The 72,089-nt window shown below is 48.3% G+C and overlaps 2 protein-coding genes across 2 annotated transcripts in view; one reads left to right on the forward strand and one right to left on the reverse strand.

Moving 5' to 3' along the window:
- LOC149434999 (galactocerebrosidase-like) overlaps positions 1-5,770 on the reverse strand; it is a 12,780-nt gene extending 7,010 nt beyond the window's left edge. The window contains exons 1-3 of the mRNA XM_089663106.1: positions 5,384-5,770; positions 1,635-1,703; positions 200-263 (exon numbers count right to left, since the gene is read on the reverse strand). Of these exons, the coding sequence (XP_089519232.1) occupies positions 200-263; positions 1,635-1,703; positions 5,384-5,509 (259 nt within the window). The 5' untranslated portion in view covers positions 5,510-5,770. The remainder of the gene's footprint in view (positions 1-199; positions 264-1,634; positions 1,704-5,383) is intronic.
- An 8,729-nt stretch (positions 5,771-14,499) lies between these two features.
- LOC149435000 (G protein-coupled receptor 65-like) lies at positions 14,500-39,889 on the forward strand. The gene is made up of 2 exons (XM_089663107.1): positions 14,500-14,584; positions 38,577-39,889. The coding sequence occupies exon 2, from the start codon at positions 38,720-38,722 to the stop codon at positions 39,734-39,736; it is 1,017 nt and encodes a 338-aa protein (XP_089519233.1). The 5' UTR covers positions 14,500-14,584; positions 38,577-38,719; the 3' UTR covers positions 39,737-39,889.
- The last annotated feature ends 32,200 nt before the right edge of the window (positions 39,890-72,089 follow it).

Consider the following 72,089-nt stretch of genomic DNA (forward strand, 5'->3'; position numbering starts at 1 on the left):
GAGACTGTCTCACACGGATCCCGCCCCTTTGCTGTGAAAGGAGTTTGGAAGAAGTGGAGGGATCCACGAATACTCTCACTTGGAGCTCTGACATGATTGTACGCGATTAACAAATGGAATGACTGCCGGCATTCCCACCGGAGAGATCTGTGATCCTCGGGGGCGGGCCCTGGGGAAGGGGGATGGCAGTGTTCTGTACCTGTAGTCTGCGCATCGCCTCCGATTTCCACTTTGAAGATCTGCAGAGAAGCCCCAAAATTCGGCTGCAGAAAGGAAAGAAAAAGGCAAAATGAATGCAAGTCACATGACACCCCTATGACGGGATCAGACTCCTCCCATGAGCTTCATCCAATCTCCACCCACTCCAAAATCATTTCTACACACCCCCGCCAACCATCCCACAAACCACCCCCTAGGTAACCACTTGCACAACATACCCCTTACGTAACTGTGCACCCCCCCACCCGTAGCAACCATCACACTACCGCCCCCCAATCCCTTTAAGAAAACCAATAGTGAGGGGCGCACAGACCATGGCCTCGCTGACCACTATGTGGAAATACCATCTGCCTGGATGTCATCCTAATCCTCAGGCTTCATCCCTTTCTGATGTACTGCCCCTAAAGAAGCCCACCAATCACATCCGTGTCTGGAAGGGATGCGGCACAGTGGAGGCGAGCGCACGGTGCTCCACTTCTACGGCTCCTTCTGTGTTTAAAGGGGAAGTGTAGTGAGTGCAGAACATTCCGTGTATTGTGGTCGGGACAGATACATTGTATCCAGTTCTGTCCTTTCCCTGGTGTAGCGGCGGGGGGGGGGAGGTCACGCCTCCTCCACCCTGCATGAAAACTGATGGAAGGAACCGGCAGATTGGATTGGTTGGTTCACACAGAGCGCAGAGCTGGGGATTTGTTCTGTAGATCTCGGTGAGGACAAATGTGCGCAACTCACATCACAACGTCGCCGTCACATGGTGCGCCTTGTACTGTGCAGACACATGCAACACAGACTGCAAACTCACAAAGATACCCTTTGTTCTACGTGTACTCCCCTCGCAGTGTTCTCCCTGCCCCCCCCCCCCCCCCTCGCAGTGTTCTCCATGAGCCCCCCCCCCCCCCCCTCGCACCGTTCTCCCTGGGCCCCCCCCCTCCTCGCACCGTTCTCCCTGGGCCCCCCCCCTCCTCGCACCGTTCTCCCTGGGCCCCCCCCCCCCACGCACCGTTCTCCCTGGGCCCATCCCCCTCGCACCGTTCTCCCTGGGCCGTGCTGTGCCCCCCCCCACACTGTTCTTTGTGTGCCCCACTCGCATTGCCCTCCCACTCCCCTATACAACTCAACCCCCTCCTCTTGAGCCCTTCCCCCCCCCCCCCCCCCCCCCCCATTCCCAAATACAATCAGAGACAAAGTGTCAAAAAGCCCATTCTGCCTCCCTCTTTGACTAAGCTTTATTTGAACAAAAAAAAAAAATTGTGTGTGTGTGTGTGGGGGGGGGGGGGTGCACAAATCACAGCCCAGTTGGCTTAGGTGATGAAGGGGGGTGCTAACAGCCTCCTGTGGAAGCCTGTGTGAGTGCGGGGGTACGCGGGGTTTTCACAGCCATCCTCATACGGCGCACACAGCGGAACATCCCTCACCTTGAAGAGGTAGTCCAGGATCTCAGAGCGCTGAGGTTCCGGGTAATCCACCAGAAGACGGGACGTGGCCTGGAGGGGGGAGAGAGAAATGTACATCACTCAGAGCAAGCAAAGAGGACACGTCCCCCCCCCCCCCCCCCATCCACACCTGCAGATCGTAACCCCCCCCCCGATCTACGCCTGCAGATCGTAACCCCCCCCCCCCCCGATCTACGCCTGCAGATCGTACCCCCCCCCCCCGATCTACGCCTGCAGATCGTACCCCCCCCCCCCGATCTACGCCTGCAGATCGTACCCCCCCCCCCGATCTACGCCTGCAGATCGTACCCCCCCCCGATCTACGCCTGCAGATCGTACCCCCCCCCCCCGATCTACGCCTGCAGATCGTACCCCCCCCCCGATCTACGCCTGCAGATCGTACCCCCCCCCCGATCTACGCCTGCAGATCGTACCCCCCCCCCCGATCTACGCCTGCAGATCGTACCCCCCCCCGATCTACGCCTGCAGATCGTACCCCCCCCCCCCGATCTACGCCTGCAGATCGTACCCCCCCCCCGATCTACGCCTGCAGATCGTACCCCCCCCCCCCCGATCTACGCCTGCAGATCGTACCCCCCCCGATCTACGCCTGCAGATCGTACCCCCCCCCCCCGATCTACGCCTGCAGATCGTACCCCCCCCCCGATCTACGCCTGCAGATCGTACCCCCCCCCCCCCCGATCTACGCCTGCAGATCGTACCCCCCCCCCCCCGATCTACGCCTGCAGATCGTACCCCCCCCCCCCGATCTACGCCTGCAGATCGTACCCCCCCCCCGATCTACGCCTGCAGATCGTACCCCCCCCCCGATCTACGCCTGCAGATCGTACCCCCCCCCCCCGATCTACGCCTGCAGATCGTACCCCCCCCCGATCTACGCCTGCAGATCGTACCCCCCCCCCCGATCTACACCTGCAGATCGTACCCCCCCCCCGATCTACACCTGCAGATCGTACCCCCCCCCCGATCTACACCTGCAGATCGTACCCCCCCCCCCCGATCTACACCTGCAGATCGTACCCCCCCCCCGATCTACACCTGCAGATCGTACCCCCCCCGATCTACGCCTGCAGATCGTAACCCCCCCCCCCCCGATCTACGCCTGCTGATCGTACCCCCCCCGATCTACGCCTGCAGATCGTACCCCCCCCCCGATCTACGCCTGCAGATCGTACCCCCCCCCCGATCTACGCCTGCAGATCGTACCCCCCCCCCGATCTACGCCTGCAGATCGTACCCCCCCCCCGATCTACGCCTGCAGATCGTACCCCCCCCCCGATCTACGCCTGCAGATCGTACCCCCCCCCCGATCTACGCCTGCAGATCGTACCCCCCCCAATCTACGCCTGCAGATCGTAACCCCCCCCCCCCCGATCTACGCCTGCTGATCGTACCCCCCCCGATCTACGCCTGCAGATCGTACCCCCCCCCCGATCTACGCCTGCAGATCGTACCCCCCCCCCCGATCTACGCCTGCAGATCGTACCCCCCCCCCGATCTACGCCTGCAGATCGTACCCCCCCGATCTACGCCTGCAGATCGTAACCCCCCCCCCCCGATCTACGCCTGCTGATCGTACCCCCCCGATCTACGCCTGCAGATCGTACCCCCCCCCCCCGATCTACGCCTGCAGATCGTACCCCCCCCCCCCGATCTACGCCTGCAGATCGTACCCCCCCCCCCGATCTACGCCTGCAGATCGTACCCCCCCCCCCCGATCTACGCCTGCAGATCGTACCCCCCCCCCCGATCTACGCCTGCAGATCGTACCCCCCCCCCGATCTACGCCTGCAGATCGTACCCCCCCCGATCTACGCCTGCAGATCGTACCCCCCCCCCGATCTACGCCTGCAGATCGTACCCCCCCCGATCTACGCCTGCAGATCGTACCCCCCCCCGATCTACGCCTGCAGATCGTACCCCCCCCCGATCTACGCCTGCAGATCGTACCCCCCCCCCCCCGATCTACGCCTGCAGATCGTACCCCCCCCCCCCGATCTACGCCTGCAGATCGTACCCCCCCCCGATCTACGCCTGCAGATCGTACCCCCCCCCCGATCTACGCCTGCAGATCGTACCCCCCCCGGATCTACGCCTGCAGATCGTACCCCCCCCCGATCTACGCCTGCAGATCGTAACCCCCCCCCCCGATCTACGCCTGCAGATCGTACCCCCCCCCCCGATCTACGCCTGCAGATCGTACCCCCCCCCCCGATCTACGCCTGCAGATCGTACCCCCCCCCCCGATCTACGCCTGCAGATCGTACCCCCCCCCCCGATCTACGCCTGCAGATCGTACCCCCCCCCCCGATCTACGCCTGCAGATCGTACCCCCCCCCGATCTACGCCTGCAGATCGTACCCCCCCCGATCTACGCCTGCAGATCGTACCCCCCCCCCCGATCTACGCCTGCAGATCGTACCCCCCCCCGATCTACGCCTGCAGATCGTACCCCCCCCCGATCTACGCCTGCAGATCGTACCCCCCCCCGATCTACGCCTGCAGATCGTACCCCCCCCCCGATCTACGCCTGCAGATCGTACCCCCCCCCCCCGATCTACGCCTGCAGATCGTACCCCCCCCCGATCTACGCCTGCAGATCGTACCCCCCCCCGATCTACGCCTGCAGATCGTACCCCCCCCCGATCTACGCCTGCAGATCGTACCCCCCCCGATCTACGCCTGCAGATCGTACCCCCCCCCGATCTACGCCTGCAGATCGTACCCCCCCCCCGATCTACGCCTGCAGATCGTACCCCCCCCCCGATCTACGCCTGCAGATCGTACCCCCCCCCCGATCTACGCCTGCAGATCGTACCCCCCCCCCCCCGATCTACACCTGCAGATCGTACCCCCCCCCCCCCCCCCGATCTACACCTGCAGATCGTACCCCCCCCCCATCTACACCTGCAGATCGTACCCCCCCCCCGATCTACACCTGCAGATCGTACCCCCCCCCCCGATCTACACCTGCAGATCGTACCCCCCCCCCCCCGATCTACACCTGCAGATCGTACCCCCCCGATCTACACCTGCAGATCGTACCCCCCCCCGATCTACACCTGCAGATCGTACCCCCCCCCGATCTACACCTGCAGATCGTACCCCCCCCCCCGATCTACACCTGCAGATCGTACCCCCCCCCGATCTACACCTGCAGATCGTACCCCCCCCCGATCTACACCTGCAGATCGTACCCCCCCCCCATCAACACCTGCAGATCATCCCCATCAACACCTGTAGATCATCCACCATCAACACCTGCAGATCATCCCCCCCCCCCCCGATCTACACCTGCAGATCGTACCCCCGATCTACACCTGCAGATCGTACCCCCCCCCTTGATCTACGCCTGCAGATCGTACCCCCCCCCAATCTACGCCTGCAGATCGTACCCCCCCTTCCCCGATCTACACCCTGCAGATCGTACCCCCCCTTCCCCGATCTACACCTGCAGATCGTACCCCCCCCCCCATCAACACCTGCAGATCATCACCCCCCCCCCCATCAACACCTGCAGATCATCACCCCCTCCCCCCCCATCAACACCTGCAGATCATCCCCCCCCCCCCCCCATCAACACCTGCAGATCATCCCCCATCAACACCTGCAGATCATCCCCCCCCCCCCCCATCAACACCTGCAGATCATACCCCGCCCCGTCTACACCTGCAGATTACCTCGGCTCTGCCCCCTCCCGGGTCACTTACCCCTCCCCCGCTCACAGCCCCGATCCCATCGAACTCCAGGCCCAGCCCCCCCTGGTCGGTCAGGATATATCCGGAGATCCACCGAACACCGGACAAGAGGACCAGTATCAACGAAATCACCGCCATCCTGAGTCATATGACTGGCTTAGCTCGACCGACCGATTCATATGACCCAAGCCCCGCCCACACAGACACGTGACAGGGCGAGGGGTGTTGGGAGCTGTAGTTTGGCTGCTTTAGCAATTCTCAAAGACTGAGAGTCTGGGGGGCGGGGCGGACTAAGTCAGCTCCAGGCTCGCTGCGTAATACCGGCCCAGCCGCCCGTTTCGGGCGCTGCTCATAGGAGGGAATGTGATTCATGTATGACAGCCCGCCTCTATGAAGGGTTAATAGTCAAGTGACCACGCTTCCTCTCCGCCCCTAACTTGCACTATATTCACGCCCACTAGCACTTAACTTGTACCCGCCCAGCGCCTCATTGACGAATCAGGAAGCCGAAACTCAGATGCCCGCCCATATTCTGTCCTGGGCGGTGCTCTGAGCTTACAGGTGAGAGGGGGCGGGGTTACTAGAGGGGACCCATTAGCGCCTGCCTTGCGCCCTATCAGCGTCTAGTTTCTACCTCTCACTATAGCGGACAAAAACCGCCCACCTCCTCTACACCCGGAGTCCGGTCCCTACAATGGAATATGGCGAAGTTTCATTGCCGCTTCCCCGGTTCGCTGAAAGTACTTTTGAGCGGTGGTGGGCGGGGTTTGTCAGCTGCAGAAAAGCGGGGCGGGGTTGAAGGGACAAGTTTGAGGCTAAAAGGGTGCGGAGTGGGCGGAAGTTAGGCGTTAATAGGGCGTAGAGTGGGCGGAAGTCAGGCGCTAATAGGTCGTAGAGTGGGCGGAAGTCAGGCGTTAATAGGTCGTAGAGTGGGCGGAAGTCAGGCGCTATTAGGGCGTAGAGTGGGCGGAAGTTAGGCGCTAATAGGGCGTAGAGTGGGCGGAAGTTGGCGTTAATGGGGCGGCAGATATGCGCCTTATTTGCCCAGTCAGGTGATGCTTGTCCCCCAACACCCCGCTCTGCCTCCTCCACTTTCATTGTAGCTGGCAAACCCCGCCCACCACACCTAGATGAAACCGAGAGTTACACCTGGGAGAGAATATGGGCGGGGTTCCTACTTTGCAGCATCCTGATAGGCTATCACTGGCTGGCAAGGCTAAAGAGGCTGGACCAGAGTGTCAGGCTCCACCCCCCTCCACTATTCGGTGTGCCGTGTGGGTGTAGATGTGCTGTGCAGTGAGCTGATGGGTGGAGGTGATACAGGGGGAGGAGTCACCATCTGTCACCATGTGTCTCTCACCACGTGCCTCTCCCAAAATGATCAATGGTTTTCAACATTTTTTACAAATAAATATCTGAAAAATGTGTGCATTTTTATTCAGCCCCCTTTACTCTGATACCTTTAACTAAAATCTAGTGGAACCAATTGCCTTCAGAAGACACCTAATTAGTAAATAGAGTCCCCCTGTGTGTCATGTGATAGCATAAATACAGATGTTCCGTGAAGCCCTCAGAGGTTTGTGGGAGATCATTAGTGAACAAATAGCATCATGAAGGCCAAGGAACACACCAGAAAGGTCAGGGATAAAGTTGTGGATAAGTTTAAAGCAGTGTTGGGTTATAAAAAATATCCCAAGCTTTGACCATCTCACGGAGCACTGTTCAATCCATCATCTGAAAATGGAAAGAGTGGAAAGAGTCTCTCTTTTGGCACAACTGCAAACCTACCAAGACATGGCCAGCCACCTAAACTGACAGGCTGGGCAAGGGAGAGCATTCATCAGAGAAGCAGCCAAGAGGCCCATGGGAACTCTGGAGGAGCTGCAGAGATCCACAGCTCAGGGGGGAGAATCTGTCCTCAGGACAACTATTAGTCGCGCACTCCACAAATCTGGCCTTTATGGAAGAGTGGCAAGAAGAAAGTCATTGTTGAAAGAAAGCCATAAGAAGTCCCGTTTGCAGTTTGCGAGAAGCCATGTGGGGGACACCGCAAACATGGAAGAAGGGGCTCTGGTCACATGACACCAAAACTGAACTTTTGGCCTTAAAGCAAATTGCTATGTGTGGTGGAAAACTAACACATCACCCTGAACACACTATCCCCACCGTGAAACGTGGTGGCAGCATCATGTGGTGGGGATGCTTTTCTTCAGCAGGGACATGGAAGCTGGTCAGAGTTGATGGGAAGATGGATGGAGCCAAATACAAGAAGAAAACCTGTTAGAGTCTGCAAAAGACTGGAGACCGGGGTGGAGGTTCCCCTTCCAGCAGGACAACGACCCAAAACATCCAGCCAGAGCTACAATGGAATGGTTTAGATTAGGGGTGGGCACTGTGACCCTCCAGCTGTTGTAGAACTACAAGTCTCATGAGGCATTGCAAAACTGACAGTTACAAGCATGACTCTCAAAGGCAGAGGCACGATGGGACTTGTAGTTCACCAACAGCTGGAGGGCCACAGTTGCCCACCCCTGGATCAAAGCATGTTCATGTGTTAGAATGGCCCAGTCACAGTCCAGACCCAAATCCAATGGAGAATCTGTGGCCAGACTTGAAAATTGCTGTTCCCAGACGCTCTCCATCCAATCTGACAGCTTGAGGGATTCTGCAAAGAAGAATGGGCAGAAATGTCCCTCTCTAGATGTGCAAAGCTGGGAGAGACATCCCCAAAAAGACTTGCAGCTGGAATTGCAGCCAAAGGGGGTCCTACAAAGTATTGACTCCGGGGGGCTGAATACAAATGCCGCCACACTTTTCACAGATTTATTGGTCACAAATGTTGAAAACCATTTCTCACTTTCCTTCCACTTCACAATTATGTGCCACTTTCTTCATCTCTCTCTCTCTCCATCTCACCCCATCCTCTCCCTTTCTTTCATTTTTCTCTCTCTTCTTTTTTCTCCCTTCCACTTTATCCCCCCCCCCATTCCTCCACCCTCATTTCTCTCTTTTTCACCTCTCCTCTGTCTCTCACATACTGCATTTCTCTGTGTCCCCCATCTTATTCTTTCTTACCGTTCTTTCTTTTTTTTCCTGCTCGCTCACTACTCTCTCTCTCTCTTTCTCCCTCAATTTTCTTTCTCTCCCACTCTATATTTTATTTTTTTTCCTTTCTCTTTCCGTTTCTTTATTTTCTCTCTTTCCTGCTTGCTCACTCTTCCTCTCCTTTCTTTCTTTCTTTCTTTCTTTCTTTCTTTCTTTCTTTTTTCTTTCTTTCTTTCTTTCTTTCTCTTCCCTCTCTCCTCCCCTCTCTCTCTTCTTTCTTTCTTTCTTTCTTTCTTTCTTTCTTTCTTTCTTTCTTTCTCCCCCCTCTCTTTCTCTCTCTGCCACCCCCCTCTGTCTCTCTTTCCTTCTTTCTTTATTTTCTCTCTTTCCTGCTCACTCACTCTTCTCTCTCACTCTTCTTTCTCCTTCTCCATCACTTTTTTGTCTTTCTTTCTTTCTCCCCCCTCTCTTTTGCTCTCGGCCCCCCCCCCTCTTTCTCTCTCTGCCACCCCCCCCCCCCCCCCCCGTCTCTCTTTCCTTCTTTCTTTATTTTCTCTCTTTCCTGCTCACTCACTCTTCTCTCTCACTCTTTCTCCTTCTCCATCACGTTTTTGTCTTTTTTTCTTTCTTTCTTTCTTTCTCTCTTTCCTTCTTTCTTTATTTTCTCTCTTTCCTGCTCACTCACTCTTCTCTCTCACTCTTCTTTCTCCTTCTCCATCTCTTTTTTGTCTTTCTTTCTTTCTTTCTTTTTCTCTCTTTCTCTCTCTCTTTCTTTCTCTCTCCCTCCCTCTCCCTCTTTCTCTCTCTCCCTCTGTCTCTGTCTGTCTGTCTCTCTTCTTCTCTGACTATGACAGAGATCTATGGAGTTACCTCTCAAGGACAAATACCTGCCACATTCTTCATCCTAATTCTCTTTCAGACATTTTCCAGCTCTAATCCAGGCGGGATAATTGGATAATTAAGGAATGACATGAAAATATAGCAGACCTGACCGCCCTTGAGATCTGAAGGTGGATAAACCACTGGAGAGGTGAAAGGTGTTCTATGGAGCGCTGATCTTGTTTTCTTCAGAATGGAATAAATAAAAACAAAGAGATAAGAAATGACAATAAACAGAAATAACAAAGTCATGAAAACAAACAATGGACCCCAGAGCACATCACAAGCCCTGGCTGTGTTCCAGGATTCTCTGCCATGTTTGAGAGTGTGGCAGACAGAACATTTCATTGTATGTAATGGCTATATTATGTGATTTCTGGAGCACGCAGGATTTTTAGGAGCTCTGCGCATGAATGTGTTCAGGACTGATTTATTGTATAATTAATGAGACTGCATTACCCGATCACTGCCAGACACTGCTCAGATGTATATATGTATAAATTATTTTGAACATTTATTCACTCCACCAACACGCATCCTTCACCTTGATTAGACATGTGCGGTTCATTTCCTTCCAGATCACAATTCGGACAAATTTTTCATTATTCGGAGACTTGGATGTATCATTACAATTACTATAGTAAAGAATTTAAATGAATCCAAAATAAAGAAACAAAATTACATACAAATTCAAAAACAAAAGAATAGAATTAAATAGAATACAAAAGATTAGAACAGAAAATAAAATAATAGAATAAAATAAAAAATAAAAGAATAGAACAGAATAGAATAGAAAATAAAGGAATAGAATAAAATAAAAAATAAAAGAATAGAATAGAAAATAAAGGAATAGAATAGAAAATAATAACACAAAACAGAATAGAAAATAAAAGAATAGAATAACTGGATACTAACATTTATAGGTAAACTTGATCCAGGGAATATCCAATTGCCTCTCGGGGGATCAGGAAGGAATTTTTTTCCCTTCAGGAGTAAATTGGATCGTGCTTTGCTGGGTTTTTTTTGCTTTTCTCTGGATCAGCTGTGGGTATAGGATTATAACTTTTTCTTTGTTTTACTGGTTTAACTGGATGGACTTTTGTTTTTTTTCAGCCAGACTAACTATGCAACTATGTAAGAATAAAAAATAATGGCATAAAACACAATAGAATAGAAAATAAAAAAATAGAATAGAAAATAATATAATAGAATAGAGTACAACAGAATAGAATAGAAAATAAAATAATAGAATAAAATAGAACATAAAAGAACAAAAGATAAAATAGATTAGAAAATAAAGGAATAGAATCAAATAGAATAGAAAATAAAGGAATAGAATAGAAAATAATGGCATACAGCAGAATAGAATAGAACATAAAAGTTCGGAATAGAAAATAATGAAATAGAATAGAGTAAAACAGAATAGAAAATAAAATAATAGAATAAAATAGAAAATAAAAGAACAAAAGATAAAATAGATTAGAAAATAAAGGAATAGAATCAAATAGAATAGAATATAAAGGAATAGAATCAAATAGAATAGAAAATAGAGGAATAGAATAGAAAATAATGGCATACAACAGAATAGAATAGAACATAAAAGAACGGAATAGAAAATAATAAAATAGAATAGAGTAAAACAATAGAATAGAAAATAAAATAATAGAATAAAATAGAAAATAAAACAACAAAAGATAAAATAGATTCGAAAATAAAGGAATAGAATCAAATAGAATAGAAAATAAAGGAATAGAATAGAAAATAATGGCATACAACAGAATAGAATAGAACATAAAAGAATGGAATATAAAATAGAATAGAGTAAAAAAGAACAGAATAGAAATATAAAATAATAGAATAAAATAGAAAATAAAAGAACAAAAGATAAACCCCTGTAAGTGGAGAGGGATTAGAACCCCTGTAAATGGAGAGGGATTAGAGCCCCTGTAAGTAGAGAAGAATTAGAACCCCTGTAAGTGAAAAGGGATTAGAATCCCTGTAAGTGGAGAGGAATTAGAACCCCTGTAAGTGGAGAGGGATTAGAACCCTGTAAGTGGAGAGGAATTAGAACCCCTGTAAGTGGAGAGGGATTAGAACCCCTGTAAGTGGAGAGGAATTCAGTGTCACCTACAATGGTGCCACCTCCCCCTCACTCCCCCTCTCTGTTGGGGTCCCCCAAGGCTCTGTCCTTGGACCCCTTCTCTTCTCCATCTACACCTCCTCCCTTGGCAAACTCATACACTCCCACGGCTTCAACTACCATCTCTATGCTGATGACACTCAAATTTACCTCTCCACCCCTCACCTCACCTCCACTTTCTCCGCCCGTATCACTCACCTCCTAAACGACATCTCTGACTGGATGTCGCTCCATTTCCTCAAACTCAACCTCTCTAAAACCGAGCTTCTCGTCTTCCCTCCTGCCCGCGCCCCCCCCCCATCCTATCCATCACTACTAACAACACCACCATCAATCCCGCCCCGCAAGCCAAAGTCCTTGGAGTCATTCTGGACTCTAACCTCTCCTTCCAACCTCATGTTAAATCACTGACAAACACATGCAGACTCCACCTCCGCAATATCGCCAAAATACGCTCCTTCCTTACCCCAGACACCACTAAAGTACTCGTACACTCCCTGATTATCTCACGCCTTGACTACTGCAACTCCCTCCTCACCGGCCTACCCCAGTGCAGGCTCTCCCCGCTTCAGACCATCCTCAACTCAGCGGCTAGACTCATCCACCTCACCACCCGCTCCACCTCTGCCACCCCCCTCTGTCATTCCCTCCACTGGCTCCCGATTGCCCAACGCATCAAATTCAAACTACTCACTCTGACCTACAAAGCCATTCACAACACGGCCCCTAACTACCTCACCGACCTGATTCCCAGGTACCACCCTACCCGTACCCTTCGCTCCTCACAGGACCTCCTTCTATCTTGCTCCCTGGTCTCCTCCTCACACGCACGTCTGCAAGACTTCTCCAGGTCCTCCCCCATCCTCTGGAACTCACTACCCCAATCCATCAGACTGTCACCTTCTCTCCTCACCTTCAGGCGCTCCCTGAAAACCCACCTCTTCAGGGAAGCCTACCCCACCTTCACCTAACTGCTGCTCTCCTTCATTCCTCCTACCACTCCATCCCCCACAGCCACTTCCTCCTGTACCACTACCCCCTCCCTCCTAGATTGTAAGCTCGAAAGAGTAGGGCCCTCTAACCCCTCATGTGCTGTTTGTAGTTGCTGTACTGTTTCATGTATTGTCCCCCCCTCTATTGTACAGCGCTGAGCAAACCCTTTGGCGCTATATAAACTCGATGTAATGTAATGTAATGTAATGTAATGTAATGTAATTAGAACCCCTGTTAATGGAGAGGGATTAGAACCCCTGTAAGTGGAAAGGAATTAGAACCCCTGTAAGTGGAGAGGGATTAGAACCCCTGTAAGTGGAAAGGAATTAGAACCCCTGTAAATGGAGAGGGATTAGAATCCCTGTAAATGGAGAGGGATTAGAATCCCTGTAAATGGAGAGGAATTAGAACCCCTGTAAGTGGAGAGGGATTAGAATCCCTGTAAGTGGAGAGGAATTAGAACCCCTGTAAGCAGTGTTGTATATTGGTTCTGTGCTGCCCTAGGCAACAAAAAAAATCAGAGCCCCCCGGGGGAGAGAGCCTGACACTGACCAACCTCCCCCCCATGGAGAGTGCCTAACATTGACCAATAACTCCCATGCCCCCCCCCATCCGAGAGAGCGTTCCACTAACATACAACACACCACCCCCCCCCTTCCCATAGAGAGAGAAGACACTCACCTTCACAGCTTCAGATATCCCGGGAACACAAGTCAGGCTCTGCATACACATCAAACAGTCTGCAGCCTCTCTCAGATCCCACCTGGTCCCTGTGCTGCATGTGTCCCTTCTTCCAGGGGGCAGTGCCCCCCTGAAAAATGCTGCCATAGGCAAATGCCTTGTCTGCGTTGTGGTAAATACAGCCCTGCCTGTAAGTGGAGAAGGATTAGACCCCCTGTACGTGGAGAGGGATTAGATCCCCTGTAAGTGGAGAAGGATTAGACCCCCTGTAAGTGGAGAAGGATTAGATCCCCTGTAAATGGAGAGGGATTAGATCCCCTGTACGTGGAGAGGGATTAGATCCCCTGTACGTGGAGAGGGATTAGATCCCCTGTAAGTGGAGAAGGATTAGACCCCCTGTAAATGGAGAAGGATTAGACCCCCTGTAAGTGGAGAGGGATTAGATCCCCTGTACGTGGAGAGGGATTAGATCCCCTGTAAGTGGAGAAGGATTAGACCCCTGTAAATGGAGAAGGATTAGATCCCCTGTACGTGGAGAGGGATTAGATCCCCTGTAAATGGAGAAGGATTAGACCCTCTGTAAGTGGAGAGGGATTAGATCCCCTGTAAATGGAGAGGGATTAGATCCCCTGTACGTGGAGAGGGATTAGATCCCCTGTAAATGGAGAAGGATTAGACCCCCTGTAAGTGGAGAGGGATTAGATCCCCTGTACGTGGAGAGGGATTAAATCCCCTGTAAATGGAGAAGGATTAGACCCCCTGTAAGTGGAGAGGGATTAGATCCCCTGTACGTGGAGAGGGATTAGATCCCCTGTACGTGGAGAGGGATTAAATCCCCTGTAAATGGAGAAGGATTAGACCCCCTGTAAGTGGAGAGGGATTAGATCCCCTGTAAATGGAGAGGGATTAGATCCCCTGTAAATGGAGAGGGATTAGATCCCCTGTAAGTGGAGAGGGATTAGATTCCCATTGTATGACCGCGCAATTGTCAGTTAAAGTAATGCAGCGCCGTATCGCAAAAAAATGGCCTGGTCAGGAAAGGGGGGGAATCCTCCGGAGGGCGAGGATAACTGACATTTGTTTGCACACGCAGCGCTGCCATCCTCGTATTACAGCCCTTTAAATACGTGGATCCAAGTGTGTGTGATAGATAGTAATCTACGCTTGGCTCTGCGCCACGCTCATTGGTGGTGAAATCGGAGCGCCGCTTTACATGTCGACGTTACGAAACTTTCTCCGTCTTCAAGAGAAAATGAGATTGTGATGAAATCCAACACATGTGAGTGAGCCGCCCTCCTCCCCGGAAAAGGGACTTCTTCGTTGACTGTAAATTTTGAGTGATTGACAGGACCCTGGGCTGTCCCAGGACCTGCCAATCAGAGGAGGGCACCTTCTCGCTGCGATCATCGTACCCTCCACATCTACGGAGGAAATTCACTCTTCCTTCACTGGGAACCCGAGGTATTCAGCCGGAGGTAAGAACAAAGTATGTTTTTGACATATTGAGAAAATCTTGAGCAATTTTTGTGTTTTTTTTGGCTTTTATACTTGGAGGGGGGGGGGGGTATCAACTCCGGAGTCTATTGCAGAAAAGATTGAATATCCTTCATGGGAAACATATATTGATACTTTGTATCAGGTTGTTGTTTAAAGTCCCGGGCACAGCGATCCGACTTTGAAATCAAAGTTGGATGTCATTGCGACTTGAGGTGCGACGTGTAAGACGTCTGCCCAGATGTCTATGCAAGTCGCACCTGAAGTAGCGCATGTACTACTTTAGAAATCGGTGCGGCTCCAACCAAGTCGCAATCGCACCCATATTACCGCTTTTAGCCCCGGTTCACACCGCCGTAATTTCAGGTGCAATTTGGGAATTGAAATTGTACCTGAAATCGGATCTAATGAATGTGAATGCGTGAATGTGAACAAAACCTAATTGCGGACAATGGGGTGCGACTTGCCATGCAATTTTCAACTTGCGTGGCATGGCAAATCGCATGGAAAGTTACACCCGGTGTGACGCAGTTTTAGTCACCGGTCACAGCGCCACTCCGAAGTCTATTGCAGAAAAGATTGAATATCCTTCATGGGAAACATATATTGATACTTTGTATCAGGTTGTTGTTTAAAGTCCCGGTCACACCAATCAGACTTTTAAATCATGCGACTTCCAGTGAAGTCGCATGACTTCAAAGTTGGATGTCATTGCGGCTTGAGGTGCGACTTGCAAGACATCTGCCCAGATGTCTATGCAAGTCGCACCTGAAGTAGCGCATGCACAACTTTAGAAATTGGTGCGGCTCCGACCAAGTCGCAATCGCACCCATCTGACCGCTTTTAGCCCCGCTTCACACCGCTGTGATTTCAGGTGCGATTTGGGAAATCGTACATGAAATCGGATCTAATGAATGTGAATGTGAGTGTCTTAACATACGAGATTTGCTGCAGCGTGATTTCAAAAGTAATTCTTGTATTACCTTTTCTGCAGTTTGTTGCGATTTCACATACATAGACTACAATAGAAATCGCACTGCAAAACGCAATAAATTGTTGGGAAATCTTCACAAGTTGCAAACAAACCTTCAGAAAATGTGGTGAAATCGCAAACAAAATGCACGATTTTAAATCGCATTCAGTGTGAACCAAGCGTAATTGCGGACAATAGGGTGCGACTTGCCATGAGATTTTCAATTCCCATGGCGTGGCAAATCACATGGCAAGTTGCACCCGGTGTGACGCAGTATTAGTCACCGGTCACAGCGCCACTCCGAAGTCTATTACAGAAAAGATTGAATATCCTTCATGGGAAACATATATTGATACTTTGTATCAGGTTGTTGTTTAAAGTCCCGGTCACACCAATCCGACTTTTAAATCATGCGACTTCCAGTGAAGTCGCATGACTTCAAAGTTGGATGTCATTGCGGCTTGAGGTGCGACTTGCAAGACATCTGCCCAGATGTTTATGCAAGTCGCTCCTAAAGTAGCGCATGCACGACTTTAGAAATCGGTGCAGCTCCGGCCAAGTCGCAAACGCACCCATATGACTGCTTTTAGCCCCGGTTCACACCGCTGCGATTTCAGGTGCGATTTGGGAATTGAGATCGTACCTGAAATCGGATCTAATGAATGTGAGTGAGTGTCTTAACATACACGAGTTGCTGCAGCGCGATTTTCAAAAGTAGTTCTTGTATGACTTTTTCTGCAGTTTGTTGCGATTTCACATACATAGACTACAATTGAAATCGCACTGCAAAACGCAAGAAATCGTTGGGAAATCTTCACAAGTTGCAAACAAATCTTCAGAAAACGCGGTAAAATCACAAACAAAATGCACGATTTTAAATCGCATTCAGTGTGAACCAAGCGTAATTGCGGACAATAGGGTGCGACTTGCCATGCGATTTTCAATTCCCATGGCGTGGCAAATCGCCTGGCAAGTTGCACCCGGTGTGACACAGTGTTAGTCAGCGGTCACAGCGCCACTCCGGAGTCTAATGCAGAAAAGATTGAATATCCTTCATGGGAAACATATATTCATACTTTGCATCAGGTTGTTGTTTAAAGTCAAAAAGTTAAAGGTTGGTTGTATGCGGCCCCATAGTTTTTAACAGCAGCCCTGCAAGTCGCACCCCAAATCGGCAAAAATAGTGCAGGAACTACTTTTCTAATCTGTGCGATGCCGATGAAGTTACATCGGTTCCATTGCAGATCATTGGATGCGATTTGAAGGGTCAAATCGCATGACAATTCGCATCAGTGTGAAGCAGGGCTTATGCACAGGAGGCACTTAATTTATTTACACTGGCCTCACGGATCTCTATCCACACTTTAAAAAGAAAAAAAAGTTTACAGAAGTCTTACTGAAAGTAAAGGCAAAACTTTTTTATTTTCATTTTATTTACAGTTACAGTTACAGTTACTGACCTGTCAGGTCTATTTTTTCCCCCTTCACTTCCTGTTGTGCCTATGGGACATGTCATTTTTTTGATCTGACATTCACATTTTTCTAAGCTTGTGCTTTCATATTACATTAAATTGTAGAGATGGTTTAATTAGTTATGAGAAATAAACTACCGTATTTTTCGCCGTATAAGACGCACCTGACCATAAGACGCACCTACGTTTTAGAGGCAGAAAACAGGAAAAAAAAATTTTGAACTAATGGACTGCAGACACAGTACAGGAGATGACCAGAGACTGCGGACAGCACAGGGATGACCAGAGACTGCGGACAGCACAGGGATGACCAGAGACTGCGGACAGCACAGGGATGACCAGAGACTGCGGACAGCACAGGGATGACCAGAGACTGCAGACAGCACAGGGATGACCAGAGACTGCGGACAGCACAGGGATGACCAGAGACTGCAGACAGTACAGGGATGACCAGAGACTGCGGACACAGTACAGGAGATGACCAGAGACTGCGGACAGCACAGGGATGACCAGAGACTGCGGACACAGTACAGGAGATGACCAGAGACTGCGGACAGCACAGGGATGACCAGAGACTGCGGACAGTACAGGGATGACTAGAGACTGCGGACAGCACAGGGATGACCAGAGACTGCGGACACAGTACAGGAGATGACCAGAGACTGCGGACAGCACAGGGATGACCAGAGACTGCGGATAGTACAGATGACTGCTGACCTTTGGGGAGGTGGGTGCGGGTACCTGAATTTGACAGGTACCCGCTCTTACTTCCGCAGAGTTTTTGTTTGATCTTACCTGTTCCTCGATCCAGCCACGCGCTGTCTTCCCGGCTTCTGTAATGGCGCTCGGCATGACAGCCGGGTGCCCAGTGCGCATGAGCGAGAAGCACTTGCACTTTGTGATTGGTCCGGCGGCTTCTGGGATCTGTCATGTGTCCCAGGTACCGCCTTACCATTTACAAAAAGCACCGCTTCTTGCGCATGCGCACTTGGCACCCGGATGTCAAGTCCAGCGCCCACACTACAGAAGCCGGGAAGACAGCGCGCGGCTGGATAGAGGAACAGGTAAGGTCCCGCTGCAGAGCTGAGCGGCCGGCCCGGTATTCTGACACGGCCGCGGTGGAAATACCGGACTGGCCGCTCCATATTCGCCCCATAAGACGCACTGACATTTCCCCCCCAGTTTTGGGGAAGAAAAAGTGCGTCTTATACGGCAAAAAATACGGTAGATTATCTACCAGGGATGAGCAAAATCCCAAATTTGTTTTTTTTTAACTAGAATAGGAATTGATGGAAATACTTCTAATGGGGACACTAGTTCTGGTGACAACCAGGGATTCCCTCACTTTGACTTCCTCTCGTTTCCTGTTTTGGCTATGGGACCTGGGAGTGGGGTGGGGTGGGGGTAATGAACAGCATTGATTAAAAGTAAAAAAAAAACCTGCAGAAACAATTAAAACCAGGGATGAGCAAAATCCCAAATTTGTTTTTTTTAACTAGAATAGGAATTGATGGAAATACTTCTAATGGGGACACTAGTTCTGGTGACAACCAGGGATTCCCTCACTTTGACGGGACTTCCTCTTGTTTCCTGTTTTGGCTATGGGACCTGGGAGTGGGGTGGGGTGGGGGGAAATAAACAGCATTGATTAAAAGTTAAAAAAAAACTGCAGAAACCATTAAAACCAGGGATGAGCAAAATCCCAAATTTGTCTTTTTTAAGTAGAATAGGAATTGATGGAAATACTTCTAATGGGGACACTAGTTCTGGTGACAACCAGGGATTCCCTCACTTTGACGGGACTTCCTTTCCCTTCCTGTTTTGGCTATGGGACCTGGGAGTGGGGTGGGGGTAATGAACAGGATTGATTAAAAAAAAAAAACTGCAGAAACCATTAAAACCAGGGATGAGCAAAATCCCAAATTTGTTTTTTTTTAACTAGAATAGGAATTGATGGAAATACCTCTAAAGGGGACACTAGTTCTGGTGACAACCAGGAATTCCCTCACTTTGACGGGACTTCCTTTCCCTTCCTGTTTTGGCTATGGGACCTGGGAGTGGGGTGGGGTGGGGTGGGGGGTAATAAACAGCATTGATTAAAAGTAAAAAAAAAACTGCAGAAACCATTAAAGCCTGTTTAGATTCAGCTTCACCACCCTGAATTAGCAACCCTGTGGGTTTAGGTATCATCCTAGTTCACAAACAACATGGTGAGGACCTTTGGAAGTAGAGCTCTTCAGACATGGATAGACCACACACCTAGATTGGAAAGAGACTTTAGTCGTTTGGGAATGTGAAACATTTCACACATATCTTTTCTATGGACTTACTTTTGAAAATGTGAAACATCACTAACCATTGGAGGTGATCTACTCTCTGTGGTCTACACCTTCAAAGTTCAAAGTTGAGTGGCAGGTTCTTGGTCTTTAAAATACCCACATGGGCCTACAAAAACAGCAGAAGAATGTCTGAGATTCAGCCCCAAATCACACCATGGCAAAGGAATAGATTTTCTTTCTTGCTGCTAATGCAATTCCCCATGCCATAGCACTATGGACCATGAAAAGAGCTTTATCGGTAGATTTGGGCATGTCATAGCTACGGAAATGTATTCATCTTGGGTCATGGACTCAATGTGCTCCAAGTTACCAGAGGGCATAGAAGTACCTCTCCCCTGGAAGTCATTTAATTTTTCATGAAAACTGCATCTTTGTGTTCAAAGAAACCCTTCAGTTGGGCCATGAGGGACATTCATTATGATAGCAGAGTTCTTCAGATGTATTTGGACCCCCCCAACTAGACTGAACTGAGACTTTAGCAGTTATTTGGAAACGTTTAAAAAATATCTTTTCTATGAAATTGCTTTTGGAAATTAGACACATCACCAACCATTGCAGGTGATCTATTCTGCTTTCTCTACACCTGCCACCAAAGTTGAGAGGCAGGTTCTTTGTCTTCAAAATTCCAATCTAGATCAACAAAAATTGCAGATGAACTTTCGAGATTATCCCAAGGTTCAGCCCCCTTCCACATAATGGTACATGAATATGTTTGCTCCATTGCTGCTAATGCAATTCCTTGTGCCTCAGCACCATGGTCCACGACGAGAGCTTTATCATCAGACCAAGGCATGTCATAGCTACAAAAATGTATTCAACTTAAGACATGGAATCAATGTGCCCCAGGTTACTGGAGAAGGATATCTCTACATTGGAAGGCATTTAAGATTTCCATGAAAACTGAAGAAACCCTTCAAGCTGGTCCATCAGGAACTTTTATTTGGTAAGCAGAGCTTTTCAGATGTTGATAGACTCCACACCTAGACTGAAAAGAAACTTTAGCTGTTGTTTGGGGATGTGATCTGAAACATTTCACAAATATCTTTTCTATGGACTTGCTTTCGAAATTTTAACACATCACCAACCGTTGGAGGCGAGCTACCCTCTTTGCTCTACACATTCCACCAAAGTTGAACGAAAGGTTCTTGGTCTTTGAAATATCAACCTAGACCTACAAAAACAGCTGAGGAACTTTTGAGATTATTCCAATGTTCAGCCCCAAATTACAGCATAGCAGATGAGTATGTTTGCTTCCTTGCTGCCAATACAATTCCCAATGCCATGGCACCATGGGCTATGAAGAGAGCTTTAACAGTAGAATTTGACATATCATAGCTACAGAAATGTATTCATCTTGGGTCATGGAATCAATGGGATCCAGGTTACTGAAAGTCATTGAAGGAACTCACCATTGGAGGGCAATTCAGTTTTCATGACCATGGGCTATGAAGAGAGCTTTATCAGAAGAATTTGACATGTCAGAGCTACAAAAATGTATTCATCTTGGGTCTTGGATTCAATGTGCTCCAGGTTACTGAAAGGCATCGAAGGAACTCACCACTGGAGGGCAATTCAGTTTTCATGACCATGGGCTATGAAGAGAGCTTTATCAGAAGAATTTGACATGTCATAGCTACAAAAATGTGTTGATCTTGGGTCTTGGATTCAATGTGCTCCAGGTTACTGAAAGGCATCCTTATGTTCAGAGGAAGCCTGTATCTGGGCCATGAGGGACATCCAACAGTTATGATGGTCAGGAAATGACAAGAGAGTGGAAAAATACTCATGTTGAGCCTTCCAACTCTGGTTTCAACCAGAACGAAATGTACCATAAGAACCAAGTTGCCAGGCATTATGACCCTCCTCCTGCAACTGGACATTTCCAAAAGAATGATGAGGACATGAGCAACATGTGAAGTGAACACCAAGCTAGTTTTCTCCAAAACGTTCTGCTCCAAAAGGACCAAATGTATTCTAATTAAAAAGCGAAAACATCCAATGTGCAAGAGAAAAGGGATGATCTAGTTACTTTGGAGGACCCAAAAGGAGGTAACACTGCCCAGAACTCACTGTGGAAAATAGTTTTTTTTTTACTTTGGGTCAGAGGACCAAGTAGTAGAAGCTTGACAATGGTTACAAGGAGTGATACTGCTGCTGACAAAGATAAATTAGCAACTATGTTACATTTAAAGTTGAAGTTTAATCTGCTTATATTTTGTATTCTCTGGTTTCAGTCCAAGAAAGGAGCCTGTACAACTGTGGAAGACTGAAGGGAAGGTCAGGGGTCAGATATGAGAGTGTGGTTTTGGGTTTTCGTGTTTGCTGGTTCCCCTTTGCCTGCTTGTGTGACTTCCTGTGTATAAATCACTTTGAATTGTGAGATTACGAGAAGTGAAACACAGAAGTTTAGTGTCACGGAGTTGAAGTGCCCTCTGTAAGTATTGTGTTTGTCTGAGTTTGTGGAAAATGTGAACGACGAATATCATCAGAATATGTCATTATCTCAAAGCTTCTCATCACTTGTCCTATTGCAAAACAGGATGGGGGGATGGGGGTGCCTGTAATACATAAGGAAGGACAGACCCAATCTTTGTCTTTTATTAGTAATACAGAACCAGCAAATCCTAAACGAAACACATCAAAAGCTCCATTCCTGCACAGAATCAACGTGCTAATTAAATTAGCGTGCAAAACCTTTTTGTGATGTTATTGGGCAGAATGTAAAACAAAGAAAAAAGAAAACGTGAAAAACATTACATACCTTATTTTTGACAAGTGTCATCACTGGGTTTCTGTGCTTCTCTATACAATGCAGGCAGATCATGGATGGTTGGAGCGGCCAGCAGGGCACCTTGCCTTAGCACTCCTCTAAGGTGGCCCAATCATAATTTGAGATGAGCTCAAGGATGCCCCAACATTTACCTGTTCAGCAGTAGCAGAACATCTTGTACAGTAGCGGTATTACTACCATTAATATACATAATAGCTCTCCTCTGTCAATGGTTCATATACAGGGGTGGACTGACAACTCATGGGGCCCCCGGGCAATAGGGGATCATGGGGCCCCTGTGTCCTTGCTCACACTCAAAAAAGCCTATGAAAAAGGTACCAGGGACATCTCATGGGGCCCCCTACTGACCCCGGGACCTCGGGCAGTGCCTGAGTTTCCAAATGGTCAGTCCGCCCCTGTTCATATATATATATATATATATATATATATATATATATAAACACTATATTGCCAAAAGTATTATGCCGCCTGCCTTTCCACACACATGACTTTTAATGGCCCCCAGTCTCTGTCCGGGTTCAATATTGAGTTGGCCCCGCCCTTTGCAGCTATAACAGCTTCAACTCAGGTCAGTTCAGGTCAGGCACTGATGTCAGGGGAGGAGGCCCGGCTCGCAGTCTCCGCTCTAATTCGCCCCAAAGGCGTTCTATGGGGTTGAGGTCAGGACTCTGTGCAGGACAGTCAAGTTCCTCCACCCCAAACTGGCTCCTCCATGTCTTTATGGACCTTGCTTTGTGCACTGGTGCGCAGTCATGTTGGAACAGGAAGGGGCCATCCCCAAACTCTTCCCACAAAGTTGGGAGCATGAAATTGTCCAAAATGTCTTGGTATGCTGACACCTTAAGAGTTCTCTTCACTGGAACTAGGGGGCCAAGCCCAACTCCTGAAAAACACCCCCACACCATAATCCCCACTCCACCAAACTTTACACTTGGCACAATGCAGTCAGGCAAGTACCGTTCTCCTGGCAACCGCCAAACCCAGACACATCCAACAGATTTCCAGACAGAGAAGTGTGATTGGTCACTCCAGAGAACACATCTCCACTGTTCTAGAGTCCAGTGACGGCGTGCTTTACACCACGGCATCCGACGCTTTCATTGTACTTGGTGATGGAAGGCTTGGTAGCAGCTGCTCGACCATGGAAACCCATTCCATGAAGCTCTCTACGCACTGTTGTTGGGCTCATCTGAAGTCCACACCAAGTTTGGAGGTCTTTAGCTATTGACTCTACAGACAGTTGGTGACTTCTGCGCACTGTGCACTTCAGCATGCACTGACCCCGCCCTGTCATGTGACGTGGCCTACCACTTGGTGGCTGAGTAGCTGTTGTTCCCAGTTTCTTCCACTTTGTTATAATCCCACTAACAGTTGAGCGTGGAATATTTAGTAGCCAGGAAATGTCACGGATGGACTTATTGCACAGGTGACCACCTATCACGGGACCACGCTTGGAGTCACTGAGCTCCTGAGAGCGACCCATTCTTTCACAAATGTTTGTAGAAGCAGTCTGCATGCCTAGGGGATGGATTGTACACACCTGTGTCCATGGAGGGGATTGGAACACCTGAATCTAATGACTTTGAGGGCTGACCCAATACATTTGGCAATATATTGTAATATACAGTTGCAAGAAAAAGTATGTGAACCCCTTGGGATTACGTGGAGTTTTACATGAATTGGGCATAAAATGTGCTCTGAATGTCATCTAAGTCACAACAATAGAAGAACACAGTCTGCTGAACATAATACTACACAAACGTTAGATGTTGCCATGGTTTAATTGCACATAACATGTAAACATTCACAGTGCAGGGAGGAAAAAGTATGTGAACCTTTGGACTTAATAACTGGTTGACCCTCCTTTGGCAGCAATAACCTCAACCAAACGTTTCCTGTAGTTGCAGATCAGACCTGCACAACGATCTGGAGTAATTTTGGACCACTCCTCTTTACAAAACTGTTTCAGTGTAGCAATATTCTTGGGATGTCTGGTGTGAATCGCTCTCTTAAGGTCATGCCACAGCATTTCAATCGGGTTGAGGTCAGGACTCTGACAGGGCCACTCCAGAAGGCGTATTCTGTGCTGTTGCAGCCATTGTTTTGTTGAATTACTTGTATGCTTTGGGTCATTGTCCTGTTGCATCACCCATCCTCTGCGGAGCTTCAGTTGGCGGACAGATGGTCGTACGTTTTCCTGCAAAATGTCTTGATAAACTCTGGAATTCATTTTCCCATCAATGACAACAATCCGTCCAGGCCCTGAGGCAGCAAAGCAGCCCCAAACCATGATGCTCCCTCCACCATGTTTCACAGTGGGGATGAGGTTTTGATGTTGGTGTGCTGTGCCTTTTTTTCTCCACACATAGTGTTGTGTGTTCTTTCCAAACAACTCAATCTTGGTTTCATCTGTCCACAGTATATTTTGCCAGTAGTGCTGTGGAACATCCAGGTGCTCTTTTGCAAACTTCAAACGTGCTGCAATATTCTTTTTGGACAGCAATGGCTTCCTCCGTGTTGTCCTCCCATGTACTCCATTCTTGTTTAATGTTTTCCTTATTGTAGATGTGTCAACAAAAATGTTAGCATGTGCCAGAGATTTCTGTAGGTCTTTAGCTGACACTCTGGGATTCTTCTTTACCTCATGCAGCATTCTGCGTTGTGCTCTTGCAGTCATTTTTACAGGACGACCACGCCTAGGGAGAGTAGCAACAGTGCTAAACTTTCTCCATTTGTAGACAGTCTGTCTTACCGTGGACACATGAACATCAAGGCTTTTGGAGATACTTTTGTAACCCTTTCCAGCTTCATGCAAGTCAACAATTCTCGATCGTAGGTCTTCTGAGAGCTTTTTTTTGCGAGGCATGGTTCACATCAGACAGTGCTTCTTGAAACCAGTAAACCCAAAACAGGTGTGTGTTTTTTAAGGGCAGGACAGCTGTCAGCAACACATCCAATATCATCACACTGATTGGAGTCAAGGTTGGCTCACTCCTGGCTCCAATTAGCTCTGGGAGAAGTCATTAAGCTAGGGCTTCACATACTTTTTCCTCCCTGCATTGTGAATGTTTACATGTTATGTGCAATTAAACCATGGCAACATCTAATGTTTGTGTAGTATTATGTTCAGCAGACTGTGTTCTTCTATTGTTGTGACTTAGATGATGTTCAGGTCACATTTTATGCCCAATTCATGCAAAACTCCACGTAATCCCAAGGGGTTCACATACTTTTTCTTGCAACTGTATATATATATATATATATATATACAGTATATATAGTCAATGATATGACCCCACCCATTGTATATAACAGCTGTCATCCATTGGGGTTATATAACCTTTGAATATTTGCAAAGCACAAGTGACAACACTGTTTATTTTGTAGCACTTTATTTTGCTATTTAATTGTATATATCTTGCAACATTGTTTCATCTGAGATTTGAGCGCTGTATTTATTGGAGATTTATAATTGTCACCCACAGGACTTTCTATTCAGTGGGTGACAAGCGAACAAGTGTGACACGTCTCGGTGGTGGCATTTTTTTTCCTTTTGACATGTTGTCGGCTGTCAGGGCATTGCAAATGACATGGCTCTGCATCACTGGAAGACATGATTAAATTGTTAATAAAGGAGGCTTCAAAATTCAGATAAGCCCCCCCTCCCCCAGGGCCATCTTAACAGCATCATGGACCCCTGGGCAAAGTAATGTACTGGGGCCCCTACCAGCCTGCCCCGATTTACACACCTACTGTTAAATTTTTTTTTAAAAAGTATAAATATTTTATAGAATCAAACATAATTAGTGCTTTCAATAAAAGTGATTTTAAACAATAACAAAACATGTCATAAATCAAACACTAATCAACACAAGAGGGACACAGTACGGGGGCTGGGGGGGGAGGACACAGTACAGGGGGAGTCAGGAGGGCACAATACTGCGATCAGGAGGGCACAGTACAGGGGGAGTCAGGAGGGTGCAGTACAGGGAGATCAGGTGGGCACAGTACAGGGGGAGTCAGGAGGGTGCAGTACAGGGGGAGTCAGGAGGACACAGTACAGGGGGGGTCAGGAGGACACAATATAAGGGGGAGTCAGGAGGGCACAGTACAGGGGGAGTCAGGAGGGCACAGTACGGGGGGGAATCAGGAGGGCACAGTACGGGGGGAGTCAGGAGGGCACAATACAGGGGGAGTCAGGAGGACACAGTACGGGGGGAGTCAGGAGGGCACAGTATGGGGGGAATCAGGAGGGCACAGTACGGGGGGAGTCAGGAGGGCACAGTACGGGGGGAGTCAGGAGGGCACAGTACAGAGGGAGTCAGGAGGGCAGTGTATGGGGGGGAGTCAGGAGGGCACAGCACAGAGGGAGTCAGGAGGGCACAGTACGGGGGGAATCAGGAGGGCACAGTACGGGGGGAGTCAGGAGGGCACAATACTGGGATCAGGAGGGCACAGTACGGGGGGAGTCAGGAGGGCACAATACTGGGATCAGGAGGGCACAGTGCAGGGGGAGTCAGGATGACACAGTACAGAGGGAGTCAGGAGGGCACAGTACGGGGGGGGGGGGGGGAGTCAGGAGGGCACAGTACGGGGGAAGTCAGGTGGGCACAGTACAGGGGAAGTCAGGTGGGCACAGTACAGGGGGAGTCAGGAGGGCACATTACAGGGGAAGTCAGGTGGGCACAGTACGGGGGGAGTCAGGAGGACACAGTACGGGGGGAGTCAGGAGGACACAGTACAGGAGGAGTCAGGAGGGCACAGTACAGGGGGAGTCAGGAGGACACAGTACGGGGGGGGAGTCAGGAGGGCACAGTACGGGGGGAATCAGAAGGGCACAGTACGGGGGGAGTCAGGAGGGCACAGTACGGGGGGAGTCAGGAGGGCACAGTACGGGGGGAGTCAGGAGGGCACAGTACAGGGGGAGTCAGGAGGGCACAGTACAGAGAGAGTCAGGAGGGCAGTGTATGGGGGGGAGTCAGGAGGGCACAGCACAGAGGGAGTCAGGAGGGCACAGCACAGGGGGAGTCAGGAGGGCACAGTACAGGGGGAGTCAGAAGGGCACAGTACGGGGGGGAGTCAGGAGGGCACAATACTGGGATCAGGAGGGCACAGTACAGGGGGAGTCAGGAGGGCACAATACTGGGATCAGGTGGGCACAGTACAGGGGAAGTCAGGTGGGCACAGTACAGAGGGAGTCAGAAGGGCACAGTACGGGGGGGGGGGAGTCAGGAGGGCACAGTACGGGGGGGAGTCAGGAGGGCACAGTACGGGGGGGAGTCAGGAGGGCACAGTACGGGGGGGAGTCAGGAGGGCACAGTACAGGGAAGTCAGGTGGGCACAGTACAGGGGGAGTCAGGAGGGCACATTACAGGGGAAGTCAGGTGGGCACAGTACAGGGGGAGTCAGGAGGGCACAGTACGGGGGGAGTCAGGAGGGCACAGTACGGGGGGAGTCAGGAGGACACAGTACAGGAGGAGTCAGGAGGACACAGTACAGGAGGAGTCAGGAGGACACAGTACGGGGGGGAGTCAGGAGGGCACAGTACGGGGGGAATCAGGAGGGCACAGTACGGGGGGAGTCAGGAGGGCACAGTACAGGGGGAGTCAGGAGGGCACAGTACAGGGGGAGTCAGGAGGGCAGTGTATGGGGGGAGTCAGGAGGGCACAGCACAGAGGGAGTCAGGAGGGCACAGTATGGGGGGGGGGGGAGTCAGGAGGGCACAGTACGGAGGGATTCAGGAGGGCACAGTACAGGGGAAGTCAGGTGGGCACAGTACAGGGGGAGTCAGGAGGGCACATTACAGGGGAAGTCAGGTGGGCACAGTACAGGGGGAGTCAGGAAGGCACATTACTGGGATCAGGAGGGCACAGTACAGGGGGAGTCAGGAGGGCACAGTACAGGGGGAGTTAGGAGGGCACAATACTGGGATCAGGAGGGCAAAGTACAGGGGGAGTCAGGAGGGCACAATACTGGGATCAGGAGGGCACAGTACAGGGGGAGTCAGGAGGGCACAATACTGGGATCAGGAGGGCACAGTACAGGGGGAGTCAGGAGGGCACAGTACAGGGGGAGTCAGGAGGACACAGTACGGGGGGGGGGGGGAGTCAGGAGGGCACAGTACGGGGGGGATTCAGGAGGGCACAGTATGGGGGGGAGTCAGGAGGGCACAATACTGGGATCAGGAGGGCACAGTACAGGGGGAGTCAGGGGGACACAGTACAGAGGGAGTCAGGAGGGCACAGTAGGGGGGGGGGGAGTCAGGAGGGCACAGTACGGGGGGGTTCAGGAGGGCACAGTACAGGGGAAGTCAGGTGCGCACAGTACAGGGGAAGTCAGGAGGGCACATTACAGGGGAAGTCAGGTGGGCACAGTACAGGGGGAGTCAGGAGGGCACATTACTGGGATCAGGAGGGCACAGTACAGGGGGAGTCAGGAGGGCACAGTACAGGGGGAGTTAGGAGGGCACAATACTGGGTTCAGGAGGGCACAGTACAGGGGGAGTCAGGTGGGCACAGTACAGGGGGAGTCAGGAGGGCACATTACAGGGGAAGTCAGGTGGGCACAGTACAGGGGGAGTCAGGAGGGCACATTACTGGGATCAGGAGGGCACAGTACAGGGGGAGTCAGGAGGGCACAATACTGGGATCAGGAGGGCACAGTACAGGGGGAGTCAGGAGGGCACAGTACGGGGGGGAGTCAGGAGGGCACAATACAGGGATCAGGAGGGCACAGTACAGGGGGAGTCAGGAGGGCACAATACTGGGATCAGGAGGGCACAGTACAGGGGGAGTCAGGAGGGCACAGTACAAGGGGAGTCAGGAGGACACAGTACGGGGGGGGGGGGGAGTCAGGAGGGCACAGTACGGGGGGGATTCAGGAGGGCACAATACAGGGGAAGTCAGGTGGGCACAGTACAGGGGAAGTCAGGTGGGCACAGTACAGGGGGAGTCAGGAGGGCACAATACAGGGATCAGGAGGGCACAGTACAGGGGGAGTCAGGAGGGCACAATACTGGGATCAGGAGGGCACAGTACAGGGGGAGTCAGGAGGGCACAGTACAAGGGGAGTCAGGAGGACACAGTACGGGGGGGGGAGTCAGGAGGGCACAGTACGGGGGGATTCAGGAGGGCACAATACAGGGGAAGTCAGGTGGGCACAGTACAGGGGAAGTCAGGTGGGCACAGTACAGGGGGAGTTAGGAGGGCACAATACTGGGATCAGGAGGGCACAGTACAGGGGGAGTCAGGAGGGCACAGTACGGGGGGGAGTCAGGAGGGCACAGTACGGGGGGGAGTCAGGAGGGCACAGTACAGGGATCAGGAGGGCACAGTACAGGGGGAGTCAGGAGGGCACAGTACGGGGGGGAGTCAGGAGGGCACAGTACAGGGATCAGGAGGGCACAGTACAGGGGGAGTCAGGAGGGCACAATACTGGGATCAGGAGGGCACAGTACAGGGGGAGTCAGGAGGGCACAGTACAGGGGGAGTCAGGAGGACACAGTACGAGGGGGGGGGGGGAGTCAGGAGGGCACAGTATGGGGGGGATTCAGGAGGGCACAGTATGGGGGGGAGTCAGGAGGGCACAATACTGGGATCAGGAGGGCACAGTACAGGGGGAGTCAGGAGGGCACAATACTGGGATCAGGAGGGCACAGTACAGGGGGAGTCAGGAGGACACAGTACAGAGGGAGTCAGGAGGGCACAGTACGGGGGGGGGGGGAGTCAGGAGGGCACAGTACGGGGGGGTTCAGGAGGGCACAATACAGGGGAAGTCAGGTGGGCACAGTACAGGGGAAGTCAGGAGGGCACATTACAGGGGAAGTCAGGAGGGCACAGTACAGGGGGAGTCAGGAGGGCACATTACTGGGATCAGGAGGGCACAGTACAGGGGGAGTTAGGAGGGCACAATACTGGGATCAGGAGGGCACAGTACAGGGGGAGTCAGGTGGGCACAGTACAGGGGGAGTCAGGAGGGCACATTACAGGGGAAGTCAGGTGGGCACAGTACAGGGGGAGTCAGGAGGGCACATTACTGGGATCAGGAGGGCACAGTACAGGGGGAGTCAGGAGGGCACAATACTGGGATCAGGAGGGCACAGTACAGGGGGAGTCAGGAGGGCACAGTACGGGGGGGAGTCAGGAGGGCACAATACAGGGATCAGGAGGGCACAGTACAGGGGGAGTCAGCAGGGCACAATACTGGGATCAGGAGGGCACAGTACAGGGGGAGTCAGGAGGGCACAGTACAAGGGGAGTCAGGAGGACACAGTACGGGGGGGGGGGGAGTCAGGAGGGCACAGTACGGGGGGGATTCAGGAGGGCACAATACAGGGGAAGTCAGGTGGGCACAGTACAGGGGAAGTCAGGTGGGCACAGTACAGGGGGAGTCAGGAGGGCACAATACAGGGATCAGGAGGGCACAGTACAGGGGGAGTCAGGAGGGCACAATACTGGGATCAGGAGGGCACAGTACAGGGGGAGTCAGGAGGGCACAGTACAAGGGGAGTCAGGAGGACACAGTACGGGGGGGGGGGGATTCAGGAGGGCATAGTACGGGGGGGATTCAGGAGGGCACAATACAGGGGAAGTCAGGTGGGCACAGTACAGGGGAAGTCAGGTGGGCACAGTACAGGGGGAGTCAGGAGGGCACATTACAGGGGAAGTCAGGTGGGCACAGTACAGGGGGAGTCAGGAGGGCACATTACTGGGATCAGGAGGGCACAGTACAGGGGGAGTCAGGTGGGCACAGTACAGGGGAAGTCAGGAGGGCACAGTACAGGGGGAGTTAGGAGGGCACAATACTGGGATCAGGAGGGCACAGTACAGGGGGAGTCAGGTGGGCACAGTACAGGGGAAGCCAGGAGGGCACAGTACAGGGGAGTCAGGAGGGAACAGTACAAGGAGAGTCAGGAGGGCACAGTACTTGGATCAGGAGGGCACAGTACAGGGGAGTCAGGAGGGAACAGTACAGGGAAGTCAGGAGGGCACAGTACTGGGATCAGGAGGCCATCCTGGGACAGCTCAGTAAAAAAGCATGGCTGTCCTGGCAAATCAGGGACAGTTGGCAAGCATGATATGTAGCGCTCACCCTCGAAGGAGCAGCTGAGTATTGAGTCTCTCTATATCCTGGTCAGCCAGGCAAAATGCATTTTCCAACTTCCATTCAGAGTCAGTAACCAGTCCATTAGCTTGGTTTTGTTGTTTTATTTGGGGGATAAACAACTTGGAGAGGGTTCGGGATATAGGGGACGCCCAACTTGCAGCAAAACCTCTGAGGACAAACTTCTGGACTTTCTACTCCAGCCAGAGTGGCACAGTCTCCTAATCAATCAAACAGCACAGTCTCTGTGAGGAGCACCTGGTCCCCTCTAAGTGGAATCTCTTCAGACACCAGCTAGGAAATGACCATCCACCTGGCTGTCTTTTGATGAATATCCTGGCGCAAGAGATTCCAAGACAGGAAGGCAGCACTGTCCCAGGGAGAACTGGTTAAGTATAGTACCTGGCAGCCCTCTCTCCTGTAGGCCTCGGGGGTGTGGAGGTGCTCACACTGTCCTTGTATCCTGGAGCTTTGGGTAAACTGCTTTCAGGCCTCTCAAGGAGCCAGTTTCTGTCCCTGCTTGCAGGTTGTCCTTCCCTTCAGTGGACTGTAAGGCAGTGAAGCTCCTGCTGTCAGCCTCCTTTCCTTTCCTCCAGTCTCCAGCCTGTAGGCAGAACCCCTCCTTCTCCAGGGTCCCCTCCCAGGCTACACAAAGCACCTTCAGTAATCTTCCACCTGGCTCCCCTTGCTGGCTGGCTCTTCCATATTCATGGGTCGATCTTCCCACACTGCCAGGACCTCCTGCCTGGGATTGGTCAGACTCCAATTATTATTATTATACAGTATTTATATAGCGCTAAAAGGTTTGCTCAGCGCTGTACATTATAGTGGGAGACAGAACATGAGACAATACAGTAACAAAACAGAACACGAGGGATTCAAGGGCCCTGCTCTTACAGTCTTACAATCCCATAAATATGTAGATCCAGATCTCTACCCCTCTGCCCACTAGCTTCTGGACACTTACATGGACATCTGGAACCAGGGGGAGGTGGTAGAGGCCCATCCTTCTGAGTCATCCAGCCTAACCTGAGTTTGACCCCTAGTCATACATGCTCACTCCAACTACTGGGTGATCCATTACATTTTACTAATTCTCTAGCAACACTAGAGGGTGCTACAGATGTAATGCAAGGATGTCCCAGGGGTGCTCATGCATTAAGACAGCCCCCCACCCTCAGACCCCTACAACCACCAAACCAGGGTTGTGGGGAAGAGGCCCTTGTCCTCATCAACGTAAGACAGGGCAAGGTGCTATGCTAGGGAGGGTCCCACCTGGCATGTTGAGGGCATGTGGTCTGGTATGGTTTAGGAGGGGGATGTCCACCTTTTCCTGGCCAGCCATGCTTCATACTCTGATTCAGGGCCTGGAATGGATTTCCTGGGGGACCTCATGTATTTTTGTTTTTTGTAAGAGGTACCCCCTTAAAATCCATATCAGACTCAAACGTTCTGGTATGTTTTTAGGGTTTTTTTTTTTTCGGGGGGGGGGGGGGGGGGGGCTCTATGCAATTTTTTATTTCATTCCCACTATAGGAAATTTTTGTAAATATCAGCGTTTTTGTAAATATCAGCGATAAAAACAATCACTGGCCATGGCTGCATGGATTTTTTTTTTTTTTTTGCAATGTTCCCAAAGGCAGTTCTTCCCTACAAATCCCCCCCCCTCCCCATGCTGTTTTTTCGACACCCTCTTGCCTTTTAGCCCAGAAAGTGGGCATTTTTAATTTGTCAGATTCAGCTCCCATTGATTTCCCAGTGCTTTGACAGCTAGGGTTTTGTTTTAGGCTCGGTTCACACCTATGCAGTTTGCGTTTGACACATTTCTGCAGTGCATTTTGCATTTTTGCACATGCGTTTTTGATGTGCTTTGTGGGTTTTTATTTTTTTTTTCTTGCTGCTAGGCAGATTTAAGACACAAAATGCAGCAAAAACGCAGTAAAAATGCACTACATGCTTTTCTGCAGCATCTCCATTGAATTCTTCAGAACCAAAAATGCTACCTTTTGCGTTTAAAAAAGTCCCTTTCTAAAGCACGCAGCGGGTGAAAACGCGGAGATGTGAACCTGTCCCGTAGAAAATCGTGTTAAATAGACTGTACTGCGTTTTTGCAAAACGCAGTGGAAAACGCATAGGTGCAGGGGTGGACTGACCATTTGGGCACTCGGGCACTGCCCGAGGGCCCGGGGTCAGTAGGGGGCCCCATGAGATGCCCCTGGTTCCTTTCATATGCTTTTTTGGGTGTGGTTTGAGTGTGGGCGAGGATGCAGGGGCCCCATGATCCCCTATTGCCCGGGGGCCCCATGAGTTGTCAGTCCGCCCCTGCGTAGGTGTGAATCTGAGACTTAGTGCTCCTGGTACCTAATTCATATGTAGATCATGACATGTTTGCCACAGTTCCAATTCTGATTGTATGTCCCCTGGAACGTGCAGCATGCCATGCGTGGCCTGTGAGTGCGGTGACACCTAGAGCACTTTGTTTTCAAGGCTGTTGTAAATGAAAATGTTTAAAATACAAACTTCTTCCCTTTAACCCACAACACCCCGAGGACAGCCGTGCATGATCCGACTCCGGTCGCACCGCCTCACCACTCTTTGTTGTTGAGGGACAATCTAGAGGAGTTTGTGGGTTGTTTTCACTTTTCTGCTTGTTTTTTTGTTTCCAGTCATTGACTTGTATTGCCTGACCTGATCTTATCACCCTGAGATGTCAATGCAAAACACACTGGGGGTGGATTTACTAAAGGCCAATAGACCCTGCACTTTGCAAGAACAGTAACTAAGGACATGTGCGTTCCGCTGCGTTTTTGGTGCGTTCCACTTCTTTTTTTCCCCTATCTTTTTCTTCATTTTAAATAGGGACGTGTGCATTCCAGTGCAGTTCTGTGCAGGAAAATTGCAGCCTGTTCTACTTTTTTTTCTGTATCCGAAACAATCTGGAACTGCAAACGCTGATGTGAACTATGACATTGACCACCATGTAACCTACTTTCTGTGGGGTTTAGATAAAGAAAAAAAAGCAATGTGATGCTTCCTCACCGCCTGTTTAAGGGGGCACTCTGAGGGGAACCTGATGTAAAGGGGCATTCTGATGGGGACACCTGATGTAAGGTGGCACTCTGAAGGGAAACTGATGTAAGGGGGAACTCTGATGGGAACCTGATGTAAAGACGCACTCTGATGGAGACCCTTATGTAAGGGGGCACTCTGATGGGGACACTAATGTAAGGGGGAATTCTGATGGGGACACCTGAGGAAAGGGGGCACTCTGATGTGGACACTGATGTAAGGGAGCACTCTGATGGGGACACTGATGTAAGGGAGCACTCTGATGGGGACACTGATGTAAGGGGGCACTCTGATGGTGACACCTGAGGAAAGGGGGCACTCTGATGTGGACACCTGATATAAGGAGGCACTCTGATGGGAACACTGATGTAAGGAGGAACTCTGATGGGAACCTGATGTAAGCGGGCACTCTGGTTGGAACCTGATGTAAGGGGGCACTCTGATGGGAACACTGATGTAAGGGGGCACTCTGATGGGAACACTGATGTAAGGGGGCACTCTGATGGGAACCTGATGTAAGGGAGCACTCTGATGTGGACACTGATGTAAGGGGGCACTCTGATGGGGACACCTGATGTAAGGAGGAACTCTGATGGGGACCCTGATGTAAGGGAGCACTCTAATGGGGACCCTGATGTAAGGGGGCACTCTGATGGGAACCTGATGTAAGGGAGCACTCTGATGTGGACACTGATGTAAGGGAGCACTCTGATGGTGACACTGATGTAAGGGGGCATTCTGATGGGGACACCTGATGAAAGGGGGCACTCTGATGTGGACACTGATGTAAGGGGGCACTCTGATGTGGACACCTGATGTAAGGAGGCACTCTAGTGGGAATCTGATGTAAGGGGGCACTTTGATGTGCACACCTGATGTAAGGGGGCACTCTGATGGGAACACTGATGTAAGGGGGCACTCTGATGTGCACACCTAATGTAAGGGGGAACTCTGATGGGGACCTGATGTAAGGGGGCACTCTGATGGGGACACTGATGCAAGAGGGCACTCTGATATGAACACTGATGTAAGTGGGCACTCCGATGTGGACACCTGATGTAAGGAGCAACTCTGATGGGGACCCTGATGTAAGGTGGCACTCTGATGGGAACCTGATGTAAGGGGGCACTCTGATGTGCACACCTAATGTAAGGGGGAACTCTGATGGGAACCTGATGTAAGGGGGCATTCTGATGGGGACACCTGATGTAAAGGGGGCACTCTGATGGGAACCTGATGTAAGGGGGCACTCTGATGGGAACACTGATGTAAGGAGCAACTCTGATGGGGACCCTGATGTAAGGTGGCACTCTGATGGGAACCTGATGTAAGGGGGCACTCTGATGGGAACCTGATGTAAGCAGGCACTCTGATGGGGACACCTGATGTAAGCGGGCACTCTGATGGGAACCTGATGTAAGGGGGCACTCTGATATGAACACTGATGTAAGAGGGCATTCTGATGTGGACACCTGATGTAAAGGGGCACTCTGATGGAAACCTGATGTAAGCAGGCACTCTGATGGGGACACTGATCTAAGGGGGCACTCTGATGAGAACATTGATGTAAGGGGGAACTCTGATAGGAACACTGATGTAAAGGAGCACTCTGATTTGGACACTGATGTAAAGACGCACTCTGATGGAGACCCTGATGTAAGGGGGCACTCTGATGGGGACACTGATGTAAGGGGGCATTCTGATGGGGACACCTGATGTAAGAGGGCACTCTGATGGGAACCTGATGTAAGAGGGCACTCTGATGGGAACCTGATATAAGCGGGCACTCTGATGGGAACCTGATTTAAGGAGGCACTCTGATGGGAACCTGATGTAAGGGGGCACTCTGATGGGAACCTGATGTAAGCAGGCACTCTGATGGGGACACCTGATGTAAGCGGGCACTCTGATGGGAACCTGATGTAAGCGGGCACTCTGATGGGGACACCTGATGTAAGGGGGCACTCTGATATGAACACTGATGTAAGAGGGCATTCTGATGTGGACACCTGATGTAAAGGGGCACTCTGATGGAAACCTGATGTAAGCAGGCACTCTGATGGGGACACTGATCTAAGGGGGCACTCTGATGAGAACATTGATGTAAGGGGGAACTCTGATAGGAACACTAATGTAAAGGAGCACTCTGATTTGGACACTGATGTAAAGACGCACTCTAATGGAGACCCTGATGTAAGGGGGCACTCTGATGGGGACACTGATGTAAGGGGGCATTCTGATGGGGACACCTGATGTAAGAGGGCACTCTGATGGGAACCTGATGTAAGAGGGCACTCTGATGGGAACCTGATATAAGCGGGCACTCTGATGGGAACCTGATTTAAGGAGGCACTCTGATGGGAACCTGATGTAAGGGGGAACTCTGATGGGAACCTGATGTAAGGGGACAATCTGATTGGAACACCTGATGCAAGGGGGCACTCTGATATGAACACTGATGTAAGGGGGCACTCTGATGGGAACACTGATGTAAGGGGGCACTCTGATGGGAACACTGATGTAAGGAGGAACTCTGATGGGGACCCTGATGTAAGGGGGCACTCTGATGGGAACACTGATGTAAGGAGGAACTCTGATGGGGACCCTGATGTAAGGGGGCACTCTGATGGCAACACTGATGTAAGGGGGCACTCTGATGTGCACACTTGATGTAAGGGGGCACTCTGATGGGAACACTGATGTAAGGGGGCACTATGATGGGAACACTGATGTAAAGGGGGCACTCTGCTGGGGACACCTGATATAAGGGGGCACTCTGATGACAACACTGATGTAAGGGGGCACTCCAATGGAAACACTGATGTAAGGAGGAACTCTGATGGGGACCCTGATGTAAGGGGGCACTCTGATGGGAACACTGATGTAAAGGGGGCACTCTGTTGGGGACACCTGATGTAAGGGGGCACTCTGATGGGAACCTGATGTAAACGAGGCACTCTGGTGTGGACACCTGATGTAAGGGGGCACCCTGATGTGGACACGTGATGTACAGGGGCACTCTGATGTGGACACCTGATGTAAGGGGGCACTCTGATGGGAATACTGATGTAAGGGGGCACTCTGCTGGGGACACCTGATGTAAGAGGGCACAGTGATGGGAACCTGATGAAAAGGGGGCACTCTGATGGGGACACCTGATGGTTGGGGGCACTGTGATGGGAACCTGATGTAAATGGGGCACTCTGGTGGGGACACCTGATGTAAGGGGGCACCCTGATGTGGACACCTTATGTATGGGGGCACTCTGATGGGAATACTGATGTAAGGGGGCACCCTGCTGGGGATACCTGATGTAAGGGGCACTCTGATGGGAACACTGATATAAGGGGGCATTCTGATAAGGACACCTGATGTAAGGGGGCACTCTGATGGGAACCTGATGTAAAGAGGGACTCTAATGAGGACTCCTGATGTAAAGGGGGACTCTGATTGAGATATCTTAGGTTGTGATACTGTGTGACAGACAGTCAGTGACACCCACACAATGTTGGCTTTTTTTTTACTGCACTCCGGCCTATCAGATAGGCTAGATCCGGCCCTGGTGCGAGATTTAACAGTTTTACATTGTGGGACTGCCTGCCTTGTCCTGTCTTGCTGGTGCACTGAACAAAAGGTATAGCAACACAACACAGCACGCCTGCTATAAATGCAGCTTAGAACATGTCCTCCTGGCATGCAGGTGTGAATGGGGGCTTGCGGGGAGCTGCTGTTTTGATTTCTGACCTGACAGGGTCTCTTTAAGTATCATAATTACATAAGATTCAGTAGGCCACACACTGCCTTTCTAACAAACAGGGTCACGCACCGAGGCGGATTCCACAGGAAGTTTCACATTCTTGGTTTTGTTGTGCTTTCGTTAAAAAAAATTTGCTAATGACAGTTTTGAGCAATCAGGGTAAAATAATCTGCGCGCTGGCGAAAATTATAGTTCTCATTCTGCATGCAGCTGCAGAGCACAAAGCCGAGCTTAGTCATGTCTGGGGAAAGAGACAAATGCTCTGTAATCACTCGGCGTAATTGCACTTTTCTTATTATTATTTGCATAACCAGAAACCATGATAAAACCACAATGACTTTGTTTTTTTTTTGTAACTTTTAATCATTTTGTTTGCTTACTGCCTTTGTTTTTATTGATTAAAAAAAAAAAAAAAAAACAGCCGGTTTTCATTGTGTTTGACTTCTTTTTCTCTTTTTTTTGTTATCTAGACTTTGAATCTACTCAGCACAACCCCGGCACGCATGAGGCATTCAACTGAAAAAAAATATATATATATCATCGATAAACCGTCACTCGAAGTAATATGATTCATCAAGGGAAGGACTAATGAGATAATTGTGTTGTTGTTATAATGCAAGCTGGACTGGTGACAAGTAACCACACTAATTCTTGTATCCCAGAGCACAGTTTTGATCAAGTGTTGTTCCCCACCATTTATATCACCGTGATCGTCGTCAGCGTTCCCGCCAATCTGATCTCACTGTACGTTTCCTACTTACAAGTGACGAAGAAAAATGAATTAGGTATATATTTATTCAACTTGTCCTTTGCGGACCTCCTCTACACCTCAACTCTACCATTGTGGGTCGACTTTAGCCTCCACCATGACAATTGGCGCTTTCCCGAATGGGTTTGCCGGTTAAGTGCATTCATGATGCACACCAATCTGTACAGCAGCGCCGGCTTCCTGACTTGCATCTCTCTGGACCGCTACCTCGCCGTGGTCTATCCTTTAAAATACCACCATCTTCGGACGAGGAGAGTGGCGGCGCTGGTCAGTTTGGTGGTGTGGGCCATACAGTGCGCGTCGAACATCATCATCGTCCTCAAACACGAGACGTTCAATAACACACAGGACCTCTTGTGTTACGACGTTTTCCCCATGGTGCCATGGCAAGCGACTTTCAGTATTATCAACGTCTGCGTTGGGCATTTTTTGCCGCTGATGATCATGGCGGTCTGCTACTATAGGATTTACGTCGCGGTGAACCTTAACCAAGCCACGGCAACCAAAGACAAACGCAAAATTAAACATTTGCTTCTTACCATTGTAGTGACGTTCGTGCTGAGCTTCACACCGTACCATGTAGTGTTGTTCCTCCGGGCCATCTATGAACCGGGAAATTGCCACTTCGCCAAGGAAATATTTATGCCATATAAACTCAGCATGGCGTTATCGAGCGTCAACTGTCTGGCTGACCCGTTGCTTTACTGCTTTGTCAGTGAGATCGGGAGGGCCGATGCCAGGGCCATGCTGCACTGCTTCCATCCGCAGGTGAAATCACCAGCTAGCACCGAATTCCAGATGTCGACAATCTCACCATCTCATGTAAAGGTCAAAAGTATACATGGATTGGGAACTGTCTAATATACCGGTATATATATATATTTTTTTTTCTGTGTTTTGTTTTTTTAAATAGATGTGTGTGTGTGTGTGTATATATATATATATACATGTGTATTTATATATATATAACCATATATACATGCACACACATATCTTTTTTTTTCTTGTGTTTTGTTTTTTAAATAGATGTATGTGTGTATATATATATATATATATATATATATATATATACACACACACACACATATCTTTTTTTGTGTTTTGTTTTTTTAAACAGATGTATGCGTGTGTTTGTATGTATGTATGTGTATATATATATATATATATACACACATATCTATTTTTTGTGTTTTGTTTTTTTTAAATAGATGTGTGTGTATATATATATATATATATATATATATATATATATATAGACACACAAACACACACTTTTTAATATATTCTTTTCATTTTGTTCTTTTTTTTTGTGACTGAAATAACACGTGAGTCCTTCTTTAGAAAAGAAAAGAAATTTAATTAAATTATAATAAAATGTTTTTGGAATTATTTTGTTTGTGCTATTTAGTCATTTTTAATATGTTATTTCATTACCGAAGATTCCAAACAGTTTATTTGATCTTGAGTTGTTCAATTGATTTGCTATTTTGTATCAAAGTGCATGTATAGCCCAAACTAATTTTTTTTTTTTTTTGCTTTGAATAGAGTAGGGAAGGCTTAGCATCCAGTCACTTTTTTTATTTCGCTGTCTGTCTTTGGAGAGATTTTCCTTCACTTCCTATTCTGGAAACACAACAGGAAGTGAGAGTAAATCTTTCAAAGGTGATGGAAAAATCCCCCCCCCCCAAAAAAAAAATAAATAAAAAATTGGTATTATCTGTCACTTTTTGTCTCAGTGAAAATGGTCACCAAGATAAATAGAGAAGATAAAACCTGACAGACACTTTAATTTTCTACACTTTACCTAAAACTAGATAAAGAAAAAAAAATTGGATATACATCATAATGAAAATCTCCAACATCAGATCATGACTATAAATAATAATAATAATAATAATAATAATAAAAATACTTATAAAATATAAACATAATACAAATCTCCATAACCAGACCATGACTATATATACACATGATAATATTTTATGAAACATATTATACATTCATTATGAAAAACATTATTATAATAAAATAGAAATTAAAAAATAGAAATAATAAAATAGAAATATAATAAAAAATCTCCAGCAGCAGGCCAGACTACTGCTTGGAAGCATTGTTGTTTTTCACTGATTTAACCCCTTGGCACAGCACCTCCCGGCCCTTTAAGGGTTTCAGAAGCTGGGAGGCGGGGTTTAGAGCCATGTGACCACTGTGACACGCTGTCACGGCGGTCACATGATTGGGAAAGGTCCCGATCGAAAGAGGAGATCGGGACCTTTCCGTGAGTACCGGACATGTGTGCAGGAGGCGAGCTCTCAGCACATATGTCTTTTTTTATAGAACGCAAATGTGCGGCCGCTCAGCGTCTAGGCCCAGAAGCCGGGAGGCCGCACATTTGCGTTCAACCGGGGTGAAAAGGTCCTCAACGGCCTACCTCATCACAGACTCTTCCCGCTTCAGTCTATGCTGAACTCAGCGGCCAGACTCATCCACCTTACCAACCGCTCCGCTTCTGCCACCCCCCTCTGTCATTCCCTCCACTGGCTCCACCCCCCTCTGTCATTCCCTCCACTGGCTCCACCCCCCTCTGTCATTCCCTCCACTGGCTTCCGATAGCCCAACGCATAAAATTCAAACTACTAACACTGACATACAAAGCCATTCATAACACTGCCCCAAACTACCTCACCGACCTAATATCCATCTACCACCCTACCCGTAATCTTTGCTCCTCACAAGGCCTCCTACTCTCTGGCTCCCTGGCCTCCTCCTCCCACGCCCGACTCCAGGACTTCTCTAGGTCTTCCCCCATCCTCTGGAACTCACTACCCCAATCCATCAGACTGTCATCTACCCTCCTCACCTTTAGGTGCACCCTGAAAACCCATCTCTTCAGGGAGGCCTACCCCGCCCACACCTAACAGCCGATCTTCTCCACTCCTCCTACCACTCCATCCCCCACAGCTATTTCCTTCTGTACCACTATCCCCTCCCTCCTAGATTGTAAGCTCCAAGGAGCAGGGCCCTCAAACCTCTCATGTATTGTTTTGTTACTGTATTGTCTCATGTACTGTCCCCCACTATAATATACAGCGCTGAGCAAACTTTTTGGCGCTATATAAATACTGTATAATAATAATAATCAAAGATAATAATATTAATAATAATGTAAAGGTGAGCTATGATATGGCCGCACAGTGGCTTAGTGGTTAGCATTTTTGCCTTGCAGCACTGAGATCCTGTCTTCAGATTCCAGTCTGGACACTATCTGCATGGAGTTTGTATGTTCTTCCTGTCCTTGCATAGGTTACCCACACTCCAGAGGCATGCTGGTAGGTAAACTGATCCTAGTATGTGTGTGAATAGATGTATGTGAGATAGAGACTTTAGATTGTAAGCTCTTGGAGGGCAGGGCCTGATGTGAATGTACAATATATATATAAAAAGCTACATAAATTCTTGATGCTATATAAATATCGGCAATAATAACGAAAAAACTGTGCATACTTTCCATGTAAGATTCGATGAGAAAAATTGGTGAATCGTTCAGGGGCGGACTGACCATTTCGGCACTCGGGCATTGCCCGAGGGCCCGGGGTCAGTAGGGGGCCCCATGAGATGCCCCTGGTACCTTTAATTGGCTTTTTCATAGGCTTTTTTTGGCTGTGGGTGAGGACACAGGGACCCCATGATCCCCTATTGCCCGGGGGCCCCATGATTTGTCAGTCCGCCCCTGAAATCGGTTAAAGTTGTGTGACCCAGGGGTGGAAACATTGGTGAGGTTTATTCGGAAGCAGTTATTAAACCGATCACTAGGGGTCAGACTTGCACCAGTTATAGGCCATTTATAAGCTCCCAGCGCCCAGTTCTCAGAAGTATCATTTTCCTGACATCCAGTTATCTGCATATAATAATTGGCTGCTTTTGTTCGTCTATCTCTTCCTCTCTACAAAGTGACAGGCTGGCTGAGAGGTGATTTATGACCCCGGGTGAGATTTGTTGCTGCTACTTATCGCTGATAAATGACTTCTTGCCTCCGGCCTAACTATGCGTCCTTTTCCATTCTTCGTATTGATGTGATAGAAAATACCAGGAGGCATATGGGCTGTTCTGAGATATGGAGGCCCAGGGGTAGGAGTGCTTTAACTTCAAATGATTAGATCCCAAAGTAAAATTGTTAAGCGGCATTTAAACTCAGTTTTCAAAAATGAAGAGCTTTGTTTACATTGTAAACAAAGCCATTGCCTGATAAAAAGCCTTCCTAGAAGGATGACACAAAAGACTTAACTATATTTTTTTGTTTGTTTTTCCTTTTTACATGCTGCCGAGATAAAAAAAAATAAAAAATCTGCATTCTAGAAGAGGGCTCACGGGGACAGCGGGGACACAACCAATGATAAACACCTGGATGGGAGATCTGGGTTTGATGTCTTTTCATCTCTGGTGAGGTTATTGTGGTCATAAGTAAACAACATTTTGAAGATGTGGTTCCTTTTGCATTGTGTTGGGTGTCATTGGACAGGGGGTCCATTTCCAGTGAGAGAGGTTACAGAAGAGACAGCGGTGTCATGAAGGCAATCAGGGAACACTGGGGTCACCGAGTAATGCCCTGGGGTCACTGCATAACAAAGTATGTACTGGGGTCACCAAATAACAAGGATGTTCTGGGGCACTGGAGTAACAGGGGTCACTGGAGGCTCAGAAGTCACAGGGGTCACTGGAGGCTCAGGAGTCACAGAGGTTACTGGAGGCTCAGAAGTCACAGGGGTTACTGGAGGCTCAGGAGTCACAGGGGATGCTGGAGACACAGGATTTCAAAAGGTCACTTGAGACACAGGGGTCACATGGGTCACTGGAGATACAGGATTTATAAAGGTCACTTGAGACACAGGGGTCACACGGCTCACTGGAGACACAGGAGTTACATGGATCACTGGAGACACAGGAGTCACATGGGTCACTGGAGACACAGGGGTCATATAGGTCACTGGAGACACAGGATTTATAAAGGTCACTTGAGACACAGGGGTCACATGGGTCACTGGAGACACAGGATTTATAAAGGTCACTTGAGACACAGGGGTCACACGGCTCACTGGAGACACAGGAGTCACATGGGTCACTGAAGACACAGGAGTCACACGGGTCACTGGAGACACAGGAGTCACATGGGCCACTGGAGACACAGGGGTCCTGAGGGTTACTGGAGACACAGGAGTCACATGCATCATGTCAGTATCAGGGGCGGACTGACAACTCATGGGGCCCCCAGGCAATAGGGGATCATGGGGCCCCTGTGTCCTTGCCCAAACTCTAAAAAGCCTATGAAAAAGGTACCAAGGGCATCTCATGGGGCCCCCTACTGACCCCGGGCCCTCGGGCAGTGCCCGAGTTTCCAAATGGTCAGTCCACCCCTGGTCAGTATTGAGGGTAACTGGAGACACATATGTCACAGGAATCGCTGAAGGCACATCAGTCTTGAAGGTCATTGGAGACACAGGGTTCCAGTCTTATGGGACATCAAGTGATGAAATGCGTAGGGCAGGGCTGGAGGAGACATCACCATGCACGGTGGGGTTTAGTCTTGCAGTTTGAGTTTATTCAGTCTATAGGGTGGTTGGATAGGGAAATCTTGCACTTTATGAAAGCACTACTGTATGTTAAATATTTACATGTTGATTTTGCACTGGGTTGCACTGTGCACATTCTTACTTGGGGGGCATATGAAAGAGCGGGTGGGTTGGATTTAATGCATTATTCAGAGGTTTATAGGGGAATGTTTACATAATTGATTTTCTTGCACTTTGTATGAGTTGATGTTATATGTCAGGAATGGGCTCAGCACAGGTGGTGCTGGGGCTCACCTGCCTTGTGGGCTGCAGTACCAGCGCTGGCCAGCGGGTGCTCTCAGCAGCCAGAATCTCACTCCTGCAATCAAGCCATCACCTGAGGCTGATTGCAGGAGGTGTATTTAAGCAATGGCCAGGCGTGCAGTCAGTGCCTTGGTGTTTGTTCCCATGAGCCCCTGTAGCTGCATCCTGCCTGATCGTGACTCTGCTAGAACTCTGCCTGCACCGACCCCGGCTATTCCTGACCACTCTCCTGCCTGCTCCTTTGTACCTTGTCTGCCCGACAGTTACCGACCCGGCCTGCCTGACTACCTTTGTGTTCCCGCACATACTGGGATCTGTTGGAGGTTTGGTTCTTGCACTGTGTGTTTGGGTGTACTGTGTAGCTTTTAATTAATTATATTGTTTTACACCATACTTGAAGCCTGCATTTCCCTGTGTCAGTCCACACATCTCTGGTCATCCCTGGAGCCCTGACATTATATATGGTATTGAACTTGCACTTTTTTTTGCACATTGCACTTTTATAAGATCGGTGTACACATAAGAGATAGTTGAGTGTGGGGGGGATAGGTAGTGCTGTGCCATATTCATTATTCCAGTTTTGATGGTTATACCATAGGGAATAGCAGCTGATGTAAGGGTTTAGACTTGTTTTGGACACACCTGACCATTTGTGGCACAGTCCCCTATAATATACAATGAAGTCACTTAGATTGCTGGAGGCACAGGGGTCTTGAGGGTTACCGGAGACACAGGAGTCACATGGGTCATTGGAGTCTTGAGGGTCAATGGAGACGCACAAGTCACAGAGATTGCTGGGACACATGAGTCTCCAAGGTAATTGGAGACACAGGAATCACAAGGGTTGCATGAGGCACAAGACTCACAAAGGTAGAAACACAGGGGTCACTGTAGACACAGGAGTCACTGTAGACACAGGAGTCTGAAGGGTCACTGGAGACACAGGAGTCACAGGGTTGTTGGAGACACATCAGCCTTGATAGTACCTGGAGACACAGGAGACTCTAGGGTCACTGGAGACACAAGAGACTCTAGGGTCACTGGAGACACAAGAGACTCTAGGGTCACTGGAGACACAAGAGCCTCTAGGGTCACTGGAGACACAAGAGACTCTAGGGACCCTGGAGACACAGGAGTCACAGGGTTGTTGGAGACACATGAGCCTTGAGAATATCTGGAGACACAGGAGTCTCAAGGGTCACTGTAGACACAGGAGTCACAGGCTTGTTGGAGACACATCAGCCTTGATAGTACTTGGAGACACAGGAGACTCTAGGGTCACTGGAGACACAGGAGTCACAGGGTTGTTGGAGACACATCAGCCTTGAGAGTACCTGGAGACACAGGAGTCTCAAGGGTCACTGTAGACACAGAAGTCTCTAGGGTCACTGTAGACACAGAAGTCTCTAGGGTCACTGGAGACACAGGAGTCACAGGGTTGTTGGAGACACACAAGCCTTGAGAGTACCTGGAGACACAGGAGTCATAGGGGTCACTGGAGACCCACAAGTCTCAGAATCATTTGGAACACCAGCATTGCTTCACACAAAAAGAGCAGCAGGGGGATCAGTTTAGCGACACGTAGCTCAAGTCATGTGTTACCCTGCAATCTGAAGTCATGCCGATATCAGACATGGTCATAACGCTGGCAGTCCAGATGAAACCCTAAAGCACCAACAGCTGCGGTGTAGAGAGAAGACCCAGCATTGGATTGGGGAGGAGGTGAACGTGACTTTATTTTCCGAGTTGACAGAGGCCCAAGGCCCAGCTTCAGAATGTGCACTCTTGGAAGCAAACACTTCATCCCCTCCTGACACTTTTGCCACTGATTCTTTTTTTAAACCTGAACTACTCCTGAGGTCTTCCATGTGGTCAGATGATGCCATGGGCTTGCTTCCAGTGGCCAGTGTCTCCTGAATGCGGCAGAAAATGGTGCCACATAATGACTTGAGAACCACTCTCTGCCTCATTGTGTCACAAGCAGTGGGTTGGATAATGCTGGATGTCATTCAACATGGAAGAGGACCGGCATTGGATCACAGAGCAGAGTCTGAAAGATAGAGTGAGTATTGCAGTGTAAGCTGTTTTTTTTTGTCAAGGACTATTTTATTTTGCCTTTTTTTCAAACTTGAAGTTGTGCTTTAAAGTCCATGGTGATGCATCCAATGGTGTCTCCGTCTTCTGTCAGTGAAGGTACGATGTCAGTTAAGGTGGTATGCTTAGGTGGTACCCTTGAGGATGACCACTTCAGCAGTCACACGGCACACATCCCTGCAATAAAGCGCTGCGTAAACTGTTGGCGCCATATAAATCCTATATAATAATAATAATATTACACCATTGCGCCCAGTGCATCCGCCCCTCCTGCCCACCCCTTGTTCCAGCCCTGCTACCATGGATAAGTGATAGGAAAAAAACATTTTGGTGTTAGATATACTTCAAAAAATTTCTGTGAGCAAAATGAAAATGTTCAACCACGTCAGTACTGGGCACTTTAACCGCTTTCCAGCCCAGGCAAATTTTACAGGCACCCTCCAGGAACAGGAGACCCGCGCCGTAGCCATCTTTTGGCTATAGCGTGGTATTCAAGGGTCAGGGTCCGGTCCATGGCAGAAGTTTTGGAAGATCTGGCATTTCTGCCAGTACTCTGCATGGCCGCAGAAGCACACATCAGCCTCAGTTTGGTGCCAGACGGCCTTTATAAGGAGGCTCATCACTTCCTCAAGTTGCTGGATGATCTCTAGCTCCCCGTGCCCTGGTCCCTGTGATTTTGACCTGTGATTTCCTGTTACTGACTCGGCTTGCTCCTGGACCTGTCTACTCTGCTTTACCCCTGATCTGACCTCGGCTTGGCTTACGGATACTCTCTCTCTCTCGCTCCTCTGTGTATGACCTCGGCTATCCCATCTGACTACGTCTGCTCTGATTCCCACCTGGTACCTGACCTTGGCTTGAACCGACTACCCAGTAAACATCTAATCCTGGAAGTTCTTGCATACTACACACAGGCACCTCCTGTCTGCAGTCCTATCTCCGTGCTCCAGCTGTGCTTCTGAGTGGGCCACCAACCAGCACTCCTACAGGCGACCTGTGCAACTTTGGGCCTGGCTCCCGCTGTCCCACTCTCAGGGGAGTCCGGAACTTAGCCGCAAGGGAAGCCCTCTCTCCATTGGTCTCCATCACCAGGTATGTGATATCAAGTGCTTAAAGTATAACTAAAGTCAAAACTTTTCCATTTTGATTTTGAATAGGGGGTAGAGGGACTAGAACCCCTGTCAGGTTTTTTACTGCTGGTTGTGCCCCAACTAGGGAGATTCATCCTTCCCATTTGTCCTGTTTATTATTATCATCAAAAGGGAAAGAAAGTCCCAAATGTTGTCACCAGAACAGGAATTGAGGGGAAATCTTCCAATGGGGACACTAGTTCTGGTGACACCTTGGGATCCCCTCACTTTCTATTTTGGCTATGGGACAGGAAATGAAGGGAAACCTCCCCAATGGGGGCAGAAGTTCTAACCCTCCCTTACTCTATCCAAAATGAGAAAAAAAATTGCCTTTGGTTTAATGTTCCACCCTCTGCCACAAGCTTTTATCCTCCTGGGGTTAGTGGCACATCTGGCTGTAATTTAGTTCAGCGTGTTTACAATGATCCAGCCCATGCTGATTGCGTTATCTCAGTTTGACGCCCCGTTTTAGAAGGCTCTGAAAAGAAACAATAAAATCGCAGTCATTTGCCTTAAGTGTTGCGGTAGTCCCAAAAGGCTGAGATGACGTCATTGTGTTCCGTCTCCGTGGAGCTGTCTCCATACGCCAGGCCAATGTGCGCAAACAGCTTCATTCATCAGAGGGAAATTCTTTCAGAGTCCAAAGAATGGAGCTTCAATCAGGCAGCAGACTATTAGCCTGTGTTAAAGTGCTGCGGCAGAGATACAATGCATAATTATGCTGAGTGCTGCTTTTGAGCATTTAGGTGGCTTTGTATGAGAGCCGGGGATTTGTATACTTGAATCAATACGCATCAGTCCGGCCAGTTCAGGGATCCCGGCGGGATAATGTACAACACGTTCTGTTTTCACAGCTGAGGTCATAATGGAAATGTGCAATCTTTTTTAAGTTTTCTTTACAATATACATGAAATGAGCCTCAATTCTGTTACCTGGTCACGACTAAAAGTACCGGGGTGGCAAATGTTGACCTTAGACACTGCACCAAAGGAGCTTACACTCTATACTGCGAAGCTCTACAAAGATCGATCGGCTATTCACATCAGTCTGTAACCAGAGGTACTTTCGTGCCTTGAAAAAGTCTTCTTCTCCCTTGAAATGTTCCACATTTTGTCATGTAACAACCAAAAACGTCTATGTATTTATTGGGATTTGAAGTGGCACATAATTGTGAAGTGGAAGGAAAATGAGAAATGGTTTCCAACATTTTTTTACAAATAAATCTGTGAAAAGTATTCGGCCCCCCCGAAGTCAATATTTTGTAGGACCCCCTTTCGCTGCAATTCCAGCTGCAAGTCTTTTTGGGGATGTCTCTTTGCACATCTAGAGAGGGACATTTCTGCCCGTTCTTCTTTGCAGAATCGCTCAAGCTGTCACATGGATGGAGAGCATCTGGAAACAGCAATATTCAGGTCTTTTCACAGATTCTCCATTAGATTTAGGTCTGGACTGTGACTGGGCCATTCTAACACATGAATATGCTTTGATCTAAACTATCCCATTGTAGCTCTGGCTGGATGTTTCGGGTCGTTGTCTTGCTGGAAGGGGAACCTCCACCCCAGTCTCAAGTCATTTGCAGACTCTAACAGGTTTTCTTCTAAGATTGCCTGTATTTGGCTCCATCCATTTTCCCATCAACTCTGACCAGCTTTCTTGTCCCTGCTGAAGAGCGTCCCCACAACATGATGCTGCCACCACCAGGGGTGGACTGACCATTTGGAAACTCGGGCACTGCCCGAGGAACCAGGGTCAGTAAGGGGCCCCATGAGATGCCCCTGGTACCTTTTTCATAGGCTTTTTTTGAGTTTGGGCAAGGACACAAGGGCCCCATGATCCCCTATTGCCCGGGGGCCCCATGAGTTGTCAGTCTGCCCCTGGCCACCACTATGCTACATTGTAACATGACAACATGCAGTGGCGTATTTAGGTTTTGTGCTGCCCTAGGCAACACAAAAATTGGTGCCCCCTTCCCCCCGCAGAAAGAGCCTGACATTGACCAAGAACACCCCTGCCCTCCACCCGAGCCTTCCACTACCACTGCCCCCCATACATCAGCCACCATCCCCCATGGCGAGAGAGAGAGAGACACACATCTCCAGACATCCCCAGGAAGGAGAGCAGGGCTGTGCATACACCGTCATGAAACCCGCAGCCTCTCTCAGAAGCCACCAGGTCCCCATGCCGCATGTGTCCCTTCTTCCAAGGGGCAATGCTTCCCCCCCTGAAAAATGCAGCCCTAGGCAAATGCCTTGTTTGCCTTGTGGTAAATACACCCCTGACAACATGGGGATCATTTCAAGGAGGAGGGAGACTTTTTCAGGGCACTGTACACTCTAATGTCCCATCACAGTCACACACTATTATTATACATTTATATATCTCCGACATATACCGCAGTGCTGTACAGAGATCACTGATCCAGTCACATCAGTCTCTGTACCAGAGGAGCTTACACTCTAATGTCCCACATCAGTCACACACTATTATTATACATATATATAGCTCTGACATATACCACAGCGCTGTACAGAGAACACTGATCCAGTCACATCAGTCTCTGTACCAGAGGAGCTTACACTCTAATGTCCCCTCCAAAATCACATGCTAGTTTTAGACAGGTACTGTATATAGCTCTGACATATAGCGAAGTGCATGAATTGTCTTTCTGAGTCCCCTCTTGTTATATTTCCTATTGATCCTTCTAGAAGATCCAATATTTGCAGTCCATGCATTCAGATAAGTGAGGACTGAACACTGCAGTAGAATGGTACTTTTATAATTTAATTACCCTTTACGATCAGAATATGTTTTGATCATGCTAGAAAAAAAAATTAATTGAGGTCGCAAAGGCGTTTCTGCGACTTGTTCCAAGTGATCGTTAGACTTGGAAATTGTCAAAATGAAAAATGCTCAATACAGACACCAACACATCATTCAGATCCCCCATCCGCCGTTCTATCCATCAGGCATTGACTATCTGTCTGGGGACACTGACTCCCTTCTTCTATCACAGATGCTTGCCTTCTTCTCCAGAATATTTTCCCTGCCTACACATTTCCAGTTTCAGCCATGACAATGACCTGAAGGAAGTTTTTGATGTGACTTTCATGTTGTTACTTTGTGTTTCCATGTACTGTAGTGTATGGCAGCCCATGGTTCACAGATTTTTAGTTTCCCACTCTAGTGGCTTTCTGTGTGTAAAGCCAAGTACACACGATCAGAAAATCGTACAAAAAATTCCGCTTTTGAAGGGATCGTACGATAATCTCATTGTCAGTACACAGCTTTCATCCAAAATTATTTGAAGGGACAAGCATGAAAATATTTCATGTACAATACCAGATAGTATGATTTTCATTTATTCAGCACAGTTTTCTTCCGAAAATACAATACAAAATACATTACATCACTTAAGAATTTGTATTCTGTTATACAATAATTTTCATAACTTTAGTAACCTCCTCACTTTCGATATGAGACTAGCATGTAAAAAAAACGGACCATCATTCGTCTGAAATTCTCATCGTGTGTGCGGGGCTTTAAGCTGCTCAGGCAATTCAGGATGCTGTGATAAAGTCAATTCCAGGATAAGCCACCAAAAGCTTGCATTGCATTTGGTAAATCATGATGAACTTTAGCTGACAGAGACAGGAGGAGATAGGGGTGTCCATTTATATATGCAGTTATAGATATACTATATGTGCAGTATATATACACTGTATATATATACTGTGTGTATATATATATATATATATATATATATATATATATATATCTCAATTTCTTTCCTAAAATGTGAGTCTACATTTTTTGAGGTTTACCCAGGGAATCTAAATTAATTTGCACGTACTAAGCAAATCCACCTCCTAGCCTTTTTTGTTAGATTAAAAAATATTGTGAGTGCCGTACAGTGCAACATTACTACTCTGAGCCCAGGCTGGTGTGATGATGTATCCTCAGGGGCTGTGTTCATGGCCCCCTGGGCTCAACAATGATGATATATATATATATGGGGTCTTCAAAAACTTTCTGCACTTTTTTCCACTCTATTCTAACTCTGAAAGTGTGGAAACATTTATGAAACCCTAAATATATATATATATATATATATATATATATATATATATATATCATTATTATATTGCCAAAAGTATTGGTTGGCCGGCCTTTCCACGCACATGACCTTTAATGGCATCCCAGTCTTAGTCCGTAGGGTTCAATATTGAGTTGGCCAGCCCTTTGCAGCTATAACAGTTTCAACTCTTCTGGATAGACTTCACAGAAGAGTTGAAGCTGTTATAGCTGCAAAGAGCGGGCCAACTTAATATTGAACCCTATGGACTAAGACTGGGATGCCATTAAAGTTCATGTGTGTGGAAAGGCCGGCAGCATAATACTTTTGGCATTATGTGTTTCTTCAATCCATTTCTAAAGCATGAACTATGACACTACATGAAGAGTTGAAGCCAGGGGCGGACTGACCATTTGGAAACTTGGGCACTGCCCAAGGGCCCGGGGTCAGTAGAGGGCCCCATGAGATGCCCCTGGTACCTTTTTCATAGGCTTTTTTGAGTTTGGGCAAGGACACAGGGGCCCCATGATCCCCTATTGCCTGGGGGCCCCATGAGTTGTCAGTCCGCCCCTGGTTGAAGCTGTTATAGCTGCAAAGAGCGGGCCAACTTAATATTGAACCCTACGGACTAAGACTGTGATGCCATTAAAGTTCATGTGTGTGGAAAGGCAGGCGGCATAATACTTTTGGCATTATGTGTTTCTTCAATCCATTTCTAAAGCATGAACTATGACACTACATGAGCTGCAAACAATGGCCGTTGTGGATACTACGTTGTGTCAGTCCCCCCCCCGCTTTACCTCTGCTTTCCAAATTCAGGCACTCCTACTTGCAGGCTGCCTTTTAATTTCAGATGGTGTTTGGGAAATTCTGAGAGTTTAAGCAGGAGGGTTTACATATGGATGGCAAACTTTACCAATGTTATAGTGAAAATATATGGACTACATGGAATCCTTTCTCCAGACTTAGTCCACAAAACTAAAATGGTGAGTGCTTTTCTTTGTGTCTCCATCCTCTGCCATACAGACAGCATTCATCTGATCTTTTATTACTGTTTCATTACATTACAGTAAGAGCTAAGATGAGAACAATGTCCTTGACGCCAAATGTGCTCCATAACATCAGGGAAAGACATTTCATGTTCCTCTTTGACTTATATCCAAATCAATGTCCATTCAATAATCCTGAGAGCAAGACACCAATCCGTCTAATAAGCCTTCCCCACATTCTGTGTGAGCTGCCAAATACCAGCAAATATTACAACCTTTCACGATGCTATCATTTAGAATTCTATGACTGCAGCACATTTTTCATTTCTTTAGGTGAAGGGACCAGAGTGCCACATAGAAAGCACAACTTTCTGCTCCTTCTTAGACATTTTAGGATAATGGAGCCCAGAAGTGATGGTTGTGCAGGATGTGAGCTTCTCCCAACATACATGATTGGAGTCAAATATGGGAGACTGCTAAATTCTGAAGTATCAGCGGTGGAGACCAACTCTAAGGTTTTGACAACATGGTGTCTAGTCACAACTAGAATTGTTCACTGTGTTTCAGACTACTCCACCTCTTGGGATTTCAGGGGTGCAGCCAAGTTGGAACTTTTTTCACATGTGGTGGACCTGTCCTGCAGTACACACATTCTTGAAAGATGTTTTCCAAAAGATTTCAGAACTAGAAGACTGTCTGGTCCCTTTTTTAAACCTAACAGTGGCCAAACAGACAATTGCCAAAGCCTGGAAACATCAACCCTCTCCCTGGAAGAGACCAAATCTAGGATCAATTGAGTTCTTTTGCATAATAAAACAGAAGCTAAACTGACATGAAAAAATGGAAAAATTTCAATTCATTTGGCATATGTGGACGTTACAACTTTTACCTGTGAGTTTCAATCAAGATCTCCTGACTTCTTATACAGGAAAAGGGAAAAGGAAGGGAAGGGGAAGGGAAGGGGAAGAGAAGGGAAAGGGAAGGGGAAAGGAAAGGGAGGGGAAGGGGAAGGGAGAGTGAAGAGAAGGGGAAGGGGAAGGGAAAGGCAAAGGGAAGGGGAAGGGAAGGGAAAGGGAAAGGGAAAGGAAAGGGGAAGGGGAAGGGAAGGGGAAGGGAAGAGGAGGGAAGAGAAAGGGGAAGAGGAGGGAAGAGAAAGAGGAAGGGGAAGAGGAGGGAAGAGAAAGGGGAAGGGGAAGAGGAGGGAAGAGAAAGGGAAAGGGAGGGAAAGGGAAGGGAAAGGGAAAGGGAGGGAAGGGAAAGGGAGGTGAAGGGGAAGGGAAAGGGAGGGGAAGGGAAGGGAAAGGGAAAGAGAAGGGGAAGGGAAGAGGAAGGGAAGAGGAAGGGAAGAGAAAGGGGAAGATGAGGGAAGAGAAAGGGGAAGGGGAAGAGGAGGGAAGAGAAAGGGAAAGGGAAGGGAAAGGGAAAGGGAAAGGGAGGGGAACGGAAGGGAAAGGGAGGTGAAGGGATAGGGAGGGGAAGGGAGGGGAGGGGAAAGGGAAGGGGAAATGGGAAGGGAGGGGAAAGGGAAGGGGAATTGGAAAAAGGAGGGGAAGGGAAGGGAAAGGGAAAGGGAAGGGAAAGGGAAGAGGAGGGAAGAGAAAGGGAAGGAAATGGAAGGGAAAGGGAGGGGAAAGGGAAGGGGAAAGGGGGAGAGGAAGGGAAAGGGAAAGGGAAAGGGGAGGGGAAGGGGAAGGGAAAGGAAAGGCCTGATGTTGCTCCTCTATTGGCCCCACATTTTTCACTAACTCCTATAACAAACCTCTTTCTTTTCTTCGCTACTCATCTCTTGCTTTCTCCTACTGTACTTTTCTCCCCACTTTTGTTCTCTTGTTAAAATTCTCATATCCTCAGCCTACCATATTTGTAAACTGACTTAGTACTAGCTCTGAATAAGTTGATGATCATATTACTTACACAAATCCCTCTCCCCTTCTTTTCTTTCCCTACCATCCCTTCCATTCCTTTCTTCCCCTCTCCCCTTCTTTACTTTTCCCTACCATCCCTTCCATTCCTTTCTTCCCTTCTTCCCTTCTTTTCTTTTCCCTACCATCCCTTCCATTCCTTTCTTCCCCTCTCCCCTTCTTTACTTTTCCCTAGCATCCCTTCCATTCCTTTCTTCCCCTCTCCCCTTCTTTTCTTTTCCCTACCATCCCTTCCATTCCTTTCTTCCCCTCTCCCCTTCTTTTCTTTTCCCTACCATCCCTTCCATTCCTTTCTTCCCCTCTCCCCTTCTTTTCTTTTCCCTACCATCCCTTCCATTCCTTTCTTCCCCTCTCCCCTTTTCTTTTGCCTACCATCCCTTCCATTCCTTTATATAGAGATTGGAGCAAAAGAAATAGGACTTTACAGGCATCAATGTCATTAAGATCACAAAAATATGTAATTCGTATCTCTCTCTACTAGAATGGTGCAGTAATAAATGTTGGTTGTTTTATGAAGCTATTGACCATTTGTGCTAATATGTATGGTGTTTGTTTTTATCTATTTTTAACGAATTGAAAATAAAATTGAAGTTTTTTTTATTTCTGTGGTCTTCATGACATTGATGCCTGTAAAGTCCTATTTCATTTGCCCTAATCTCTTTATATTGATATTAGGGATGTGGTACCTTTTCCTGTTTAATGGATTTCAATAACAGGGGAATAAACCCCCTTTGTACCTTCCATTCCTTTCCCTTAAAAGCAATAAAAGTGATGTAGCGCTTACACAATATAATAAACAGTGACTTCCAAGTGATACAAAACATACACGTACCAGGTCTTACCGATGGACCTTTTAAAGTGAGTGGTATATCAAGCAAGGTGACACCCAATCCACATGGGGATACCTTTGAAATGTGACCCCTGGTACCCAATATGGGACACTACCCAATGATACGTGAATCCCTATGTGGGATCAAACCAATAGGTACAGTGTGAAACCAAATGATATCAATCGCATAATATAAGACAGTCCAAATAATCGGCGCTGTATTCCTTCAGATCATGCAAGGTGAGAACTGTGGGTGAGACAACACACCCCGAATGTGATCCCAGAATGGCTGCAATGGCCTCTCACCTCAACCCTGTGACCCTACAGGGCCACAAAGCATATATGAATCACCTCTGGATCCCCTCAGTAGACAGCACTCCTGATAGCTAAAACGACTTCCCTGGAATCAGTATCCACCATAGAGAGATCTCCCTCTGGACCGTTTGGTATGCAGTTCAAATGGATGTTCTCAAACAGATAATAGCTCAATTCCCTGTAGAACAAGCGAAGAACACATTCTCCATAGTGTAAAACCGCTTTATTAACTGATTAAAGTAAGCCAAAATGCAAACTCACATATTGTAGCTAATATCAAGGCATTCTCCCCGTGTGCTGGGTGTAGAGCATAAGAAAAAGGTGTTCCAAGATGACGTCACGCCAGAAGTACATCACCACGCTATGCCTTCGACGTGTTGCATCACGTGACCTCGTGACTTCGTCAGGACTTTTGTATCACTTGGAAGTCACTGATTTATTATATTGTGTAAACGCTACATCACTTTTATTGCGTTTATGTTCTGTCTCCTACTGGTATAAGATTAGATGTTAGCCTCTTTTTAGCATATAACTTTTTAGGTTGACACATAAGAGCGCAGGGGGATTGTAAGGGACCACCCAGCGGTACCTCTAGCAACCCACCGGTGAGGTGCTTCCAGCGTGCGGAATCTAAGTCCCAGAGCACTTGTTCACCAGGGCCCCTGATGGTGGGGATGGACTTGTAGCGCTCTGAGACCAGGTCGCAGTTACTGGGCACACTCACCACTGGTAGGGGTATCCGCCAGGGGCTCCCGCAGAGGAAGAGCCTAATGTGAGAAGGCTGGGAGATCCCGACGGGATGGATGGCTGAGCGAGTGCAAGGTCAGGCAGGCCGGGTCGGTAACTATGGGGACGGTGCGGTACAAAGCAGCGGGCAGAGAGTAGTCGGGTCACACGCCAGGTCAACAACAGCAGGTCAGGTCCAATAGGGGGCATCCAGGAGAGAGGTCAGGCAAGCAAGAGTCAGGACAGGAGAAAACAGCAAGGTCAGGGCACAATCCGGGTCAGCAACTCACTTATTCACAGGTTCACAGAATACAGGATACAAGGAGACCAAAAGGCACTGAATGACAGCTCAGGGCCATTTTAATATCCCGCCCTGGTGCCAAGCGCGCGCCCGCGGTCTCTACCGCGCATGCGCAAACTTGATTGCCGCGGTCGGCCAGGTCCCAGTGCCCGCGTCCCTACACAGGGCAGTGCACTGCGCCTGCGCCGAGCCCAGCGCTGCGGCGATCCCCGACAGGGATCTTCTGATTTTATTAGAAATGGAAGTCCTGTGGTCCCTCGCTGAGCTGCCTGGAGTAAAGGATTGCCTGTGAGGAGAGTCTTTGCCTTGTGGCCCTGTGTGGGTCTGGGCGGGGAGGTGAGCAGGCATTGCTGCCATTGGAGGATTCCTTTTTGAGCACTAGAAGTGGAGATCACTGAGTGTTTTCACATTATATGCATGGACTTTTTGAGTTTAATTTAGACACTGTGTTTATATACTCATCACTCAATTAAATATAATTCATTTTTACTCCGTTATTTAGTTTTATCACAGAATTTATGAATCACGTATTTATCTGATGAAGAAATCACAGTTTATCTCAATTCATAGGATTGTCACTATGTATCGTGGATAGTTACACTTTTTTGTTTATGAATTAGCACATTTATGATTATTGATTTTACATCACTGATTCATTTAAGGATTAATTAATAATACATCATCTGTTACTTTTCATCACGGATTAATTATGAGGTATTAATGGTTAATTTATGCATGAGATATTTATGTATCGTAGTTTTCCACCAATTAGACTCATCATATTTATTTTTTATCACTTTATGGTATTTATCATTATAGGTTCAGATGGTATTTGAGATGTATATATTGGGTATTTTTTAGGTATTTGTTAGCGTTCACTATTTAGTATATGGTATTTATGATCGACTGGTTGAGGCAGAGCGATAGCGGCTGTAAGATAGGGACGCATCCATATTAAGCGCAGGAGGATATTTTCTTTCTGATTTTATTATTCCTTTCCCTTACTCTCCATTTTGCTCTCTCTCTAAAGCTGACCATACACTAGTAAAATTTAGTTTTGAAATTTTAACTTTTAGGAACAGTTGTTTGATTTTGTAATCATTAGTGGTGTCAAACTGGTTTGTTTTTGACCACAGAGACAAGTAAATTCGATGGAGCAGGATGAAAACGTTTTCTTCAACGAATACATATTTAACGGTGAATGTTAAGTGCAAACTAAATTTTGAAAAGACATTCATCAGATCATCAAACATACTATAAATATTAATAAAAATGTGAAAAATATACAAATCACAAATAATAGTGCAAACCAAATCACACAACTAAATATAACCACCACCAAATAAGTGCATATTAATAGTGCAAACAAAAAATCAATAAATGGGGAATCTCAATATAGTCCATTCAGAAAAGTCCATATAAACATGATCCTCAGTAAATGAAGTAATGAGGATCATGTTTATATGGACTTTTCTGAATGGACTATATTGAGATTCCCCATTTATTGATTTTTTGTTTGCACTATTAATATGCACTTATTTGGTGGTGGTTATATTTAGTTGTGTGATTTGGTTTGCGATATTATTTGTGATTTGTATATTTTTCACATTTTTATTATTATTTTGAGTTTTTTAATAATAGCAGCATCCAGTGAGTGTATTTCCTCTCTTTATTACATTGGCGCAATGATGTTGGTATAGTAGAAGTGTTGTATTTATTGGAACATTTCTTTGGTAACTAACTTTTTAGTGATACTATGAATATTCATAGTATTTATTCATAGTATATACTATATTCATATATTTTTTCAAACGTTTATACGAACATTTGTTCAATAGTCTACTAGTGTATGGACAACTTTACTCTCCCTTTTTCCTTCTTCCTCCCCTCCTCCTTCTGTCTTTCTTTCTTCCTTTCTCTCTCGATGGATAAAAGAGAACCAAAATTATCCTTCACAATTCCCATTCCTGAGCAGGTTCTTGTCCTCTACGACTGTTTTGGGTTTTTGTCCTGGAGACCTTACCCAGTATTAGATACTATATTGTAGTATCAACACCTCAGCTAGATTGACTCAGACTACAGCTGGCTCTGGAGGGGTTAACTGTAGTAAGCGTGATCTCTGAAGGCTAGAAGTGAGCGAGGAGGAAATCGTCCTCAGATTCTGTTGCTACTTGGTAATCATATGACTTCCTTATAGTGTATCTATTCCATTAGTTGGATCGATAGTTTCCTATTTTACTTTCCCACAAGCCAGGAAGACAATGTGTGTCATCAGATTCCAGGCAAACGCCGAACTGCGAGGAGCGCCTGGGATCTTGGAAGTGATGCACAGTGTAGTCTAGACTCAGGAAAGGGAAAGGAGCAACCTGGTCTAGATGTGACCCCAAAATACCAAGTGCCAATCAAAAATGTTCTAGGTCCCACCCTAAGCTTGTTAATTAAGGCAAACAGTTTTTGATTTAATGAAACCCCTTAGGAGGTCCAAAGATTGCTGCTGTTAGAAGATATGAAAATTTTACCTAATTTTTTTCTATCCCTGTGGGAAGATGATGAAGGTTTATACATGGCTTGCAGAGTTCAGGCATATGTCAGGACCAGGGGCAGATTGACCATTTGGAAACTCGGGCACTGCCCGAGGCCCCTGGGTCAGTAGGGGGCCCCATGAGATGTCCCTGGTACCTTTTTCATAGGCTTTTTTAAGTTTGGGCAAGGACACAGGGGCCCCATGATCCCCTATTGCCCGGGGGTCCCATGAGTTGTCAGTCCGCCCCTGGCTCGGGGTACCTAATTCATATGTGGATCACAACATGTTTGCCACGGTTCCAATTCTGATTGTGTGTCCCCTGGAATGTGCAGCATTCCATGCGTGGCCTGTGAGTGCGGTGACACCTAGAACACTTTGTTTTCAAGGCTGTTGTAAATTAAAATGTTTAAAATACAAACTTCTTCCCTTTAACCCACAACACCCCGAGGACAGCCGTGCATGATCCGACTTGGTCGCACCGCATGATCCGAGTCCGGTCGCACCGCCTGGGGGCCCCATGAGTTTTCAGTCTGGCCCTGGTCAGGACGCATGATTGGGACAGGGCAATAAAGGGAAACAAGCACAGTGTCACACTCTGCTTTCTGCTTTAAAGGGTAACTAAAGTTTTGGGGTCCAGTTTTATTACCCTACATCCCTGCTTTTTTTTTTATTTAAAATACATCCCTTTTTGTAGCTTTCTTTTGTGTGGTCATGTGACCCTGGTTTTTATACTCTCTTGTAATGACGAGCATCACTCTTCTGTGAGTCTAGGGCAACTTCATGATGCTCCCCCCAAGGGGAGTGTTTTTGACACCCTGGGCCCCTAGGAAATCCAGTCCAGCATCATTCAGCTTGGAAGAGGACCAGTGGCCAGGACCAGACAAGGATGAGCAGTGGAGTGCTGGAGCATGGAGTACTGCTTTGGGGCTTCTTTGTATAAACTTTGGGGCTTATACCTGTTTTTACTATATGCAATCTGTCTACAGACTATGGTTTATTTAAAGCAGTGTTTCTCAACTGGGGGTGCAACGGCAACCTGGGGTGCCATTTGGTTTCCCCCTGGGGTGCTGTAAGCATGGGACCCAGTTTACCCTGGATCAGGGTCATGGGTTGCCATGGTTTAGGTGGGCTGGTAAACCACAGTAAAACAAGCACCAATGCTCTAGGGCAGTGAGCAAGGTGTCATTCCTTACTATGGTGTTGGTGGCCAGCTCGTCCAAACCATGGCAACTTATGACACTGATATAGGGCAGGAGGCATGTGGGACCACTCCAGCATTCAAGATGGGATGGACGTCCACCTCCTCCAGATCTACGTCACCTCTGGTGGAGCCAAAAGGTAGTGCTCTGATGAGAAGACTGGACTTTGTGATTGGGAGGTTGTGTGATGGGGAGCTGTGTGATGGGAGGGCTCTGAGATTTGGAAAAAGCTCCATGATAGGGTAACTTTAATGTGGTGAGAAGACTTTGTGATGGGGGGAATTTGATTTGATGGGGGGACTCAGACATATAGGGAGGACACTGACTGTGATGTGATGGTGGACCTCTGACGTGCTGGGGAGGCTCTGATGTAATTGGTGGGGACTCTGATGTGATTGGAGGACCTTAGATGTGATGGGGGCTTCTGACATGAAGAACTCTGATGTGATTGGGGGGGGGGACCACTGATGTGATGAGGGGGCCTGTAATGTGATGTAGAATCTCTGACATGAAGTGAAGCTCTGACACGATTGAGGGGAACCACTGATGTGATGAAGGAGCCTCTGAGGTGATGGGGGGCCTCTTATGTGAAGGGGAACTATGACAAGGTGCAGTGGTGTGTTTTGATTTTGTGCTGTCCTAGGTCAAAAAAAAAATCGGATGACCCAACCCCCTTCCCCCAGGGAGAGAGCCGGACGCAGATCAACACCACCCCCCCTTCCGCCCCCTGGAGAGAGCCTGACATTGACCAACACCCCTGCCCCCCCCCACGTGAGAGAGCCTTCCACTTACATACAACATACAACTTCTCCCCCTTCCCGGCGAGAGAGAGAAACTCACCTTCAAAGCTCCAGACATCCCAGGGAACAAGAGTCGGGCTCTGCATACACCATCAAGCAGCCTCTCTCAGATCTCACCTTGTCCCCATGTGTCCCTTCTTCTGGGGGGCGGTGCTGCCCCCCTGAAAAATGCCGCCCTAGGCAAATGCCTTGTGGTAAATACGCCACTGACGAGGTGGGGGACCACTGATGTGTTGAGGGGGCCTTTGAAGTGATGGGGGGGGGTCTCTGACATGAAGGGGAAGTCTGATGTGATTGATGGAAACTTCTAACATGAAGGAGGCTTTTAATGTGAAGTCATTTTCATCAAGGTGGTCATGTGCATCATCCCAAGCTCAGGTTTCCCATTGATAAGTAACATTTGCATTTTTTTTTTTTTAAATTTCAAAAGATTTTACATACTTAGTGTGCTGCCACTGGAAAAATGTTGAAAAATGATATCCTAGAGAGATACAAAAGCACGTAGCGACCTATTGAAGGCTGTGGCTTGTCTGATTAAAAGGCTGCGGCTTGTCTGATATGGGAGCTGTCACTGCCCTGATGATTCCTTACTTGTTTTATACATTTCAGTTTGATTAGTTGAGGTCACTAGACCAATGTTTCTCAACCTTTTTTGGGTCAAGGCACCCTTTAAAATTATGGACAGTCCCGAGGCACCCTTTTAAATTATTGATGGTCTTGAGGCACCCCATTCAAAAATGGGGTGCCTACAGACTGACCATTTTAAAAGGGCACCCCATTCTAAATTGTGAAAGACTATTCTAATAGTTTTATATAATGCAGCAACATCCACACATGTAGGACACCCAATATTAGAGGTGATTTATTCTTCCAAAGCAAATACACGTCTGCACATTGATACTGACTAGTATTCCATTGTTTCTCTTCTCCCTCAGTTTTTCTCCATCACTGAGATAACGTGACCCCAGCATTAATGGTGAGGGGTGGGGGATCGTCAAACTAGGATGCTGTGCAGGCAGCTGACATCCTCCTTATCAACCGATGATGTCATTGGTTGTCAGGACGCCGGCAGCTAGAAGGTTGTAATGGTGCACAGTGAAAACCTGTGGCTTTGTGTAACTAAAAGGCAGGCTTGTTCCACCCGCTGGCTTGTATTTTGCCAAGGCACCCCTGAGGAAACCTCAAGGCACCCCAGGGTGCCTGGGTACCCTGGTTTAGAAAGGCTGCCATAGACAATAGGCTTTAGGCTCCATGTACACGGGACACTTCTGAACGATGGAAACTGACTGCTGGAAAACGTAGGTTAAAAAATGTGTGTTTAGCATAACGTGTTTGTTTGTGTTAAGAAGCATTTTTTTAAAGATAAGCACAGGGGAACCTCCCAAATGCCCAGAATGCACTGACAAGTGGTAAATTATTAACTATTACCAACAGTTTCAGAGAAATACAGAGAGTAGAAGCAGAGACAGCAGTATGTGTTGAGGTTAGTTAGGTGTGAGTTGCTCATTAACATTTCTTTTGTTTCCAAAGGTGGGAAAGGTGTCTGGTGGAGTCATTAAGGCCACCTGGCAGGGGGTCTTCATGAGGAATTTGAGGTGTGAATGGTCATTAACATATCTTTTGTTTCCAAGGGTGGGAAACGTCTGAGGTGTGAATTGGTCATTAACATATCCTTTGTTTCCAAGGGTGGGAGAGGTCTGAGGTGTGAATGGTCATTAACATATCTTTTGTTTCCAAGGGTGGGAGAGGTCTGAGGTGTGAATTGGTCATTACAATGTGTGACAAGCTTGGTAGGAACATCCTGTGTTCAGTGTTTTGTCCAACTGAGTACCTTGAAAATGCTTTGCATGCATTTTTCATGATGAAAAAAGGCTCTGGACAGCATCGGGAACAAGAAGAGTTAAAAGAAATTTCAAACGCTTCTAAACGTGATTTGCCACATTTAGGAGCGTTTACAAGCATTTTGCGGTTAAAATGCTGATAAAATCGACTGCTGAACGCAAGTTTGGTGCATTAAAAAAAACAACTGTAAACTCAAATGATTGTAAATGACTGTAAATGAAGATGTGTACATGGACATTAGGGGGAGTTCAGGGGCTGCTGAAAAAACCGCTGAACAGCTCCTAGATGTGAGTTTATCAGCTGCAGTGTACATTATTTATTTCTTATTAATTACAGGTACTTATATAGCGCCGTCAATTTACGCAGCGCTTTTACATATATATTGTACATTCACATCAGTCCCTAACCCTCAAGGGGCGTACAATCTAAGGTCCCTAACCCTCAAGGGGCGTACTATCTAAGGTCCCTAACCCTCAAGGGGCGTACAATCTAAGGTCCCTAACCCTCAAGGGGCGTACAATCTAAGGTCCCTAACCCTCAAGGGGCGTACAATCTAAGGTCCCTAACCCTCAAGGGGTGTAAAATCTAAGGTCCCTAATCCTCAAGGGGCGTACAATCTAAGGTCCCTAATCCTCAAGGGGTGTAAAATCTAAGGTCCCTAATCCTCAAGGGGCGTACAATCTAAGGTCCCTAACCCTCAAGGGGCGTACAATCTAAGGTTCCTAACCCTCAAGGGGCGTACAATCTAAGGTCACTAACCCTCAAGGGGCGTACAATCTAAGGTCACTAACCCTCAAGGGGCGTACAATCTAAGGTCCCTAACCCTCAAGGGGCGTACAATCTAAGGTCCCTAACCCTCAAGGGGCGTACAATTTAAGGTCCCTAACCCTCAAGTGGCATACAATCTAAGGTCCCTAACCCTCAAGGGGCGTACAATCTAAGGTTCCTAACCCTCAAGGGGTGTACAATCTAAGGTCACTAACCCTCAAGGGGTGTACAATCTAAGGCCCCTAACCCTCAAGGGGCATACAATCTAAGGTCCCTAACCCTCAAGGGGCATACAATCTAAGGTCCCTAACCCTCAAGGAGATACAATCTAAGGTCCCTAACCCTCAAGGGGTGTACAATCTAAGGTCCCTAACCCTCAAGGGGCATACAGTCTAAGGTCCCTAACTCACATTCATACATACACATACTAGGGACAATTTAGACAGGAGCCAATTCACCTACCAGCATGTCTTTGGAGTGTGGGAGGAAACTGGAGTACCCAGAGGAAACCCACACAGGTACAGGGAGAACAAGCAAATTCCAGACAGGTGGTGCCGTGGTTGGGATTTGAACCAACGACCCTAGTACTGCCAGGCGGAACTGCTAACCATTTAGCCACTGTGCTGCCTAACGTGTACATGAGCCCTTACACAGCAAAATGAGAGTCTGGAAACTGTGAAAAGGAGCCTCATGCTCCACCTGCTGGCTCAAAAGAAGAATTCGAAAAATCTTTTTCTTAATATTGAATTTGTTTTTTAGTCTTGATCACAATAAAGAAAGAAATAATTATACAAAACCATCCTTTCCAATCATTACACCATGCTACAATATGCACAGCGGAGGGCCATAAAGGATAATATACAGACGGGGCTCCCACATGATCTGGCTGTGTCTGGATGATAAATAGATGACATTTATTGGCAAGCAGCGTGCCCCCGTCACATTGTTGTATCACCGACCGTTACCCCGAGAGGGATTCTCTCCAACCACGCTTGTTTAGCTCTGATAAAAAATGATTTAGCCTAGGACATATTAAAATTCAGAAGCATGATTACAAGCCACCGTAGGCTTCATTTCATCGGCGCCGTCTCTCACGCGACCGGGCGAGCCGCTCAGCGTTGAATAAAGGTCGCCCTGCGATCGTGATAGCTGATAACGCACTTTAATGACTCCTGTAACAGCTTTCGACTGCGGCACGAGGGTGCAAGGTCACAGAGGACGCTGAGACAAAGGACAGGGAGCGAGGCGACGGCCCATTCAGCCTTTTGTGTGACTGACGGAGCCGGCGAGACCTTCACCCTCTCTAATGTCATGGTATAGATTCTGCTTTGTGATATGTGAACGCTCACAGGCAGAACCACCCGATCCGCCAGCACAATGAGACCGCAGCATGTAGAGTGCCGGGCCGCCGTGTCTTCAGGTTGTGGGCTTAAATATTCATAAACTGCATGTTAGACATGAGATGGAGAGATAGGCAGAGATGCCTTTTGGAGATGGTAGTTTTCAGCTTAGGGCTGCAAGAACAAGTTAAAAATCTGCGCCCCCTCCCTTTCCACCCCCCCACTCACATTACCCCATGGCCGGGACAAGGGGTGGGCAGGAGGGGCAGCTGCCCTAGGCGTAATGAAGCAAGAGGGCAAAGAATGTATGCAGCGTGGTACACCCAGGGGCGGACTGACCATTTGGAAACTTGAGCACTGTCTGAGGGCCCGGGGTCAGTGGGGGGCCCTATGAAATGCCCCTTGTACCTTTTTCATAGGCTTTTTTGAGTTTGGGCAAGGACACAGGGGCCCCATGATCCCCTATTTCCCGGGGGCCCCATGAGTTGTCAGTCTGCCCCTGGGGCGGACTGACAACTTATGGGGCCCCCGGGCAATAGGGGATCATGGGGCCCCTGTGTCCTCACCCACTCTCAAATCACACCCAAAAAAGCCTATGAAAGGTACTAGGGGCATCTCATGGGGCCCCCTACTGACCCTGGGCCCTCGGGCAGTGCCCGAGTGGCTAAATGGTCAGTCCACCCCTGGGTACACCCATTCTACAGCATGTATTAACAGTGGGAGAGGGGGGCTCAGTTCTGGATCCTTGCCCTGGGCTGCCGGATGACCTTGTCCCAGTACTGCATTAACTACTTGACCTCTGGAAGGTTTTACCCTCTTCATGACCAGGGCATTTTTTTTTGCTATTCACCATTGCACTACTTTAAAGAGATTGTAAAGGCTCAAGGTTTGCATGAAGGTAAAAAACCTTCTCTGTGCAGCAGCCTCCCCCCCCCCAATACTCGGCTAAGCCCCCTCTCGATCCAGCGATGTGCACTGGAGTCTTGGCTATCCCATTGGCTCCTCATTGGCTGAGACAGCAGCAGGAACCATTGGCACCCACTGATGTCAATCACAGCCAGTGAGCCAATGAGAAGAGAGGGGGCGCGGCTTCATGTGTGAATGGACACACGGAACAGCAGCTGGTGAGTGCGCGTGCTCGAGTGCCCCCATAGCAGGCTGCTGGCTGTGGGGGCACCTGACAGGAGGAAGGGGCCAGGAGCAAGGGCGCAGGACCCAAGAAGAGAAGGATCTGGGCTGCTCTGTGCAAAACAACTGCACATTGCAGGAAAGTATAGACGCGTTTGTTTGTTTGTTTTTTTTAATGTAAGCCTTTAAAATCACTTTAACTGGAAATTGCTCGGTCAGGCTACACTGTACCCAACTGAAATGTATATAATTTTTTTTCATATAAATAGAGCTTTCTTTTGGTGGCATTTAATCAGCACTGGGGTTTTTATTGTTTGCTGTAGAAATGAAAAAAGACCAAAAAACTTTAAAAAAATCATATTTTCTATTTTCTGTTATAAAACATATCCAATAAAAAAAAAAATCTAATTTCTGCATAAATTTAGGCTAAAATGTATTCTGCTACATGTTTTTGGTAAAAAAATTCCAATAAGTGTATATTGATTGGTTTGTGTGAAAGTTATAGCGTCTACAAACTTTGGTACATTGAAGGAAATAAGTATTTCTTTGTGAGTGTGCAAACATTCAAAATCAGCAGGGGATCAAATACTTATTTCCCTCACTGTATATATATACTGGGATTTACGCAGATATAGATGCTGCTATTGATGGTGATCAGCGACTTATAGCGGGACTGTGATAGTGTGGTGGGCAATCTGGTGCTAACAGACTCTGGCTGGGAGGGATACTAACTGACACTAATGTTTCTGGTGACACTAATACAGTGATCAGTGACAGTACTGTACACTGTACTAATGACACTGGCTGGGAAGGGGTTAACATCAAGGGGCAATCAAAGGGTTAACTGTTTGCCTAACAAGTATAACGTTTGCTGCTTCTACTCACAGATCTGGTTGTTTTTTCTCCCTGCTTTTGCTGTTCTCTGTGTTTGTAAGCAATTATTGGATCAGCAGGTTTCAGTCAAAATCATTGGCGGAAACCTGCTGACAAACTCATGCTGCATCCAATCACAGCATGGGTCAGCAGAGGGCAAACACAAGCACACCCAAAAACCCAGAAGCAGGCGGTGACATGCATTTACGTTACCAAGCCTGCAGCTACTGCCCACTCGCAGTAAATGTACTGTAAGTTGGCGGCAAGTGGTTAAACTCAACTGAACTTTCCATTTAAACCCACCAAATGCATTCCAGGTGTGCAAAGCCTTAGGGCCGATACCCCTAAAAGGAGCCATACTAAGAGGTGGGTAGGCGGTGGAACCAAGGGACGGTGCTCAGAGGTGGGTAGAGGGTGTAACCAAGGGACAGTGCTCAGAGAAGGGTAAGGGGTGGAACCAAGGGACAGTGCTCAGAGAAGGGTGGAGGGTGGAGCAAAGGGACAGTGCTCGGAGGTGGGTAGGGTGTGGGTAGGGGGTGGAACCAAGGAACAGTGCTCAGAGGTGAGTAGGGGGTAGAACCAAGGAACGTGCTTGGAGGTGGGTAGGGGGTGGAACCAAGGGAAGGTGCTCGGAGGTGGATAGGGGGTGGAACCAAGGAACGGTGCTTGGAGGTGGATAGGGGGTGGAACCAAGGGATGGTGCTCAGAGGAGGGTAAGGGGTGGGACCAAAGGAAGGTGCTCGGAGGTGGGACGGGGGTGGAACCAAGGGACGGTGCTCAGAGGTGGGTAGAGGGTGTAACCAAGGGACAGTGCTCAGAGAAGGGTGGAGGGTGGAGCAAAGGGACAGTGCTCGGAGGTGGGTAGGGGGTGGAACCAAGGAACAGTGCTCAGAGGTGAGTAGGGGGTAGAACCAAGGAACGTGCTTGGAGGTGGGTAGGGGGTGGAACCAAGGGAAGGTGCTCGGAGGTGGATAGGGGGTGGAACCAAGGAACGGTGCTTGGAGGTGGATAGGGGGTGGAACCAAGGGACGGTGCTCAGAGGAGGGTAAGGGGTGGGACCAAAGGAAGGTGCTCGGAGGTGGGACGGGGGTGGAACCAAGGGACGGTGCTCAGAGGTGGGTAGGGGGTGGAACCAAGGGAAGGTGCTCGGAGGTGGATAGGGGGTGGAACCAAGGGACGGTATTTGGAGGTGGGCAGAGGGTGGAACCAAGGGACGGTGCTCAGAGGAGGGTAAGGGGTGGAACCAAAGGAAGGTGCTCGGAGGTGGGATGGGGGTGGAACCAAGGGACGGTGCTCAGAGGTGGGTAGGTGGTGGAACCAAGAGACGGTGCTTAGAGGTGGGTAGGGGTGGAACCAAGGGACAGTGCTCAGAGGTGGGTAGGGGGTGGAACCAAGAGACGGTGCTCAGAGGTGGGTAGGGGTGGAACCAAGGGACAGTGCTCAGAGGTGGGCGGGGTGGAACCAAGAGACGGTGCTCAGAGGTGGGTAGGGGTGGAACCAAGGGACAGTGCTCAGAGGTGGGTAGGGGGTGGAACCAAGAGACGGTGCTCAGAGGTGGGTGGGTTGGAAACCAAGGGACGGTGCTCAGAGGTGGGCGGGGTGGAAACCAAGGGACGGTGTTCAGAGGTGGGCGGGGTGGAAACCAAGGGACGGTGCTCAGAGGTGGGCGGGGTGGAAACCAAGGGACAGTGCTCAGAGGTGGGTAGGGGGTGGAACCAAGAGACGGTGCTCAGAGGTGGGTGGGTTGGAAACCAAGGGACGGTGCTCAGAGGTGGGTGGGTTGGAAACCAAGGGACGGTGCTCAGAGGTGGGTAGGGGGTGGAAACCAATGGACAGTGCTCAGAGGTGGGTAGGGGGTGGAAACTAAGGGACGGTGCTCAGAGGTGGGCGGGGTGGAAACCAAGGGACGGTGCTCAGAGGTGGGTGGGGTGGAAACAAGGGGTGACTCAGATGGGGGCGTTCATGCACCTATTTTTTTTAGAAAAAAAGCCTGCATATGTTATATCGTGCATGGGTGTGAATTGGCCCATATAGTTTCTCTTTCAGATTAAACAGCCGCGTTGAAACCAGCCGCATAAAGAATAATGATGGAAAATGATGCGTCCCCATTGAATCTGTCACCCCCTTACATGTCAAAGTGTTACAGGTTATAAAATGAAATTAGAAAGTTACATTAAAGCTAAATCTGTTTATGTTTTGCCCCCCCCCATCAACATACTAATGAACTTTTTAAATAAAACCTTCCCCTTTTCATTACATTACTTATTTTATATCCAGGGATGTAATCACTGGATCTCTGTGTTTCACTATGCAATGCAGACAGATAATGGCTGTTGGGAAGGGCCATAGCTTCCTGAAAACATCACACCACCCTGCCTTAGTAATCCTCTCAAGAGCCCTCAGTCCTCATGCAAGCAGTGCGGAGGAGTTACAGTATGCAAAGATCAAAAAGCCTTGATGAGCAGACGTCTGTAGGAGTGGGTGTTCTTGGGTAGATTGTATTTGCATGCAGATCGTTTTAGGCGATTCCAAGCCTCTGTGATTGAAAGAACTGAAATCCAATTAATGAGGAGGGGGGGGGGGGGGCAGTCAGGCTGAAGAGCAAAGAGCTAGATGATGCTGGACGTCCCCCAGCCAGCAAATGGGGCGGAGCTTTATCTGACTTGCTGCAGCTTCTAATGCACATTGTGAGAAGCTCACAGTGTGCGGTGAAATCAGAGGAAGCAATTTCAGTCTAGGAGAAGAGCCGCTACAACTCTGCAGGACTGGAGGGAAGGTCGGAGTTCAGATTTAACTGTCTATCTGCAGAAGCATACAGGAGAACCTAGGAACTGGCAGATTAGCTGGAAAAAAGCCTCGTGCAGAAAAACCGCCGGCTGAAAATCCATCCACCAGCTGGAACATACAGAGCACATGTAGCCGCAGCGCCTGTTAGAGGGACATTTCTCTGTCCTTGGTGGCAGGGAGGGAGATAAGGGCTCCGGGGGCCCCGGCTCCTGACAGATGTATCATTAAACTGATGTCTCCAGGACTTGTTCTTCTCATCCATCAATCATTCCGCAGTGACATCAGATCAGGGGACCGTCTTCCTTCACATGAGCAGCGGAAAGTCTGATCCATAAATAAAGAGAACAATCTGCAACAATGTTTCATCGTTGGAAAGGTACTAGTTAGTCTGGTTGAAAAAATAGACACAAGTCCAGCTGGTTCAACCAATAAAAGGGAAAGCCCCCTTGTCTCCTCCTTCTATGTTCATCTCCAGGACTTTGCCAGAGCCTCTCCCTTCCTCAGGAACTCCCTACCCAAATCTGTCTGGCTAGCTCCTACTGTGGCTGCCTTTAAGCGATCCCTGAAAACTCATCTCAGGGAAGCCGATCACGCTTTTTATTGTATTGTAAATTTACTATCTCCCTTTATATTGGAAAGCACTATATAAATTCCGTATTATAATAATAATAATAAAAAAAATCATACAATCCCATAGACACAATCCTACACCCACAGTTGATCCAGAGGAAGGCAAAAAACCCAGCAAAGCACGATCCAATTTGCTCCTGCAGGGAAATAATTCCTTCTTGATCCCCCGAGAGGCAATCAGATATTCCCTGGATCAACTTTCCCTATAAATGTTATATCCAGTTATATTCTGTTTATCCAAGAAAGAATCCAGGACTTTCCTACAGCAATCCACTGAGCTGGCCACAACCAACTCTTGAGGGAGTCTATTCCACATTCTCACAGCTCTCACTGTGAAGAAACCTTTCCGTGTTTGCAGAAAAAAATATTTTTTCCTCCAGACATAAGGGCGCTGTGATGTCCTCTGTGATGACCTCAGGGGGAATAACTACACCGAGTTCACTATATGAACCACTGATGTATTTATACATATTTAAAGTGTTACTAGACCCCAGACCCTGCATTCACTATATCCGCACTCCCCGGACCCTGCATTCACTATATCCGCACTCCCCGGACCCTGCATTCACTATATCCGCACTCCCCAGACCCTGCATTCACTATATCCGGTCTCCCCGGACCCCGCATTCACTATATTCGCTCTCCTCGGACCCTGCATTCACTATATCCGCTCTCCCCGGACCCTGCATTTACAGTATCCAGTCTCCCCGGACCCTGCATTCACTATATCTGGTCCCCCCGTACCCCGCATTCACTATATCCGCTCTCCCCGGACCCTGCATTCACTATATCCGCTCTCCCCGGACCCTGCATTCACTATATCCACTCTCCCCGGATCCTGCATTCACTATATCTGGTCTCCCCGGACCCTGCATTCACTATATCCGCTCTCCCCGGACCCTGCATTCACTATATCTGCTCTCCCCGGACCCCGCATTCACTTTATCCGCTCTCCCCGGACCCCACATTCACTATATCTGGTCTCCCCGGACCCTGCATTCACAGTATCCGCTCTCCCCGGACCCTGCATTCACTATATCCGGTCTCCCCGGACCCTGCATTCACTATATCCGCT

The sequence above is a fragment of the Staurois parvus genome, unplaced genomic scaffold, assembly GCF_062004578.1.
Source record: "Staurois parvus isolate SC_StPar_1 unplaced genomic scaffold, SC_StPar_1.0 ptg001627l, whole genome shotgun sequence".
Taxonomy (NCBI): domain Eukaryota; kingdom Metazoa; phylum Chordata; class Amphibia; order Anura; family Ranidae; genus Staurois; species Staurois parvus.

Excerpts from the sequence above, each read along its gene's own strand:
- LOC149435000 (XM_089663107.1), top strand. The coding sequence starts at position 38,720 with ATGCAAGCTGGACTGGTGACAAGTAACCACACTAATTCTTGTATCCCA.